This window comes from Lygodium microphyllum, chromosome 4 (assembly GCF_053477565.2).
Source record: "Lygodium microphyllum isolate KBCC chromosome 4, Lygodium_microphyllum_v1.1.10, whole genome shotgun sequence".
Lineage (NCBI taxonomy): Eukaryota > Viridiplantae > Streptophyta > Polypodiopsida > Schizaeales > Lygodiaceae > Lygodium > Lygodium microphyllum.
In genome coordinates this window covers 38,521,157-38,593,245 of record NC_141138.1, presented here as the reverse complement: position 1 = coordinate 38,593,245, position 72,089 = coordinate 38,521,157, and positions in this window count along the sequence as shown.

Sequence of the window (72,089 nt, the reverse complement as noted above, 5' to 3'; positions counted from 1 at the left end):
CTAAGTGAGGAATCCATTAGGCAGGAGGAGACAGGAGTGCCAAGGGCTCTGGCTATAAATCTCTTGATCGCTCCTAGGAACTACTTGACCCTCACACAAATGGAATCATGGAGTCCCCCATACTAGTGAAGGGATGACAATCTTGGAGGGTTTCTTTTCTTTTGCAAAGACAGAAGGGATTTTCCGGTGAATGGAGGGTTATCTTCTGTGTAAGAAGAAGGGAAAAATATTTGTAAATAACTTTGCAAAATAGGTTTTGCCAAAAGACTTTTTTCTCTATCTTTGTGTTGTGCCCTAAAAATTACGCGAAGGAGCCTGTGATAACGAGTTAATTAATGAAGTTTCTTTCATATATCATAACTTAATGTGATAGATAATTAGAAAACTAAAGAAAACCATTTGTGGAAAGAGGGTGGACAAGATTCGTGTGACGAATTCGTCCTATGGATGGGTGGTCCTCCTGGTAAGCTGGGAGCTTCTCTCAAGAGATTGAACGAAACATTAATTAGGAAAAATTAGGTAGAGCTGAGCGTTGACTTACCTAGGGTCATGTCTTAAAACCTCGATCAATAATCATCTCACGGGAAAGGTGTGGCAGCTATGCCTAAACTTTGTTAAGGTTCCTTGAATCCTAACCAGTTATTACTGAAAAAAAGCATTGCACTCCATGAACCAAGGGTAACTACGATCATTCCAATTGGACAAGAAGCCCTTGTGGGACACCTTTGATAGATCTAGCTGATGTATGGAGAGCTGAGTTGTCAAATTAGGACCGCGAGCTTGCAAGTTGATCCTCGTGGGGATGATCGGTACCTTCCATTATAGGGTGGTCTCTAGAAAACCTAGACAATAGACCTCGTGCATTCTCGCGAGTGTTGGGCAAAGCCATCTAGGTTAGTTCCCTGATGGACCACTAAAACGTGCTGCCATGGAATTTTTAGGCAGGCTCGTGATATTGACAAACTCTTGTTGAGGCTGGCCTTATGATCTTCAATCTTGATCCATTGATGATGAATTATATTGAATATTGATTGGTTGGGGTTCATCTACTACTCTTCATCAACATTAAGGGGTAATTCTATTAGTTTCAGCTGAATCTCTCTTTTCATCCAATTGTTGAACCACTCCAACTATTGTTAAGAGATATTGAGTGTAATAGTTCCTCTTAAACCCCCATTGAAGGGCATGTAGAATTCAACCTAGGACTGATTGTGATTGTTTTATGAAATTTCTTTCCTACCCATTCATATATTGATGCCCAATTGATTACATAAATGCTACTCATTGCCTACTTAACTTGGAATTTTGTTGCATGATTGAACATTTATAAGACTGAAATAATGATGAAAATGGTAAGTGGAAAATTTAAAAGTAGTGAGTCATTACAAAAAGGCAATGCCCTATCCATAGCCCCTTCAATTCAATCATTTCCTAATACCCAGTTGCATTTCATTGAAGAATTCAAAGGCTTGTTGAGTCAATGCATAGCATCCTTGTTTGATTAGCCATAAGATTGTATTTGCCATGTTGATTCTAGTGAGGAAAAAGAGGATGTCGGGTGAGTCCAAAAGACAATAGTGAGGTGACCCTCCTTTCTTGATTATGACCTTGAAGGGGTACACAACTTGGCTTAAGGAGGAACTTTGCACACCCCTCAAGTCTCGGAGCCCATGTAAATTTCAAGTTTAGGTGCAGGTACATGCCCATTGTCACAGTTTGACAGTAGCACAATAGTGATCAACCCTATTCAGAGAGCTACATGTGGTTGTGGTTCCATGGGAACAATATTGGAAGGGGTGCAAGGCATCTCTTATTCTCTGGATACATATAGGTGGTCACAATTTCATAGGTTATACAACAAGTACCTACCAATTTATAGATTATTCGTAAGCCCTACAAGTGTCCCATAACCCTCTTCAGGTTTCGATAGGGATTTATAAGGGTTACTTTAATTCAAGGTACTCCCACAACAGGGTCAAACATGGCACTTATAGGTTGTGGATAGGGTGCAGGAAACTTCTATTTAGCATTGAAGATCCTATTACACAAAATTCTATCCGAATCCATATTAAGAATTGGATAGCTCTATTCTAAGAGGGGATCCTAAGCTTCCATTTAAATCAAAAAATTTGTTGATCCGATATCAAGAGCTCAAGTTATTGCTAATTTACTGACAGTAGGTGGAGTGAGACAGCACCCATATAGCATATAGGTGCACACTATTTATCATTGTTTCACCTAAAATATCCAACCCAAGCTAATATCTTTTGAAATTTTTTATCCTCATATAATAAGCTTTCAATTGAGCTATTAAGCATTGGGATTGGTGCTATATTGTGAGAGAAATAGGGGATTTATTGACAAAAACTTCTATTGCTACAACATTGTCTTCTAATGGCCAAAAATAAGAAGAAAGACCCTATTACTATTGAAGCATTGAATGAGGGTGTTAGGAAATTCCAAGAGGATCAAAATTACACAAATGAATCCAATAATGTTGAGCAAATAGATGAAGATCAAGAAAGGGATGACACACATGAAGTACATGCAATGATTGATTACCTATTACTGTCAAAAGAGTTGGAACATGTGAATGAAGGCCTTTCTAAAGAATTGAAGACTTTCAATGAAGGCTTAATACATATAAATCAAGGTTTATTGCAAGGGATGGCACAACTAAATAAGGTTATCATTGATCTTCAGCAAAGCAACAAATCTTTATTTCAAGAACTCATTTTAGCCATAAAAGAAATTGGTAGCAAGCCACAAAGGGAACCTCAAACTATTGAAGACATACATGCAACCCCTCTTGTTGGAAATATTTTCCATCCAAAAAAAGAAAGTTCTCAGCCAACTGTGCATACTTTTGAGAGAGGAGAACCATCAAGAGTGAGGGGTAACCATCACCCTTCACAAATCTATGGTATTCATACCACAAGGCCTCAGTTTAGTAGCCCAAAAGATAGTCTTAAACATGAAGGGGTACGAGAAAACAATCGATGGGATGATGATTATCATGGATGCGACCCCTTCTACAAGTCTTTTGACCATCAGCCCTCTAATGTGCAAAAAGGAAATGCAGTTGACAATCAAGTTCATGAAGATGGAAGAAATCATGGGAGAAGATCAGTGGGAGAAGATCAGCCCATGATCTTTCAAATAAAGACCATGTTTCAAACGGTCAACCCTCATCTCATGGTTTTGGGCCACCTACTTTTAGGCAACACTCTTGGAACAAAGATTCATGGAAGCAACATTCTTATGGATAGCCACCTTACGATGAAAAGGAGTATAAGGAAAAGATCAATATCACTAATTTCAAAGGGGATAATGCTTCACCTTCTGAGTGGGAGGAATGGATTAAGAAGCTTGAATTATACTTCATCCTTTATCCTTGAAGTAAAGAAGCCAAGTTTTATTTTTTGCCTCTTCATCTTGAAGGTTACACCCACACTTGGTGGTGTTACATGCACAAGATTGGGTAAAACTTTCTCACTTTGGGAGGAGTTCAAACAAGCAATGATTGATGTTTTCATTTCTCCCTTGGAAAAAGAAAGGCTTCAACGAAGATGATATGCATATGCTGAAAGAGGGATTTCTGTTAGAGACTACTCCAACACCTACTTAAATCATTCCATATATGTTGAAGGCATTAAAAATTTTGTTGTAAGCTAAATAAATGCATTTTTGTTCTTGACCCAATGCTATCATCAGAGGTGGGAGCTCAACAACTAAAAAATTTACATGAGACCATACAATTGGCTGAAGATATTCCTTGAAGTATAAGAGAGATGCTAGAAATTTCTAGTGAAGGAGTTTGGGCAATAATATTTCCAATCAACCTACAAAATATGGGCAAGATTTTAGCCAATCAAGAGACACTTTTAAGCTAGAAACATGGGTGATAACAGTCATAACAATTATAATAGCAACATGTTAACTTTTCTTACTATTTATGCCTCTAAACAGGGTGCAAATTACGCACAAAAATAGAGGCAAAATTTTAGAAATCTGGCTAAGACAATGAAAATTTTCAAGAGCTGAAAGTGTTCCCAAACAGTTCCAAAACAGTTCTAATAGCAACTTCCTTCCTCACGACAAGCTTAAAGAAATGCATGCCAAAGGATTATGTTTCAGATATGGGGAGAAGTGGTCACAAGACCATAAGCTGAAGTGCAAAGCCAAGAGTTAAAAAATCAATATGGTAATCACTCAAGATCTAGAAGTTGAAGAAGAAGAGGATAAAGAGGGCATTTTACTGCATGTTGATGCTTATCCAGTGGTAAAAAAATTTCATGAAGAAGAGGATGCCACTAATGAAGGATTCTATGATCCCATGGATGGGTTTCCATTTGATACGGGTGGCACTCATGATTTTCAGTCTTCCTTGTGTACTATTTCACATGATACATAGACCAAATACAAAGGGAAAGTACACTTAGACTCAAATGTATCATTAATGGCAAGGTTGCACATATTTTAGTAGATACTGTCAAGATTGTGGGAGAGAAGGAAGGAGTCTCACTTATAGCTTTCTTGCTTGCACAATGGGGGAATACACACAAAGGTGGAGGTTGAAAATAGTTTTCCTCTTCTTAGTTGTATAAGCCAAAAAGAACTCTAGTATATAGAAATAGAAGAATCCTATATATGGGTCTCAAACCAAACTCAACTAACTAAGGTGGCATACTAACTGAGCCACGAACTAGAGTAGATAAGGATAGCTGTCACCTAGCTATTATTCAACGGCGGTGTACCAACCGCATCCGCAAACTGACAAGTCGGTGACATAAATGCCTGCATACCACTATCTGCATTGCTTTGAGAAGATTCTCCTGATCTCAATCTGCCTGTCCATGGCAAAGAATATGAACCACTGCTAGAGGACGCTCCAGGTCCACTGATATCTTGTGACTGCTGCTGTGAATTCTGTGCAGCATTACCATTTTGTGCATCTACATTATCAATCACATTTACTGGTTTATACCAGCTACTCATCTCATAAAAAATAACATCTCTGCTCACTATAAACTTACGAGTAGAAGGGTTATAGCATCTATACCCTTTCTGCTGTAGAGAGTAACCAATAAAGATGCACTTCTCAGCTTTTGGATCCAACTTGGATCTCAACTCATCTGGCACATGAACATAGGCAATGCAACAAAAAATTTTCAAATGAGAAATATCTGGTTTCCTACCAATATACCTCTCCTCTGGAGTCATCCCATGTATTGCTGCAGTGGGAGTTTTGTTCATTATGTAGACTGCTGTAGCAACTGCCTCAGCCCAATAAAAATCTGGCAGGTCTTTTTTATTGAGCATGGCACGAGATACCTCTCCAATATGCCTGTTTTTTCTTTCTGCAATTCCATTTTGCTGTGGGGTATGACTGCATGAATATTGCTGCTTTATCCCATGCTCCTGCAAGAACCTTGCAAACTCATTTGAGAGGTACTCTCCCCCTCCATCTGACCTTAGGCATTTTATTTGTAGGCGTGTTTCTTTTTCAACCACAACTTTAAGAGTTTTGAAATGCCCAAAAACTTCACTTTTCATTTTCATAAAATACACCCAAACTTTTCTACTATAGTCATCAATAAAAGTGACAAAATAATGACAGCTTCCAAGAGATGTAGCTTTAGTAGTCCACACATCAGAGTGGATTAATTCCAATGGCTTCTTACTCTCTTGAACATGTCTAGGAAATGGTTTCCTTGCCTGTTTTCCAAATTGGCAGGCTTCACATACCTTATATATTTCTGCAACCTTGAATTTAGGCAATCCTGCAACAATATTTTGGGCCTGCATTGATTTAAGTCACTGTACATTAACATGACCAATGCGTTTATGCCAGATATCAATATCTGCAACTACACTGGTCCCATGTGCAAACATTGCTGCACTCAATTTAGACATGTATGCATCCAATGTAAACATTCTGCCCTTCTTCTTTCCTTTTGCTATCAAGCAACCTTTATTTTTCATATCCTCAACAAAGCATCCATGAGGATTAAATCTGACCTGCAAGCCCTATTCAACCATTTGACCAATAGAAACTAGATTCTTGGTGATATTCGGGACATGAAATACATCAGACAGGTATTTCTTTTTCCCATCTTGTATAGACAAAGGAATTTTTCCAATCTGCACAATAGGATGTGCAGTATCATCACCAGTCTCCATAAATCCTGGTTTTTCCATTTTCCTTGCATCTTCCATCCATTCTGCATGACATGTCATGTGGTTTGATGCACCTGAGTCAACATACCACACATCATTGCTTTCTTTTACACTTGTCATAGAATTGTTCATGTGTTGCACTATAAACAAATGCTCATTTCTGTCATCACCCTGTCTACTAGAAGATGCATAATTCCCTTGTTGCAATTTTCCATTCATGATGTCATTCTGCTTTTTATAGCAATCCTTAGCCATATGACCCATTTTACCATAGTAGTAGCATTCAACATTGTTGTTTGCATTTTGGCCTCTTTGCCATCCACCACGACCTCTTTGGCTCCCCCTACCTCTAGAGTTACCACGTCCTCCTCCATAGGATTGGTTTTCTTGAGTTTGCTGCATATTCTGATTTCTACCACGGCCTCCAGATCGGCCTCCTCTACCTCTGCCTCTACCTCTTCTAGCATTTGAGTAGAAGACAACTTCCTTTGAAGTTCCTCCTGAAGAAGATGCACCACCATTTCTCTGCTCCTCAGAAATTAGAAGAGCAATCAACTCCTCAAAATCAGGAAATCTTTCACGAACTGAAATGGATGTCCGAAACTGTGCATAATCCTTTCCTAGACCATTAAAGGTCATAGAAACTAAATCATCATCTTCCACTGGCGACCCAATGGAAGCAAGTGCATCTGCAATCTTCTTCACCTTCATGTGGTAGTCATTGATGCTCATATTTTCTCTTTGCACATTATGCAACTCTTGCTTGAGCTGCATTTTCCTGGCTTGCGTATTTGTGCTATACATTTTTGACAAAGTATCCCATGTCTCCTTTGGCGTACTTGCATCCTGAATATGCACAATCATAGAGTCTAAAATGCTGATAGACAGCCAATACATAACTTTCCTGGCTTTCTCATGCCATGCTTTAAATGCCCGCATTTGCTGTTGATTGGGAACATCAGGAAGAACTGGTTCTTCTTCATTTTCTGTAACAAATTCCCAATATCCTTTTCCCATAAGGAAATTCGTCATTCTAAACTTCCATGCTTGGAAGTTGTTCTTGTCAAGCTTTTCAGTTACAATTTGTGAAAGAGAATCAGAGGCCATTACAGAACACTGCAAAAAATTCTGTCACTGCAAAAAACACAGCTTCACCCTCACAAGGGCAAATCTGCAAAACTGGCAAAAGTGGTATTTGACCACACAGTCACTTCCTAGTGACGATTTTGCATATACAGGAACCAAGGATGATTCTGTAACTCCCAATGTCTCTGCACACAAGCATACGATGCAATTTCTGTGGTAAGTTTTCATTGACCTGTAGAACAATGGTCGCACAGCATAAAACAAGGCTTTTTCCTGAGTGCGTGTAGAAAACTTCCGCCTCTAAAACAGGCCCCAAAATGGCCTCAAACCAAAAAAGCAGGGTCACCAAGGGCTAAAGCCCTTACCCACAGCATATACTGCCCTCTTGCTTCACTGCGAAGGGCGTCTCAACCTGAGACAATGCACTCTTGCAATTTGCAGCTATGCTACCTGCAGAGATCTGCTCCCAAAACAGAAAATGAAAGCAACACTACTCCTCTTACCAGAACACCACGAGCTTGGCTTGCTTTCTTGAGCTCCTTACCATGAACAAGGCTCTAATACCATGTCAAGATTGTGGGAGAGAAGGAAGGAGTCTCACTTGTAGATTTCTTGCTTGCACAATGGGGGAATACACACAGAGGTGGAGGCTGAAAATAGTTTTCCTCTTCTTAGTTGTGTAAGCCAAAAAGAACTCTAGTACATAGAAATAGAAGAACCCTATATACGGGTCTCAAACCAAACTCAACTAACTAAGGTGGCATACTAACTGAGCCACGAACTAGAGTAGATAAGGATAGCTGTCACCTAGCTATTATTCAAGGGCGCTGTACCAACCGCATTTGCAATTGACAAGTCGGTGACATAAATGCACAACGGTCACCCTGGCATATCACGAGTGGAGCTCGATATCTCAACAGATACAAGTAGCACTCATAGCTTTGTCAACACCAAATCTTTGAATGGGCTGAAGTTGCTATCCATTGATATGGAATCATACTTGTGCATACAAGTTGCCAATGGTGCATATGAGTCTAGTAAAGAAGTGTGTCCATGTACTTCAATTGACCTATCATTCTCTTACACAATACAAGTGGATTTGATCACTTTTAATATTGGGCCTATTAACATTGTTATCGGTTGCAATTGATTGAAAATCCTTGGAAATTTTACCTAGATTTGGAGCAAATGCAAATGGAATTTAATTGGCAAGGATAGCACATAGAATTGAAAGACATACACCACAAACCTATAGAACTCATCTCCATGAAGAACTTGCAAAAGAAAATCAATGCCAAGTCATGTATCTTCACTCTTTTTCTTACCAAAGTAGATGAAGAGTATTCATCAAATCAACCATCTTCTTCTATAAAGAAATGGATCCAAGATTGGAAGAGCTATTGGAGGAATACAAGGATTTATTTCAGCCACCATAATCTTTACCTCCAAAGTGAGAGGTTGACTATCCTATCAACTTGTTGCCCAATACAAATCCTATTTAACAAACCTCCTTATTACTTGTCCAAGTTTGAGAGGAAAGAGATGAGCAACAAGTCAAAGAATTCATGCAAATGGGTTTAATTCAGCTAAGTCAATCACTGTTTGCCTCTCCCATACTCTTAGTCAAGAAGAAAGATGGATTATTTTGTATGTGTATTGATTATTGGGATTCAAACAAGTCAATGCTCAAGAATAGGTATCCTATTCCCCGAATTGATGATATTTTGGATGAGCTTAAAGATGCAAAGGTCTTTATCAAAATTCACCTTCATTCCAATCATCATCAAATCCCTCATGAATGAAATATTCCATCCCTTCTTGTTCAAAACAATCCTTGTTTTCTTTGATGATATCCTTATCTATAGTAAATTCAAATATGAGCATTTGAAGCATATACGAGAGGTCTTTGTTGACACATTACGGAGACACACACTGTTTGACAAGATGACAAAGTGTTCATTCTTGGAAGATAAAGTGGAACATGTAGGTCACATTGTGGAAGAGTAAGGCATTAGAGTAGATCCCAACAAGGTGAAATCTGTTAAAGAATGGCCTACTCCTACGAATACAATCTCTTTAAGAGGATTCCTTGGGTTATCGTCCTTCTATAGGAGGTTCATCTAGAATTATTACTCATGTGGTGGCTCCATTGATAGATAGGCTTAGAAAAGAGGCTTTCTCTTGGGATTCCATAGCCAATAAAAATTTCAATGATCTAAAATCTCTTTTAATTTAAGCACCTATCCTTGTATGCCCGAATTTCTCTATGGAGTTTATCGTATGTAAGGATGCTAGTGGAAGAGGAATCATGGATGTTTTATGTCAAGATCATGAAGTCATAGCTTATGAAAGCTGAAAGCTTGATGATGAAATAGCAAGGAGCATCAATTACATGTTTATGAGCAAGAGATCTTGACAATATTTCATGCTATTAAAAAGTGAAATCATTACATCTATAGCAGCAATTTCAAGGTCAAAAGTGATCATCGTGTGTTGAAATACTTCCTTTCACAACAAAATTTATCTCCCAAGTGTAGGGGGAGCTCACGGTCAACCGCCAAGACCCACGGACCACTTATTTTTTCAAGTGTTTTAAGCAAGCTCTAATGGCTATCTCTCACCTAGCTAACACACCTTCGAACCTATGAGTGTAGTGAGCTTACCTTGATGCCAAAATGAGTTGCCCCAAAATGAGTTGCCTCCTCTCTCGTACACACCGGTAGCTCCATGATCCTAGATGCTAGCTCAAGCATCCTCAAGCCTCCTCCATTGAGCTCCATCCACCATAGCCTCACGTGCGTGAGAAAAGAGAAGAGAAGAAGAGAAGAGGAGATGGTAAAGAGCTTCACCCTCTTGATCCCTCACTCCCACACACTCACTCCCTCACACTCTCACACTCCCTCTCTCAAGAGCACTCACACAAGCAAGGTAAAGAGAGGAAGAGAAGAAGAGAGGACTCTTGTTAGCCACACACCAAAGAATGAGCTTGCATTTACTTTTTAGAATTTATATACAAGCCCTAAAATCCCATGGGCACCCATCCCTTTTTACATGATCGGCCGTTGTGGCAAGGTCCTTTTTCTTATTTCTCTCTTCTTGCCTCATTCCTTAAGCCCACACATGTCTATTCTCTTACAAATGGCACATGAGGGAGCATGGTGCTCTTTTACAAGAGTTTTTAGAGTTTTTAGAGGTGCCTTCCATTTAAAATTGCACTTTTTAACTCAGCTTAGCTTTAGGGGCCGCCTCTGCAACTTTGCTCTTTTTTTGTATTTTTTCCACTCTTTGCTTCATATTACTACCATCTCGAATTTAGGTTAACATTACCCCCCTCCGAGACAGGTGCTAATCCCATGACGCTTTGAACTTATTGTTGTGTAAGGGTGGGTTTTAAGCAAGTGGCTAGTGGGGTGATGATAGGGACACATGTGGAATCTATTGATTGGGAAGCTTTGGTAATGATTTGGATGGAGAACCCACAAGTGGATAATGGGGACCTCTGAGGTTGGTGGTTTGCAGCATCTTGTTGTACTTGAAAGGAGAAAGTGCTCTACCTAAGGGGAGTGTCTACATCATCGTGCAGTGCTATGTGCTTGTGCTGGTGGAACGGGAAGATGGGTCCTAACCACATGCAAGCCTAGGTGATGCCCCATAGCTGAGGACCTCGTTTGTGTGAAGGGAGGTGCAGTGTGTGTAGCTTAGGGTGACAGGTCTAACCATAGGTGAGTGTTACCTCCCTAGGTATGTCCTACCCTTGAGGTGCCCTAAGCATGAAGTGGGGAGTTGAGAAGGGCTAGGGGATTAGGAACGGAGCCGACCGATCGAGGCCACCGGACATTCCTAACTTGAGAACCCCTAGGTGCAATGACTGTGAGCTATGTGCCACGATTTGTGTTTGGACATGTCATGTACTCCTTCCATTGTTATTTGTTTACTATCTTTGTGTTTGGCCTTCTCTTTTCTTTTCTTTGCTTTTCCTTGTTTTTAATTTTAGTTTGCTGAGTTACATGATTCGGGCAATAGCTAATAACTAGTTATCATCATCAAAATGTGGCCGAGAAGGGGATTTAATGGAGTGACTAAATTTTTTTACTTTGCATGTAACCCTTAAGGTTCAAGCAAACATGGAGAGAGGTGGTGGAGAGGAATTTTTTCTTTCCGCGGATGTGTCTATTGACTGCTACTTTTCTTCAGAGTGGGGTGAAGGGGTTGTGGGATCACTTGTTCTTCAAATCAACCCATGTCAAATTGCAATTCAACTTCACCCCTTTGGGCTGTACCTCCTCTACAAACCCTAGTGCATCAATCTCCGGGGGGGTTAGGCCGGTCAACAACATGTACTTGTGTTGTTCATCAAGGCCCAACCCAACTGCAGCGGGTCGTGGTGGCATGTGTAGCCATGCTTGTAGAGCTCTATGTGCTATGCTAAACTTTTTCTTTACCACCTCAAGGGACTCTTCTTCCTCCATGTGAGTGGCATCCATCAGAGTATTCAGGAAAGATCATTGTTGAGTATTGAAGCCCACTTGGGCTGCCTCTGCTCTACTTTCTACTAGGACTTTCTCTTTTTCCATGAGAGCTAAGGGACGAGCCAAGGTCTTCACTCTTTGTTCATTTTGGCATGTCCACTCTTTGGCTCTCTTTTTCATCTCTTTCATACATTCTCCTTGTCTTTGTACTAGGGCCATGAGCCTCTACACCTGGTCTTCCAATTCCCTGCTCATTCTCTCCTGCTCTTTTCTTCCAAGGCTCAACTTTTCAGTCATGGTTTCCATCTCTCTGTGGTGTTGCTCCTCTTCTTGCTTCCTTTCTTCTTCCCTTACAGTGAACTCTTCCATTCTTCGTTCGATCTAATCTATTTTTGTTGCCGAATCCTCATGTTGCATGATTAAAAGTTTATGTTCTCTTTGCATTTTCACTAGCTCTTGATTTTCATCTTCGAGCCGTTGCCGCTAGCTTTCCTCCTTGTCATATATGGCCTTTAGTTCTTGTTTTAGATCAAAGATATCCTTTTGTTGCATAGCTATTTGCCTCATCTTTTCAAGCTGGAAGGTTGCCACCAACTCCTTTTTTTCTTCCAACTTAGCCACCACTATCTTTCTTTCCTCATTTGCCTTCTCTAGCTGAGAGAGCATTTCATCAACATACTCATCATAGTTTGCTGGTGGCATCATAGTAGTAGGGATTGGAGTGGTCGAAGCTTCCACCTTATGGAATTTGGGATCCTGCCTAGACTCAGCATCTGTGGTTGGTCTTTTTTGCCCAGTGGCCATAGTCTCCACACTCTTTCCTTGGGCCAGTTCCTTATTAATGAAGTACTGTATCCAGGCCACAAAATTATTTACATCGACGCTGGCCGAGATGCCTAAAGTGAGAGTGGTTTCTTCGCTAGTGGGCACCAAGAGGGGCGGGATGGGATGGATGGGAGCCTTGCCCTTGCCTTCAATAACCACAGGTGGTATGACTTTGGGTACATGAGTGCTTTAGCCAGGTCCCTCATCCCTGGGCAGCGGACTTAGAGCCCCTAGGTCATCGAGTCAGCTTTGTTGTTCTATGGACCCAACGAGTTGCTTTGACCATGTCTTCCTCCTCCCTTCTCCTCAACTCCACCTCCTTTTCTCTAGATCTTCTCTCTATCTCTTCCTCTATTTTCCTTGATTCTTTTGCCAGATTTTTGGCTTCTTCCTTCTCTTTCTTCTTTCTCTCTTCAACCTCTCTTAGGGATTCCCTTTTGACTCTCTCTAGATCGTCTTTTTTCTTCTTCATGTCCTCATCCTTTTTCTTATGAGTTGTCTTTTTATGGGCTTCTTTGCTTTTTTCCTTTGGGATTGAGCCTCCTAATCCTCCTTCTCTGTCTCAGTGAAAGGAGAGTTGACAAGCACAATCAACTAAAATTCCATCGTATCTACAACCTCGAGGAGGTGAAATAGTGTCCTCTCCTCCTCCATAAAAGGGAGTTGGTGAGCACGATCTTGCTGTGACATCTTTCATTCTTGTCATGAAACATGATTCCCATTTGTTCTTTCAAAAACAATTATTTGTTGAAAAGAAAGGCTTCATGTTTGTTGAATGTAAACATTTAAGCTCCAAAATAAACTTTCCTTTCAGGCTTTTCACCCTTAATTTCAAAATTTTTGTGACATTTTTTCTCAATAACAAGTTGACATGTTTATTTTCTTTTTGCGTTTAAGTGTAGACTGAGGTTTTCATAGCGGTGTGTTTTTTCTTATTTGTTTATGTGTTTGCTTGATTTTGATTGGTTCTGATTTGACTCGCCCTTTATTTCAAAATTTTTGTGACATTTTTCCTCAATCACAAGTTAACATGTTTCTTTCCTTTCTGTGTTTAAGTGTGGATTGAGGTTTTCACGATGGTGTGTTTTTTCTTATGTGTTCATTCATTTTCTTGATTTTGATTGGTTTTGATTGGACTCACCTTACCCTCTCCCCTCCAGATTTGAGAAGAATTCTTCCTAGGATTGAAGGTTAGTGAGCCAAGGGCATTTAGCATACGGGTTGAGTATTTACCTTTGCATGAGCCAAGCATAGAAATCTAGTCCAATCGAGCTTCGCGGTCTAGATTGAAGGGTCGACTACCTACGTGTGTGATTTCAGTAAGGACATCCATTAGGAAGTCATCGGAATAGACACGGCTAGCAATATGTAACTCTTCCTTAGTCAAGAGGTGATCAAGGTAAGGGTTTTCTTTGATGTGCTCTTCCATGGGTCGGCCACAAATAGTTGTGAGGTTGGGTCATACTCTGATGTCTTGATTGCGCATTGTTGCTCAACATTGGTCATTATTTGGCATCCTTCAAGTTCCCATTGCAATCAAAGAGCGTAGCAGTTCTATAAGAATAGGGATTTGATTTTAGCAAGCTGTTTTAACTCCTTAATTTCTTAGTTAGTGATAATAGAAGTAGCTCACTTATCCTATGACATAATGAGACGATGTTTGATGGCTTTCTCTCTAGATATCTTAGTGTTGAGCAACTCTGCAGTGAGTGGGGTGCTTTGATGAATGCAAATTTGAAGGTGTCCCATGAACAAGGCATTGTATGAACTTCGATTGCTAAGGGCTCTTGCAACAAGTCCAAGTCCAAACGATCATAGCTTAGAGCCAATGACATGAATGTGGCATCGAAGCATCTAAGGCAAGCAATCACATCGTCCCCGGTGTCTTCGGCTAGATCTACGGCCAGTGTCAAGAATTATTTCCACTCATAGGAGGGTTTAAGGCGGCCCATAGGTGGTTGGGGTTTGACAAAACTAGAGAGTTTGGTAGCAGATGGTTGCGGTTTTGGTTGTTCTTGAGATTGTGGTTGGGTCCCTTGCACAACGGGCTGGGAGGACTGGACTGCAAATGGGGGACCTGTTACTTGCAGATGTAGCTTCTTGAGTCTTGGTAGAGTTACATGGTATTGGTTTGGGACTAGCAAGTTGAGTCTATGAGATTGCTATTTCTAGGCTTATGTGGCTTTAGGCCTTGACACATTGTCTCGTTGGGTATGGTTAATCGTGACGGTGGCATTTGATCAGTGCCTTTGGCTATTTTAGCCTTAGGGATCCATATCCAAGCATTACCCTCATAATAGCCTTGCACTTGCAATAGGGTCTTAGGAACCCATCGCGAGTTGACCGTATGTCACTGTCTGTAGCTTTGTCTTGGCCTCCTAGGTTTTGAGGTTGTGTTCTTAGCCTTGCAAAGGTGTGGCTGATTGCTCCTCGATGGCAGTCTCTGATGTTTAGGTACCCATATGAAATGGGGTTCCTGGGCATTGGCTTTGGCCTTAGCAGGTTGCTGGCATAGAGGCTTGGCGGGTTGTAACAAGTCACAACCCCCCTCCTCAGACTTGGATGTAGGTGTTTCTAGTGGTGGCTTTGCGAATCTCATAGGAGTTGCGTAGCCCTTGCTGAAATCTGCTACTATGTGGACATTGCCAATAGCTAGGTGGATATGCTGTGACTCATAATTGACATTGCAATGAGCTTTCTTTTTAAAGGTTCGGCCTAGAAGTGACTCCGTGCCTGCATCTTTAGTGTTTGGCAACACATAAAAGATCATTGGTATGCTCTCACACTCGATAGAAACTACGGCCTTGCACTTCCCTAGGAGTGCATATGGTCAATCCCTCATATGGGCTTAGTTGGAAATAGTGGGTTGTAATTGTGGTTTGCCAATGTGGGTCCAATGATTGTGGGTTAATACATTGAAGTCTACTCCCTCATCAATCAAGGCATTGAAAGTGCATGTCTGCTTGTTGGCAGTGACCGTGATATAGAGGTAAGCAAGTTCTATGGAATCCTCATTTTCATCATCAATCTCTGTGATTGTGGCCACTCGTACCTTAATAGGGGGTTCTAACATTGGTGGTTCATGGAGAGGATGCATGGGAGGGTAGTACTTTATTCGACTACCATTGAAGAAGCATGTGACCTCGCCTTCCAAAGTCTTAAGTTTGACATTACTAGTTCAGCTGATGGCATGAACCTTGAAAGGCCCTAGACCTTTAAACTTCATTTTTTGTTTATGCCCCTTAACGGAGTACAAGAGCACTAAGTCTCTGTGTTCAACGTTGTGTTGCTTGACATGCTTGTCAAACTAGATTTTGCATCGTTCTTTCTTGCATATGAGTGTATGGGTAGCTAGAAGTCGAGTTTTTGAGGGGTGTTTGAGTTCTCAACTAGATGTTCTGTCCTTGCCTCCTTCCCTTCCCATCGTTCATGAAGTGAAATCCTTAGGCTAGGAATGAAGAACTCTACATGTAGAATTGCTTCAATTCCATAGGTCAACCTAAAAGGCATCTCTCCTACAACTATTTTATAGGTTGTGCAGTAAGTCCATAAGGCTTCCATCAACTTGTTATCCCAGTCACTGCACGAAGAAAAGACCACCTTGGTCAAGACATTTACTAGAATTTTATTTGTGGATTCTGCTTGGTCGTTTGTCCAAGGGTAGTATGGTGAGGATTTCTAATGGATAATTAGAAAGGTGGATAGAAGACATGAAATCACTTCATTAATGACATGTGTGCCCTAGTCACTAACCAATTGTTTGATGGGGCAGCCGAATCGTGAGATTACCTACTCCCATAGGAACTTGGCAGTTGTTCTAGCGTCATTATTTCTCGTAGCCCTTTCTTCTACCCATTTTGTTAGGTAATCAATGGCTACAATGATATACTTGGCCTGTGATTATTGTGCCGTAGGACTAATGGGTCTTATGAAGTCAATTCCCCATTTTTTCAAAGGGTTGTTGTGCAATTATTGGGGTTACCTCCATTTGATCCTTGAAAATCAAGACCTTTGCCTGCTGACACTTGTCGTTTAAGAGCCAAGAGGCCAAGGGAGAGCTCATTTGCAACCCTTGCAGTGTGAGAGAGAGAGAGAGAGAGAGAGAGAGAGAGAGAGAGAGAGAGAGAGAGAGAGAGAGAGAGAGAGAGAGAGAGAGAGAGAGAGAGAGAGAGAGAGAGAGAGAGAGAGAGAGAGAGAGAGAGAGAGAGAGAGAGAGAGAGAGAGAGACCACGGAGACTTGATTCGATCTTGTTGCCGGAGAGCCTACCGATTGCTTCAGGTATATCAATCACTTCCCCTTGCATCCTAGTTGTGATCTAGAAGGTTGTGTGTGAAATGATTAGCTAATCAGTTTCGATCAAAATTGCCTCGGCGCTACCTTGTCATGCACAACTCGGCCCGTCCGAGTGGCCGAGTTCCAGAATCGGCCCTCGGTCATTTGTCTTTCGTCCGACTCGGCCCAAAACCCTACTTGGTCCCACTTACAAACTCAGCCCTCCGCCAACCATCCCGCTCGACCCTCGGCCCATCCAAGCGATTCAATTCGGCCCTCAGCCTGCGCAAAACTCGGCCCTTGGACAAACCTGATTCGGTCCTCCGCCAGTGTGCCTCAACCTTTTTAGCCCTCGGCCCATGCACCTCAGCACATTCGAGTCACCCACTTGGCCCTTGCAATTCGGACAAGTTGGGCCGAGTGTGAACTTTTTCAAATTTTCCAGAAATTTGACCAGACCCAGCTAGATCTCAGCCACACAACTTGTTTGCGAGTCCTCCTGACACTCAGAACTCGATTTTGGCACAAGGAATAGGCAAAATCATAAGAAGCAGCCACTTAACAGCTTGCGTAGGCTGTCGTAAGACCTAGAGTCCTAGAGACAACCTACTTAGCCATAAACCCTAACCGGACCAAGAACGAGCAAGGCAACATAGCAAGAAAACCTGAAACCCTATCAAGACGGCTAGAGAATTGATCGAAAAGCCTATCATGCCCAAAATGAAGCAAGAGTGCATAAGACACTTAGATAATGTTTGTCGCACTCACCTTGAATTTCCGCACTTGAAGTACACTTAAGGAAAACTGAAAGCCTGATTGAGCGCAAGTGCACGAGAAGGAACACACACACATTTAGAGGAGATAAATTGTGGATTGTATTTAACAAGTCAAGGAACTCACTCAGATAAACAACTCAAGGAACCCACCAATAGGAAAAGACCCAAAGACATAGACAGACTATCGACACATGGAGTAGGACCAAGCAAGCGGCACCAAAGAGGTGGATTTGACAAACTTAGTCAACCTGATCGATAGCTTGGTGGAGCACGAGAACAGGATGATGGCATAAGAAAAGCTAGACCACAGACCGAATGAGGAACTCGACTTAGGAGTCTTCCCAGAGACGATTTAGCAGCTGGTTAGTAGCTACAATGTGCACGCCTGGTATGAGAACTGCGACAGGACAGCAGATGCCATCATCGCAGACTTAGAAGAGAAGAGGAAGCTAGCCCACAAGGCATTGCATAGCATAGTAGAGTACAATAGAGACCAGCATGCTAGAAGCCAAAGGCAAAGCACAGAATTGTGTGAGGTACAACGGGTGCTGAACCTAGCCGGTAGAAACCAAACTGATCATGAGAGAGCCCTAGAAGGAGACTTAATGCTGAGCGAGCTTCTCATGAAGCAACTGCTAGACAACACAGCAGCAGAGAAAAGTGCCGCAGCACTAGCAACATCAGTGCTAGCAGGATTAGGAGCAAACCAAGGCTCCAAGAGCTAGTCCCAAATCCCAATCTTTGCAAAGAAGCTCAACAACTACTAACCCCACAACAATCCATACAGTCTCGTAGAGCAATTCGAGCAAGTCTATGAAGCCAACACCCTCACTGACCTGACTTAGCACTCTCAAGTGTTCGGGCTCTGCTTAGGTGATAAGGGTAGGACTTGGTATACGAGTTTAGATGCTGCTAAGCGAACCAACTTCAACGGCCTCAAGAATCTCTTCATCAAGAGATTTGCCAAGCTTGGATACTCCGACAATCTACTAGTGCAACTAGTGAATGTTAAGCAGAAGGAGAAGGAGGACATTCGCGATTATGTGACCCACATGAGAAGTCTCTTCAAGAGAATCCCTATAGGCAAATGACCAATTGAAAGAGTAGTGTCAACTGTATTCATCAGTGGAATTCAAAATGAGGAACTGTATAAGGCTTTGGCAGGCAACTCAAGCTTCCAACAAGATGCGCTAGCTAGGGTTTTTGAGAAAGCCATCAGAGTTGATGACCATCTGAAAGAGAGAAGCTCCAGGAGCTTAAACTCAGAAGAAACCAACTCGTGGAGCTCAGAGAGAGCTTCAACCTCCAACGAATGATCAAGCCCAACCACCCAAGATAAGGGAAAAGCCACCGAGATAAACCAAGACTTGGCTGATGTAAAGATGGAGATAGCCAAGCTATAAGACATGTTGCGATGACCAACACGCCCACATGTCCAATACGTGGCGAAAACCACTTGCCAGCCGAGTGTCAAGACCCTAGGTCAAGACCTTGTGCTAACTATGGTAGGTTTGGTCAGGACGTCGTGCATTGTAGATTACCAAGAAGACTTCCATACTCACAACCATATGGATAGCCCTACCTAGCGAATGGCCGCAGCCATTCTTCAGAAGGAGAGCCCCATTGGCCCTTCCTACGCCTTACGACATTAAGCCGGCTATTCCTAGGATGGACATAATTCCTACAGGCATACCTAGACTTCATGTTCCCTACGTGGCCGATCCACTGAGTGACGCTCTAGTTCACTATGTGGAAGAGCCAAATGAGGAAGAGACTTACGTATACCCTTACATCTCACATGATGACGAGGGCAATGCATTCCTTATGGACTATTGACCAATACTGGTGATGGCATTAGGAAGAGGATGAGGTAGAGGCCTAGGAGGGCAGACATAGGATCCAATCATCTGTTGGACTTGTGGTCACCCAGGGCATGCCTCATCACGCTGCCTTGAGAGGGAGCAATAGAACAACAGAAACAAAGCTGACCTAAGGTGCGTTGAGTGTGGGATCACTCATCTCTTCGTACTGCCCAAAGCGAAAACCATCTTCAAGTTCAGCCAACATGCCATCTATCCCATTGGGCCTGTTTGGTGTCGAGAACCTTGATGGGGAGGCCACACCTATCCCATTGCAAGTCATGACGCATGCCCAGACGAAGCAGGCCATCATATCACTACCCGGTCCTAGAAAACTCGATGCAGCATTGATAGGAAAGAAGAGCCGTAGGTAGAGAAAGAAGAGGCGTGAAGCTAAGGTTGCACTGCAAACTGAGAGTGCTACTACTCTGCCTACTGGAAAGAAGGTCACTGATGTAGAGGTAGAAACTTCAACCCCTAAGACAACCGAAAAGGGAAGTGCCAAGGTAGGGGAATACCCGCATCCAAAGCGCCAACTAGAGGCCATAGAGAAAGTGAAGGAACGGGTGAAAGAGGCCCAAGAGTGCCTAAAGGACACTGGGCCCATCCTAGAGGACGAGATCAATGGTCTCTCCAGCATAAGCACACCAGTCTCACCCCCTCGACCAAAGTTGAAGGATGTGACCGCACCACAAACAATACCGCTTAGGCCAAGTCTTGATGCTGCAGGCCCACAAATCAGTCATAGCCATTTTTTCCAAGACACTCTGGATTAGGAGAGAGACAAGTAGCCAACAACCTCCTTACCATGTTGGTGACCACTCCTGTGATGCTAAGGCTAGGAAACCTGCTTAAGCAACCCCACCCTATGGCAAGACTTTAAATGATGGGTTGAAGGACCATGAGAGAAAGATGTTGATATGCTCGACCATGATGCAAACACACAAGTACTAACTCTGACACTGCACTTTGTTCCAAAGTCCTTGCATGTTAATTCCTTCTGATGGGAGGGCCTCGAGATGCATGCAGTCTTATCGGTCCTAGCCCTAGGCGACACAACAAGAAAGGGGATCGTAGACACGAGAGCTGGCATTAGTGTGCTTAGCCATGTAGTGCTTCACACTTGGGGAAACCCACCTATTGAGATTGCTAAGTTCAATGGCACACTAGCAAATGGTATGAGAGTGAAACCATTCGGGGTGCTAAAAAACAGGCCAGTGAAAATTGCAGGTGTCTAGTTCTCGGTTGACTTTATAGTCATGAAGGGTGTAGACTACGATATCCTATTAGGCCAACCTTGGATGCACAATACCAGAGTCATCAAAGATTGGGGTAGTAGCTTAATCTTCCTTGGCAATAGAACGGATGCCGTGAGGGTAGAGATTGACACCTAGAAGACCTCACCAGTCGACTTGGATGCCATCTCCGCAATGCTTAAAGAGAACACTCAAGTCAAGAAGTCCTATTGACCCTTGACCAAGTATATTCCATGCCCAGAGGATGAGCGAGAGTGGATGCATATCCTTGCTACAATCAACCTGCCATTCTCGGATCATGAGGAGTACAAACAAGCCATCAAGAAAATCACTAAGTCTAAAGACGCACCCTCTGTACCAGTTTGCATGATGGCAGGAACCCTTTAGGGGAGACCTAAACCTGTCACCTTCCAAGTGCCAAATAACAAGAGGGAATCCCAAGAGATTCTGGAATATTTAAGTAGCGGATGCCTTATCAAGAATGTGGGCATGCTCTATCTCTACCATTTTAACCGTGCATAAGGATTGGATTCATGACATTCAAGAAGAGTATTTTCTTGATGAGCAAGCATCCAAAATGATTAAGGAATTGCAACAAGGAAAAGGAGAAGAGTATCCAAATTATAAATGGCACAATGGTATTTTATGGTATCAAGGATGGGTTTTCTTAACTCCTCAATCATTTTTTAAAGACCCTATTTTGCAAGAGATGCACTCTTCACCTTTAGTGGGACATCATGGGTTGTCCAAAACATTTGATAATATCCATAAGAACTTTTATTGAAGAGTATTTGGAGAGATGTTAAAGACTATGTCATGAGTTGTCTTTTGTGTCAACAAAATAAGAATTCCATGCTTCTACTCGGTGGTTTGCTTCATCCACTACCTATTCCTCATGGAAAGTGGACTGATATTAGCATGGATTTCATGACACAATTGCCTACAACAAAACATGGGTGGAATAGAATTTATGTGGTGTAGACTAGTTGACTAAATTAGGTCCATTTCATTCCAAAAAATGCTCAATTTACACCAAAGCAAGTGGTTGATTAGTTTATGGAATGTGTGTTTAAGCTTCATGGAATACCAATGAAGATTTTTTCTGATCATGATATCAAATTTATGGGTAGCTTTTGGAGAAGTTTGTTCTCTTCTATAGGGACTATTTTGACTCCTTGTATAGCTTATCATCCACAAATGGATAGGAAAACTCAAAGGGTCAACAAATGGCTAGATGTTTACTTGCATCATTGTTTCCATGATACACAAAATGCATGGGACCATTGGCTTCATCTTGTGGAATTTTGTTATAATAATAATAATCACATGAGCATTGGAATGTCTCCTTTTGAAGCATTATATGACTATAAGGTTCAAGTGCCTTCTACATTGTATCATGATTATGTAAATCCTAATGCTTGTGAAGAGTTAGAGAAGATGGAGGCTCTTATAAAGCAATGCAAGGATAACATTGGAAAAGCTCAAGACACAATGAAGGCCTATGCAAATGAGAAAAGAAGACATGTGGAGTTTAACAAAGGTGAATGGGTTTTCTTGAAGGTTCCAAAATCCCATTATGCTTCTCCTAAGGAAGGACATAATAAATTTACTCATAGGTATTATGGTCCATACCAAATAATTAAGCAAGTCGGGGATCTTGCCTATCGACTTGATTTACCTTCAACTACATGCATCCACAATGTTTTTCATGTATCTCATCTCAAGGAGTATGTTGGCCTTGAAATCCAAGTTCTTGAAGAACTATTTCCCCTTGATGAAGATGGCTTGATCATTTATGAACCTAAAAATATTATTGGTAAGTGGAAGAAGGCTCTAAGGAACCAAGTCCTTGTGGAGTATCTTATAAAGTGGAAGGTTTTGCGTATGGAAGAATCTTCTTGGTAGTATGCTTCAAATTTGGAATAATTTCCATGGCTTCTTCAAGAGTATAGTTCATTCACAAAACAGTAACCAAATTATTGCAATAAATTTTTGTATTAAAGTTAATTTCTTTATCTTCATCAAAATTTTATTTTCATGGCATGGATGGATACTACATATTGCCCTCTACATTTCTATAGCTTGCACTTGGAAATTGTACACTTCTACTTCAAGATATGGCTAGATTTGTACTGCAGCTTGTTTTGGATAGCCTATAGAAATTTGTTCCACTTACATTATCTTTTTTCATTGACTTATTTGGTCTTCTTTAGCATGGACTTATATTTCATCATGACTTCATCTATTTAAGCTATCCTTGTACTCATCCTTATATCTTGTCCCAAATTCAGCTTGCTCTTCTAGGCCGGGATGGCTTGTAATAGAGTAAAAATGCCTTAATACATTAGCTAATATTTAGCCTACTAGGGTTAAGTATAAAAGGCTAAGTTGTAACTAGCCAAGGATCTTTTTGCAATTTTTCCAACATTTCATGCTTGAGGTCTCAACCTCCCACCATCTAAGAGGGTGCATACTCTTGGCCACCATAGCTTGGGGTGCATCCTAGCCATCTTGGCTATGGTTTCTTAGCAATTTAGTCTATTTCATTGTATTTCCTACTTAATTGTTTCATGTGGGAATTAGCTTCTTTACATTAAACTAGCTTGAATAGAGTCAAACATGTTGAAACCTTATATGCTATACGAAAAGACCACAGTACCAAATCCAACTTAGTGTCCCAATCCTTATGGTTATCAACAACTATCTTCTTAAGGATCCAAAGCACAATCTTATTAGAACTCTTGGCCTGCCCATTTTCTTGAAGGTGATAAGGTGTGGATTTCTTATGCAAAATCATATGTTTAGAAGTCAGCTCCTTAATCACTTCATTTAGAAAATGATTACCGTAGTCACTTACAAACTCTATGGGGAAACCAAACCGAGTCATTATATTAGAATAGAAAATTTGTACCACACTTGCTACCTTATTGTCCTGCAAAGCTTTAGCTTCAACTCACTTAGTACAATTATATGTATATACCAAAATATACCGTTTTTTTCTCTAATAGGTAGGTGGCCTGATCGGGCCCACAAAATCAATACCCCACTTTTGGAAAGGCTCTAAAGGCAAAACTGGATGATCCTCATCCTGTCCCTAGATTGAGGTTGACCTTCCTTCATACAAACAATGCACTCTTTTTCATACTGATGAGCATCTTTAAGTATAGTTGGCCACCACAAAATTGCTTGAAGAATCTTCTTGTCTCGATAATCTCACTGAAAAAATGACCTCTTGTCAGTCTTGCATGTGCCTCATGTAGAACAACGGGTTGTTCTACATCTTCAAACATTACACATCTCCTTAACACATTGTCAATGCCCCTCCCATAGAGAACTTCCATAATAACTTGAAAGTGATTGCTCTACAATGCCGACCTTCTACAGTGATCTCTTGACAATTTTGTAGGCATCACTCCATGAAGCAAAAAAGTCAACATTTGATCATAGAAGGAATTGAAATGATTCACCTAAACACTGAATAGCTCTCTATGGGAGCTTACGCTTAACCGCCAAGACCCACGGACCGCTTATTATTTCAAGTGTTCCAAGCCCAGCACTAATGGCTACCTCTCACATAGTCGACGCGCCATTCATATCTATGGGTGTAGTGAGCTTACCTCCATGCCCATCGAGTTACCTCCTCTCCTGCGCACTCCGGTAGCTCCACGATCCAAGTGCAAGCTTTAAGCGAGCTCCATCCTCAAGCTCCACGCTCCATCACCGTGAGAAAGAGAAGAGAAGAAGAGAGGAGAAGATGGAGAGCTTCTCCTCCCCAGTCCCTCACCCTCACACACTCATTCCCTCACACTCTCACACTCCCTCTCTCAAGCACAAGCTCAAGCAAGCAAGAAGAAGAAGAAGAAGAAGAAGAAGAAGAGAGCCATGTTTGGCCCCACACAAGAATGAGCTTCCCATTCACTTTTCAACTTTATATACAAAACCCTAAATCTCTTTTGGGTGGTCATCCCCTTATCCCCTTTTTTACATGGCCGGCCGTGGCCTAGGCCCTTTTTCCCATTGTCCTTCTATCTTCCTAGCTTCCTTTCCATTGCCCATCTACCTTTACAAATTGCACAGGTGAGAACCCCCGGCACTCTTAAAATAAATCATGGCTCCCTTGCACTTTTTTACAAAAGTATTGACTTGTGCTTTTTCTTGTGCGTCTTTTTCCTTTATTTAGGACTTTTCTACACTTCTTATGTTTCCATATTTTTCCTGGCACGCCTTTGTCTTCCGTTTCACTTTTGCTTTGGCCTTGTCTTCTGCTTCATCTTTTCTAGATTTTCCACCTTTGTTTGTTTGAGGGTTAACATTACCCCCCTTCTAGATGAGTGCTAGTCCCATGGCACTCACCTGCGTAGGTAGCAGGCTTTGGCATGCACTGAAGACGTGCGTGGAAGGGACATCGGTGGTTGTCGGGGAGGAGTGTTGGTGGTGGTGTGGAGGAAGGTTGTTGGGGGCACGTTGGTGGCCTAGGTGGCTGGTGGTAGGGTTGTTGGAGTTGGTGGTAGGGTTGTTCTTTGTTGGGGATTGCATTGATGGCCAGCACAAGTGTTAGTTTGTTGGGGATTCTGCACAGACAATTCTTGGCGGGCTTGTAGGATGAAAAAGGATAAGAATTCAAAGTTGGGTGTCGATGAAGACCGAACGACACTTTTGTTGAAGTCTTCAATACTTGCAATTGAAAATCTCTCATAGGTGGTCTCTCCCTAGGGGTAGTGCTAGTCTTCTCTATCATGCACAAAACATAGTTCAATTAGTTTGGGAGACAAGGCAAAGTCTAAGCAAGATGAGAGTATTGTCCTGCACTTGAGGACCCAAACTGTGTATATATTTTGGTGTAGATATTATGTGAGTGCTCATGCATACTTAGATATTACGTAGTTAGAAGACCGCGGGTTGGTTTCTCGTAACAATGTGTGGATGAAGCAAAGTTGTCCATGTTGAGAAGAAGTACACGTGAAGCAGCGTGAGACATCATTTGCATTGTGACTGCACGATGTAGCATAATTGAACACAGGGACACTGCACTGTCGGTAGCTTGGAGTTATTGGACTTGCTTGATGAGGACAGTGTACTTTTCATGGCCATTTGTGCAGTGCTTACCACAATTGATTGCAATGGTATTAAGGTAGAGTGCAAGAGGGAATTGTGCGAATGCGTCAGGGTGACAGGTCTAACCATAGGCGAGACAAGCTCCCTAGGTATGTCCTGCCCTTGATGTGCCCTGAACAATTGTGGGTGATGCCAAGGGGCTAGGGGACTAGGGACGGAGCTAGCCGACCAAGGTCACTGGACGTACCTAATTTGAGGACCCCTAGGTGATGTGTTGTGATCGTGGGTGCTTCGTATCTCTTCGTTGTTTTCTTTTCTTTTCTTTTCTTTTTTCCTTTCCCATTTTCTTTTTTGTTTCTTTTTTTTTGTTGGACTTGCCTGAGTACAACTATTGCAATATGTTGAGGCTATCAGCCTTTCAATGGGTTGGGAAATTGTCAAGATTGTGGGAGAGAAGGAAGGAGTCTCACTTGTAGCTTTCTTGCTTGCACAATGGGGGAATACACACATAGGTGGAGGCTGAAAATAGTTTTCCTCTTCTTAGTTGTGTAAGCCAAAAGAACTCTAGTACATAGCAATAGAAGAACCCTATATATGGGTCTCAAACCAAACTCAACTAACTAAAGTGGCATACTAACTGAGCCACGAACTAGAGTAGATAAGGATAGCTGTCATCTAGATATTATTCAAGGGCGGTATACCAACCGCATCTCCAGCTAACAAGTCGGTGACATAAATGCACAACGGTCACCCTGGCATATCACGAGTGGAGCTCGATATCTCAACACTCCCCCTCGAGCTCAACCCCAATTCCTGCACACCAAGCATGTCTTTGAACTTGCACAGCTTCTCTGTGCCCAATGCCTTCGTGAATATGTCAGCTACCTGATCCTCTGTGCTGACATAAACTAGATCAATAAGACCTAGTAAAACCCTCTCCCCCACATAGTGATAATGCACCTCAATGTGCTTTGTTCTAGCATGATAGACTGGGTTATTTTCCAAGTGTATACTGCTTATGTTGTCACAATAAATGACAAGTGGTCCATCTGTAGGCTGATGCATATCATAAAGTAGCTTATGCAACCAAGCTACCTCACATGCAGCCATTGCTGCGCCCCTGTACTCAGCCTCTGTGCTCGACAAGGCAACTGTAGGCTGTTTCTTGCTACTCCAAGTGACTGCAGCACTCCCAAAAGAGAACACATATCCACTGGTATATCGTCTATCAGAAATACTACCAGCCCAATTAGCATCGGTGTATCCATGTAAGTGTATCTGAACCCCAGTCTCATAAAATAGTCCATACTGCAATGTGGACTTCACATACCTGAGTATGCATCTAGCTGCATCCAAATGCGATTTTCTTGGAGCTTGCGTAAACTGACTTACCAATCCAACAACATAGCTCAAATCAGGCCAGGTAATAGTCATATAAATCAAACTTCCTACTATGTGTCTGTACATAGCAGGGTCTTCCAGAAGCTCACTTGCATCTAAGCTCAGCTTCACATTCTGCTCCAAAGGAACTGAAATAGGGTTACAGCCTGTCATCCCATATTTGGACAACATGTCCAATCCATACTGCATTTGCAAGAGCGGTATCCCACTTGGTGATCTAATCACCTCAATTTCCAAGAAATAACGCAGCTCTCCCAAATCCTTCATCTCAAACTTCTACTTCAATAGCATTTTCACATGAAGGATATCTTCATCACTATCACCTATCATAATCAAATCATCAACATAAATGACAAGTAGAATAATACCTTTCTCTGTTTTTCTCACATAAAGTGAGAAATCTGCCTTGGAAATCTGAAAGCCAATAGTGACAAGATATTGTCCTATCTTGTCAGACCATGCTCTAGGTGCTTGCTTCAAACCATACAAGGATTTCTTTAACCTGCAAACAAACTCAGGATGAACAACATGCACATAACCTGGTGGCTGCTCCGTATATACCTCTTCTTGCAAATCACCATGCAAGAAGGCATTCTTTACATCCATCTGATGTAAAGACCATTCCTTTGATGCAGCCATAGCAATGACTGCTCTTACGGTTGCCATCCTTGCAACCGGACTGAATGTTTCTTCATAATCAATGCCATATGTTTGTGCATATCCCTTGACTACTAATCTTGCCTTGTATCTATTCACAGAACCATCTGCATTGTGCTTCACCTTATAAACCCACTAAAAACCAATTGCATTCTTATCTTTAGGCAAAGGTACTAATTTCCATGTAGCATTTGCTTCCAAGGCATCCATTTCTTCATCCATGGCTTTCTCCCATTTTTCTTTTCCCATGGCTTGCTCAAAAGAAGTGGGTTCTAGTTTCTGGATCACTTTGACCATATATGCATAGTGAATGGCTGTAAATCCATCATATTTCAGCCTATCCACAGGATACCTAGCTCTGGTAGACCTGCGCAAAGTAGGTTCACTCCCAGGTTCTCTCAAAACATCCCTGGTCTTCCTTACTCTAGGTGTAACAATAGAAGAAATACCCAACTCATCATCAATGCTCTATTGTGAGCCACTGGATTCACCATCCACATAAGAGTGACCTGCATTCACATCAAACATGGGCTGATCTACCTTCTTTTTTCCTTTTCGTGAAACCTGCATACCACTATCTGCATTGTTTTAAGGAGATTCTCCTGATCTCAATCTGCCTGTCCATGGCGAAGAATGTGAACCACTGCTAGAGGACACTCCAAGTCCACTAATATTTTGACTGTTGCTGTGAATTCTGTACAACATTACCATTTTGTGCATCTACATCATCAATCACATTTATTGGTTTATACCAGCTACTCATCTCATCAAAAACAACATCTCTGCTCACTGTAAACTTACGAGTAGAAGGGTTATAGCATCTATACCCTTTCTGCTCTACAGTAACCAATAAAGATGCACTTCTCAGCTTTTGGATCCAACTTGGATCTTAACTCATCTAGCACATGAACATAGGCAAAGCAACCCAAAATCTTCAAATGAGAAATATCTAGTTTCCTACTAGTATACCTCTCCTTTGGAGTCATCCCATGTATTGTTGCAGTGGGAGTCTTGTTCATTATGTAGACTGCTATAGCAAGTGCTTCAGCCCAGTAAAAATCTGGCAAGTCTTTTTCGTTGAGCATGGCAGGAGATACCTCTCCAATATGCCTGTTTTTCCTTTGTGCAATTCCATTTTGTTATGGGGTATGACTACATGAATATTGCTGCTTTATGCCATGCTCCCTCAGGAACCTTGCAAACTCATTTGAGAGATACTCTCCCCCTCCATCTGACCTTAGGCATTTTAATTGCAGGCCTGTTTCTTTTTCAACCATAGCTTTAAGAGTTTTGAAATGCCCAAAAACTTCACTTTTCTTTTTCATAAAATACATAAACTTTTCTGCTAGAGTCATCAATAAAAGTGACAAAATAATGAAAGCATCCAAGAGATGCAGCTTTAATAGTCCACACATCAGAGTGGATTAATTCCAATGGCTTCTTACTCTCTTAAACATGTCTAGGAAATGGTTTTCTTGCCTGTATTCCAAACTGACAGGCTTCACATACCTTATGCATTTCTGCAACCTTGAATTTAGGCAATTCTGCAACAATATTTTGGGCTTGCATTGATTTAAGTTGATGCACATTAACATGACCAATGCGTTTATGCCAGATATCAATATTTGCAACTACAGCGGTGCCATTTGCAAACATTGTTGCACTCAATTCAGGCATGTCTACATCCAATGTAAACATTCTGCCCTTCTTCTTTCCTTTTGCTATCAAGCGACCATTATTTTTCATATCCTCAACAAAGCATCCATGAGGATTAAATCTGACCTGCAAGCCCTGCTCAACCATTTGACCAATAGAAACTAGGTTCTTGGTGATATTCGGGACATGAAATACATCCGATAGGTATTTCTTTTTCCCATCCTGCATAGACAAATGAATTTTTCCAATCTGCATAATAGGATGTGTAGTATCATCACCAGTCTCCACAAATCCTGTTATTTCCATTTTCCTTGCATCCTGCATCCATTCTGCATGACCTATCATGTGGTTTGATGCACCTGGATAACATACCACACTTTGTTGCTTTCTTCTACACTTGTCACAGAATTGTTCATGTGTTGCACCATAAACAAATGCTCATTTCTATCATCACCCTGTCTACTAGAAGATGCATAATTCCCTTGTTGCAATTTTCCATTCATGATGTTATTCTGCTTTTTATAGTACTCTTTAGCCATGTGACCCATTTTACCATAGTAGTAGCATTCAACATTGTTGTTTGCATTTTGGCCTCTTTGCCATCCACCACGACCTCTTTGGCTCCCCCTACCTCTAGAGTTACCACGTCCTCCTCCATAGGACTGGTTTTCTTGAGTTTGCTGCATATTCTGATTTCTACCACGGCCTCCTCTACCTTTGCCTCTACCTCTTCTAGCATTTGAGTAGAAGACTGTTTCTTTTGAAGTTCCTCCTGAAGAAGATGCACCACCATTTCTTTGCTCCTCAGAAATTAGAAGAGCAATCAACTCCTCAAAATCATGAGATCTTTCACGGACGGAAATCGATGTTCAGAACTGTGCATAATCCTTTCCTACACCATTCAAGGTGACAGAAACCAAATCATCATCCACTGGCGACCCAATGGAAGCAAGTGCATCTGCAATCTTCTTCACCTTCATATGGTAGTCATTGATGCTCATACTTTCTCTTTGCACATTGTGCAACTCTTGCTTGAACTGCATTTTCCTGGCTTGAGTATTTGTACTATACATTTTTGATAGAGTATCCCATGCCTCCTTTGGTGTACTTGCATCCTGAATATGCACAATCATAGAGTCTAAAATACTGATAGACAGCCAGTACATAACTTTTTTGGCTCTCTCATGCCATCGTTTAAATGTCTGCATTTGCTGTTGATTGGGAACATCAGGAAGAACTGATTCTTTTTCATTTCCTGCAACGAATTTCTAATATCCTTTTCCCATAAGGAAATTCTTCATTCTAAACTTCCATGCTTGGAAGTTATTCTTGTCAAGCTTTTCAGTGACAATCTGTGAAAGAGAATCAGATGCCATTATAGAACACTGAAAAAAATTGTGTCACTGCAAAAACACAGCTTCAGCCTCACAAGGGCAAATTTGCAAAACTGAGGAAAGTGGTATTTAACCACATAGTCACTTCTTAGTGACGATTTTGCATCAACAGGCAACAAGGATGATTCTGTAACTCCCAATGTCTCTGCACATAGGCATACGATACAATTTCTACAGTAACTTTTCATCGACCTGTAGAACAGTGGTCGCACAGCAAAAACAGGGCCTTTTCCTGAGTGCGTGCGGAAAACTTTCGCCTCCAAAACAGGCACCGAAATGGTCTCAAATTAAAAAACCAGGGCAACCGAGGGCTAAAGCCCAATCCCATAGCATATACTGCCCTCTTGCTACACCGCGAAGGATGTCTCAATCTGAGACAATGCACTCTTGCACTTTCCAACTGTGCTACCTGTAGAGACTTGCTCCCAAAATAGAAAAATGAAAGCAACACTAGTCCTCTTACCAGAACACCGCAAACTTGGTTTGCTTTCTTGAGCTCCTTACCACGAACAAGGCTCTCATACCATGTCAAGATTGTGGGAGAGAAGGAAGGAGTCTCACTTGTAGCTTTCTTGCTTGCACAATGGGGGAATACAAACATAGGTGGAGGCTGAAAACAGTTTTCTTCTTCTTAGTTGTGTAAGCAAAAAGAACTCTAGTACATAGAAATAGAAGAACCCTATATATGGGTCTTAAACCAAACTCAACTAACTAAAGTGGCATACTAACGGAGCCATGAACTAGAGTAGATAAGGATAGCTGTCATCTAGCTACTATTCAAGGGCGGTGTACCAACCGCATCTGCAGCTAACAAGTCGGTGACATAAATGCACAACGGTCACTCTGGTATATCACAAGTGGAGCTCGATATCTCAACAGAAATGTCAAGCTTCGAAGGCTCAAGAAATGGATATTACAGTGATGATTGTGCTCTAGCCTCGTTATTAGAGAAGCAGTTGTTGAGATCGGGAGATGCACTTGAGATATTGCAACCCTCTTTGGAATGTGCGATGTTGGTACAATTGAGGTAACAACTATTGTGAGTGCTCGGCATAGAGTGTAACCCAAAAAGAGGAAGTGGTTAAGATCATGCTTTGGGCCATGCAATGTGGGCACTCACACGGGTGATTTTCACTTTTGACAGCGTGGCTTTGTCACGGCTCTTTGTGAGGTTGGTAGTCTTGCGATGACTTGGGTATTGAACACGTTTGCATGAAGACCTCTGTCGTCCTACATCCACTTGTCACTTCGTGAGAGTATATGCAAGTCTCATGCATCAAGTACAACGAACATATGCAATCATATCAAGATATTACTTTATTGAAATCCTATGATGTTGATTGCGATGCATATTCAAGTGCTTGTTAAAGACATGGCATATATTAGCAATAGGTAAGGAAAGTATATGCAGGTGGGGAGCTTGCCCCTTTAACCATTTAAAGACAAAAAGTTAAGGGGGGATGGCCTTTGTTAAGCTACTTATACATCATAGGGGCTACTCTATTTGCACGAGGCGGGGCGAGTCTAGGTGGTCGGGCAACTGAGGTTGTGCCGATGAGGGGCTCCTATGAGGCTGGGTGGCGAAGATGTCGGTCGGGACCTGGATGGTGTAGTCCTTGGCCACAACTATTTCCAGAATGCTTTTAAACAATGCATCAAATTCTTGCTTGTCTCGGGCTTCCCTCTCCTCTTTCAAGCACTTGGTGCTCGAGCATCTGGTGGGAGCCTACACGGCTGGTGTTGCCACACCCCGTGTGCTCCCTTGAGCCCTCGTCCTCTTGGCTTGGGGGTTTTTCGGCCTGCATCCTAGGCGGTGTCGTTTGGGGCCTCTTTTCGGTGCATACCTCTTTAGAGTAGGCACGTAGCGTTCTGGTGGGGGACACTAGTGCCTTATGCTCTTTTCGATTACGGAGAGCTTCCTTGCATGCCAGCTGCATTACGTGGTCCATGACTGCTACCTAGGGGGACTTGCAAAATGGAACCAAGGATTAGGCCAAGACAGGATAAAACTATTCGCATGGAAGGGATTATACAGTGGGTTATCAAGCGCATATGGCGAGGGGGGAGAGATGAGGCATGCAGTGCTTGTTGTAGAGGGATGGCCCCCATGATGATGTTTGTTTTTCCTCCATCCATTAGCATATCTTGGCTTATGCTAAGTTGCATGGACTAGTTGTCATGGAGTGGGGCAGGGCTCATCCTCGGAAGAATAGACCGAAAAGGAAAAAGGTGTATAGAAAGGGACGGTGCCCCATCTACACCATCAAAGATGTTGGTCAAGGCTTCCTATGGCGGTAATGAGGGTTGCATTCCCTCCACTTGGAGGTAGGAATGGTCACACAACTTCAAAATGTGTGGTGGGAGGAGGACATGAGGAGCTTAGCCTATCAAACCCAACTCTTCTCCCTGCGCTTGACTATCATTGCTTGTGTGTGTTGATATTATCTATATAGAGTCACGAAATTCATTGTTTATTTATGTACATATTTACAAATCCATGTCACTTCATGAGGATAAAAACCAATTGTAGAACTGTGGATTGTACTGGAGTGTGGCACACACATCGAGTACTCATGGCAGCTTACTCAATAATGATAGATATTTTGCAACATCGAGTAGCATGTGATGGGACCTAAAATGGGCCAGCATTGGCTATGGCACTAGCCGGACCTCATGTATACGATAGACAACCTCACCACACGGCCTTGCGAGCCAAGAGCGTCTAAGACTCACTTTTCACTAAATGCTTATGATGATTTTTTGTTTGTATCCAATATGTAGTCCAACGTTCACCTTCCCTTCTCCTCAGAGGGAGATCCCATAACATATAGGCATAATGTCTTGTGATACACACATGGGGAAGCACCTCTTGGCTAATTTCCGCGGCTCCACTATGACTCTTCTACACCTCGAGGATTGGCCCCAAGATGTGTCGCTAACACATATAACATTTGCACAAACTCCACTCTTTCATAATTCAATGTTCCAGGAGATTTTGATTTGCCTCACAAAACTTTCCCCAATGGAAACACCCGTCTAACCCATAGCTTGGGTTTCTTGTCCTCTCAGCATTGCTCAAAGTTTATAGCTCAATTACAATGCATTCCAGGAGATACCACGCGGCATGCTTGATGCAAGGTGTATGACGATTGTGCACAACCATTTTATGATTAAAAAAACCAACCATGTGAGGTGCAGAAAACAACCCTTTCATGAATATTAACTAAGCGTTACGTGCTACGCTGCTTTAGGGACTAGCACACTGGAACTTCCGTGCTACTAGTTGCTTATATTTAATTATGGAACTATCCCTAAATGCTATGCACAAAGAGGAAAATCAAAATTTTTATCTTTTCAACAATTAGATCATCGCACAAACTTTATCCCCCCCCCACCATTTAGGTGTTGCTGCGGTGCATAAGTGTAAATGGTTGTTTTGTATCATTTTTGTATGTAAAAACCAATAAACATGTACTATGACACAAAGGACGAGGTCAAACTGAGGCTTAACCTCACCAAACATTCACGCACATAAATCTTATTTTTCCATATTTTTTGAGAACGAAAACCCCAATTTTCTCTATTTTTCACTATTTTTTCATATTTATTATTCATGAGAAATAGGTATTTTCTCTTTTTTTTGTATTGTCTTATTATTTTGACTAAAACTTAACATTTTCTCTGATTTTATCCCATTTCCACTCCTTTCTCCCAACTCAAAATCGAAAAAACCCACTAATTTCCATAGAAAATGACATTTTATGGGTTTTAAAGAATTAATAACAGCTCTAAATCATTACCGGTTCTGTATTTCTGTAGTTACAGCCCTCAAACATGATGTAAATAAGTTTCAAATTAAATTCATCGCATATGAACAACATTTGGACCATGAAACAACAAAAAAATCAAATTTCTTTGTAAAATTGGAGCACACCGTGTGTCTTGCATGTTGCGGGTTTTTCAATGATTATTCTGGGTAGCCCACAGACCGACTAGCAACCATTCTTCAGTGCTAAACCTCTTTCCTCAGCCTCCTCTTCATCTTGAAGAAATCCTGGACAAGCATTCTTCAGCCCCTCTTCTTCTTGAAGCAATCCGGACAAGCATTCTTCAGCCCCTCTTCTTCTTGATTTCTTGCACAGGAATTGCCTCTATGCAGGAGAGGGAGGGAGGAGAGAGAAAGACTAGATTTTTATCTCTTTGCTCAGTACATCATTCCTTGATCCGTTTGTGGCGATGGAGGGCGAAGGATAGAAGCATCTCAGGGCCAAGAGGATTCCTCCTACCTCCACTGATCAGAAAATGGTGATGAATGGGGGAAAAAATGGGGCGCAAAAAACTGACACTCCCCCCCCCCCCCCCAACATTTCATTTCTTGAGCATTAAGCTCTTTGTTAAGAGCTTTTAAGCTCTTAATCAAATTATCTCATTCATGCCTTTTGCATTCACACTTCTAGTAAGTGGTTTTTTCACTTTTGGAGGGGCAAACGACATCGGATTCGAGATCCATCTAGATAGGTGGTTCCGTGGCATCGAAATCTATAAAGTTGGGCCCTGTAACACTCTTCTTGGCTTCTAGATCTAGTAGTTGCTTCACAATCCCGAACCTTGCGGGGACTAAATGGGGGATCAAACAACCTCGGAATGGAGATCCGAGACTTGCATTGGATTCTTGACATCATTTAGCATCTAGGAAAACTCCAGCTTGGCCATCCACCACCATTTGATTTCCATGAAAATAAGCACTAACACTTTAGGGACTTGCCGCTTAAAATCGTACTGATTGCCACTGCCACCTTTGACGAAGTCTATTTTTCCCTTGATATTCATAATTTTTGGCTATTTGTAAGCACTTCTCGGCATCAAAAATCATATGTCAACATGGCACCTTGTCCGAGTCTACTGGCAATATGTAACTCCTCCTCATTGAGAACCTTATCAGTCAGAGAGTTCTCTTGGCTAGTTCCAGCTAAGTCCGTACCCCAAATGGCAGATAGCACTCAAAAGGAAGTTGGTGCCACATAGGTTGGGTCTCTTTGAGACCGCCATTTGGCTAATCGCTCCTCTGAGACCGTCATAATTTGGGCTCCTAGTTTAGTGCTTGTAACACGGTTTTCAAACCAATGTTTTTCAAATCGACTTTGACCCTCTGATTATCGCTTTAGTTGCTTTTTCTCTAAGAGATTTGGTTGGCAGAGCACGTCATTGAATGTCATAGTTAAGCATAGTTTATCGACTTCCTCGTCAGAGATGAGTCTCATGCGTTCATGTAGGAGCCTGTCATAGTGCTCATCAAGATGTTCTTGCTCTTCCCAGGATAGGGGAAATGGCAAGTATTCTTCAAGCTGCTCCTTAGGGAATGTGTCCATGTCTACCCAAACATAGATATGTGTATACTCTTTGAGCTTAGCATCCAACTCAGTTAAGCATTCTATGACACTTCTATGTTCAACGAGGGCTTGCTCGGTTGCTATCTCATGCAAGGTTCTAGGAGTTTTCCTAGGCTTTAGCATAGCTGGGGGACTCATGTCTAGATGAGCAAGATTGGTCAACGCTAGGATTTCTTATGCTCTCGGGGTTTCCATGTTTCTCTTGAGGCTTTGTTATTGCATCATGGTTCTCCTTGGATGTGACTGGTATAAATTTGTCACCCTGTTGTGACAGCGTTACATCCACTCTTGATTGGTCAATGTGAGTTCTGTTGTCGGTGGATCGAGTGTTGCAAGAAACTGTTGATGGTAACAGCTGCTTTGATTTTTCAAAACACACGGATATGTCTGAGGTTTCACCGCTATTAGGAGACACACCAATGGGTTCATTGGTGGATGGACTCATTATTCCTCAGCTCTCCAGCACTCTTGGTCTCAATATTCTTGGGGTCCACAACCACTTGTAAGTGCTGTTGTTTTTGTTGTTTTCTCCTCTTTTTCTTGGTCATTGAAGGTGCATAACTTAACAACTCAGGACCCTGAACTAGGTCAGCCATTGATGTGCTTGGTTGGGCCTCAGTTTTCCCCTTCTCTCGTGTGTCCTCATGGGACATAGCTGCACCCTGCTCGACATCCTTGCTAGGTTGATTGGTCAGTTGTGCCATCTCCTTGGCCACATCTTTGAGAGGTTTCTCCTGAAGCCTAGGCTTTAGGTGATTTGGAAGTGCTGGAGTTGTCAAGGATGCTGGTTGTGGCACCTCCTCCCTAGGTGAACTAATGAGGAAACATTCCGCAAGGGGCGTTGTCATGGCCAAGGGCTGTGACTACTGTGATCCTTGATTTGAAGTAGTAGTGGCTAGTCCAGTGGGCTGGCTACTCTTGGTGGATTGCGGTGTCAAGTCCCTAGGGTGATCAGAAGTGGTCATGTCTTTTGTTGCCCTTTGAGCATTCACCTGTGTAGATCGAGCATGAGTTGATCTAGTCACATTAGGTTGCATAGGCATATCCTTGGGTCAAGAGTTACGGATGATGTCATGTCTCACCTCTTGGACATTTGGAAGCTTAGATTGAGATAGAGATTGGGATTGAGCAGCTACACTTGATGACTGTTGTTGTGCTTCCTGTGTCCATTTAGGGAAAGAGGGTGTAGGAGACTTGGAACTCCTAAGTGGCTCCGACAATGTGACTGGAAGATTTGCTCGTGGTGGCTGTTAGATGATTTTACCATTTGCTTTATTAAGAATTTAACCTTGCCATGAGCAATGTTGTGCCTATGATTCATGTTATCATCTTGGGGGATCGAAGTATCCTTAGGCACTAGTGGCTTTTGCATATCCTCAAATATTACATCTGATATCTGCTTGTCAAGCATGCTAGGTTGAGGATCTACCCTCCGATTAGTCCCATTTGGTTTCTTGATATCGATCATGAGGGGCTCGGTCACTCCAATGTTCTTGACTTGAGACTTGGTTTTTTGTTTAGACTTCCTTCTACGCTTCTTTGCTCTTGAAACGTCCTGAACTTCGGCCGACAGAGGAGGTTTCACATGGGGGTTTTTATACCCAAATCCATCAGTTACCTGCATAATACCCTTGAACACGTAGCAACACTTTGGATATCCATCTTGCCGTTGTATTGACTCTCCATTGATGCCTTCATCTATAAGGCTTAGGCTTCTTTTGGGGTCTTCTACGATTTTTGTAAGTCTAAAGCCCATCCTTGGCATTGTCTCTTGACCCTCTTGTTTCAGGCATGGCCTCACTCACTGGTTCTCGTTGCTTGACATGTGCTTGTATCAACTCTTCCAACAAGTGCTTGCTCTCGTTAGTAGGCTTGATTGTTATGTCAGCACCTTCCTTGTGTTTCCCTCGAGGTTCGATGAGGTCATCCTTGCTAAAGGTTTTGACTATCCTCACACCTAGTAGTGTCAAGTGTATCCTCTGTGCTACATAGTCGGCCTCACACTTGGTTGCCCTTTTGAAGGGTCTTTCTAGGAGGGTTTTCTTTCCATAATTAGCACTATTTGGAGGAACATGAAATAGGATAGGCAAGCTTTCAGTTTCAATTGTCGCAAGGATTTTGCACTTCCTTATGAGTGCTTGTGGATGTCCCCGGTAAGGGCTAAGAGTTGCATTAGTCGGTGTGAGCTCTGGTTGGCCTAGTACGGTCCATGATTCATAGGTCAAGATATTAAAATATGCTCCTTCATCAATCAGAGCATCAATAGTATTCTCTCTTTTTGCGGTGAGTTTGACCCTAGGATAAGTAGGTGGTACTATGTCTTCATCTTTTGGGTCTTGACTTTTAAATTTAATCCTTCTGACAAATGCCCTTGAGTCCCCAACTGCAAGACTAGATATGGATTCTCCACTGATGTCTTGGATCGTCTGTGCAGTACTATTCAAGAAGCATCTATCGTCAGGGCTCTCATATCTAGTCATTCTTGCCATTGTAACTTGATGTTGTTGCTTTCCGCTTTGACTAGATGCAGTCTGAATGCAACACGTACATGTTTTTTCCGTGTGGCCTTTTTTTTCCTTGTTGGCTAGATTGACCCATTGAGGTTCTAGGGTCTCTGTTTGTCTCTGTTCAGGTATGGGCTTTTGGTTTCCCTTTTGCAAGTGAGAATCCATGCTCATATGGAGCTGGTTGAGATATCAAGCTCCAGTTGTGATATGACAGGGTGACCGTTGTGCATTTATGTCACCGACTTGTTAGCTGTAGATGCGGTTGGTACACCGCCCATGAATAATAGCTAGATGATAGCTATCCTTATCTACTCTAGTTCGTGGCTCAGTTAGTATGCCACCTTAGTTAGTTAAGTTTGGTTTGAGACCCATATATAGGGTTCTTCTATTTCTCTGTACTTGAGTTCTTTTTGTCTTACACAACTAAGAAGAGGAAAATTATTTTCAGCCTCCACCTTTGTGTGTATTCCCCCATTGTGCAAGCAAGAAAGCTACAAGTGAAACTCCTTCCTTCTCTCCCACAATCTTAACATGGTATCAGAGCCTGGTTCGTGGTAAGGAGCTCAAGAAAGCAAACCAAGTTCACGGCGTTCTGGTAAGAGGACCAATGTTGCTTTCATTTTTCAAGTTTGGGATCAAGTCTCTGCAGCAGGTAGCACAGCCGAAAAGTGCAAGAGTGCAGTGTCTCAGATTGAGATGCCCTTCGCAGTGTAGCAAAAGGACAATATATGCTGCGGGTGGAGGCTTTAGCCCTCAGTTGCCCTGTTTTCTGATTCGAGGCCATTTGGGGGATTGTTTTTGAGGTGGAAGTTTTCCGCACGCACTCACGAAAAGGCCCTGTTTTTGCTGTGCGACCACTATTCTACAGGTCAGTGAAAAGTTACCGTAGAAATTGCATCGTATGTAGGTGCGCAGAGACTTTGGGAGTTATAGAATCATCCTTGTTGCCTGTTGATGCAAAATCATCACTAGGAAGTGACTTTGTGGTCAAATACCACTTTCGTCAATTTTGCATATTTTCCCTTGTGAGGCTGAAGCTGTGTTTTTTGCAGTGATAGAATTTTTTGCAGTGTTCTATAATGGTATCTGATTCTCTTTCACAGATTGTCACTGAAAAGCTTGACAAGAACAACTTCCAAGCATGGAAGTTTAGAATGATAAAGTTCCTTATGGGAAAAGGATATTGGGAATTCGTTGTAGGAAATGAAGAAGAACTAGTTCTTCCTAATGTTCCCAATCAACAGCAAATGCAGGCATTTAAAGGATGGCATGAGAGAGCCAGAAAAGTTATGTACTGGGTGTCTATCAGTATTTCAGACTCTATGATTTCCATATTCAGGATGCAAGTACGCCAAAGGAGGCATGGGATACTCTGTCAAAAATGTATAGCACAAATATGCAAGCCAGGAAAATGCAGCGTAAGCAAGAGTTGCACAATGTGCAAAGAGAAAGTATGAGCATCAATGACTACCACATGAAGGTAAAGAAGATTGCAGATGCACTTGCTTCCATTGGGTCGCTAGTGGAAGATGATGATTTAGTTTCTGTGACCTTAAATGGTCTAGGAAAGGATTATGCACAGTTCCGAACATCCATTTCCGTCCGTGAAAGATTTCCTGATTTTGAGGAGTTGATTGCTCTTCTAAATTCTGAGGAGCAGAGAAATGGTGGTGCATCTTCTTCAGGAGAAACTTCAAAAGAAGCTGTCTTCTACTCAAATGCTGGAAGAGGTAGAGGCAAAGGTAGAGGACGCCGATCTGGAGGCCCTGGTAGAAATCAGAATATGCAGCAAACTCAAGAAAACCAGTCCTATGGAGGAGGACGTGGTAACTCTAGAGGCAGGGGGAGCCAAAGAGGTTGTTGTGGATGGCAAAGAGGCCAAAATGCAAACAGCAATGTTGAATGCTACTACTATGGTAAAATGGGTCATATGGCTAAAGACTACTATAAAAAGTAGAATAATATCATGAATGGAAAATTGCAACAAGGGAATTATGCATCTTCTAGTAGATAGGGTGATGACAGAAATGAGCATTTGTTTATGGTGCAGCACATTACCAATTTTGTGAGACAGGTGCAGAAGAAAACAACAATGTGTGTATGTTGACTCAGGTGCATCAAGCCATATGACACGTCATGCAGAATGGATGCACGATGCAAGGAAAATGGAAAAACTAGGATTTGTGGAGACTGGTGATGATACTGCACATCCTATTGTGTAGATTGGAAATATTCCTTTGTCTATACAAGATGGGAAAAAGAAATACCTGTTGGATGTATTTCATGTCCCGAATATCACCAAGAACCTGGTTTCTGTTGGTCAAATGGTTGAACAGGACTTGCAGGTCAGATTTAATTCTCATGGATGCTTTGTTGAGGATATGAAAAATAAAGGTCGCTTGATAGCAAAAGAAAAGAAGAAGGGCAGAATGTTTACATTGGATGCAGATATGCCTGAATTGAGTGCAACAATGTTTTCACATGGGACCAGTGTAGTTGCAGATATTGATATCTGGCATAAACGTATTGGTCATGTTATTGTATAGCGACTTAAATCAATGCAAGCCCAAAATATTATTGTAGGATTTCCTAAATTCAAGGTTGCAGAAATGCATAAGGTATGTGAAGCCTGTCAATTTAGAAAACAGGAAAGGAAACCATTTCCTATAAATCTTCAAGAGAGTAAGAAGCCATTGGAATTAATCCACTCTGATGTGTGGACTACTAAAGCTGCATCTATTGGAGGCTGTCATTATTTTGTCACTTTTATTGATGACTATAGTAGAAAAGTTTGGGTTATTTTATGAAAATGAAAAGTGAAGTGTTTGGGCATTTCAAAACTCTTAAAGCTATGGTTGAAAAAGAAATAGGCCTGCAAATAAAATGCCTAAGGTAAGATGGAGGGGGAGAGTACCTCTCAAATGAGTTTGCAAGGTTCCTGCAAGAGCATGGCATAAAGCAACAATATTCATGTAGTCATACCCCACAGCAAAATGGAATTGCAGAAAGAGAAAATAGGCATATTGGAGAGGTATCTCGTGCCATGCTCAATGAAAAAGACCTGCCAGATTTTTACTGGGCTGAGGCAATTGCTACAGCAGTCTAGATAATGAACAGGACTCCCACTACAGCAATACATGGCATGACTCCAGAGGAGAGGTATACTGGTAGGAAACCAGATATTTCTCATTTGAAAATTTTTTGTTGCATTGCCTATGTTCATGTGCCATATGAGTTGAGATCCAAGTTGGATCCAAAAGCTGAGAAGTGCATCTTTATTGGTTACTCTCTGCAGCAGAGCAGAAAGAGTATAGATGCTATAACCCTTCTACTCGTAAGTTTACAGTGAGCAGAGATGTTGTTTTTTATGAGATGAGTAGCTGGTATAAACCAGTAAATGTGATTGATAATGTAGATGCACAAAATTGTAATGCTGCACAGAATTCACAGCAGCTGTCACAAGATATTAGTGGACCTAGAGTATCCTCTAGCAGTGGTTCACATTCTTCGCCATGGACAGGCAGATTGAGATCAGGAGAATCTTTGCAAAGCAATGCAGATAGTGGTATGAATGTATCATGAAAAGGAAAAGAGAAGGTAGATCAGCCCATGTTTGATGTGAATGCAGGTCACTCTTATGTGGATGGTCAATCCAGTGGCTCACAACAAAGCATTGATGATGAGTTGGGTATTCCTTCTATTGTTACACCTGGAGTAAGGAAGACTAGGGATGTTTTGAGAGCACTTGGGAGTGAACCTACTTTGCGCAGGTCTACCAGAGTTAGGTATCCTATGGATAGGCTGAAATATGATGGATTTACAGCCATTCACTATGCCTATATGGTCAAAGTGATACATGAACCAAAACCCACTTCTTTTGAGTAAACCATGGGAAAAGAAAAATGGGAGAAAGCCATGGATGAAGAAATGGATGCCTTGGAAGCAAATGCTACATGGAAATTGGCACCTTTGCCTAAAGATAAGAATGCAATTGGTTGTAAGTGGATTTATAAGGTGAAACACAGTGCAGATGGTTCTATGAATAGATACAAGGCAAGATTAGTACAAGGGGTATGCACAAACATATGGCATTGATTATGAAGAAACATTCAGTCCAGTTTCAAGGATAGCAACCGTAAGAGCAGTCATTGCTATGGCTGCATCAAAGGGATGGTCTTTACATAAGATGGATGTAAAGAATGCCTTCTTGCATGGTGATTTGCAAGAAGAGGTCTATATGGAGCAGCCACCAGGTTATGTGCATGCTATTCATCCCGAGTTTGTTTGCAGGTTGAAGAAAGCCTTGTATGGCTTGAAGCAAGCACCTAGAGCATGGTTTGACAAGATAGGACAATATCTTGTCACTATTGAATTTCAGATTTCCAAGGCAGATTTCTCACTTTATGTGAGAAAAATAGAGAAAGATATTATGTTGCTTGTCATTTATGTTGATGATTTGATTATCACAGGTGATAGTGATGAAGATATCCTTCATGTGAAAATGCTATTGAAGCAGAATTTTGAGATGAAGGATTTGGGAGAGCTACGTTATTTCTTGGGCATTGAGGTGATAAGATCACCAAGTGGGATACAGCTCTTGCAGAGGCAATATGGATTGGATATGTTGCCCAAATATGGGATGATAGGCTGTAAGCCTATTTCAGTTCCTTTGGAGCAGAATGTGAAGCTGAGTGCAGATGTAGGTGAGCTTCTGGAAGACCCTACTATGTACAGACGCATAGTAGAAAGTTTGATTTATATGACTATTACCAGGCCTGATTTGAGCTATGCTGTTGGATTGGTAAGTCAATTTATGCAGGCTCCAAGGAAACCACATTTGGATGCGGCTAAATGCATACTCAGGTATGTGAAGTCTGAATTGCAGTATGGACTATTTTATGAGAGTAGGATTCAGATACAGTTGCATGGATACACTGATGCTGATTGGGCTGGTAGTATTTCTGATAGATGATCTACTAGTGGATATGTATTCTCTTTTGGGAGTGCTGCAGTCACTTGGAGTAGCAAGAAACAGCCTACAGTTGCCTTGTCGAGCACAGAGGCTGAGTACAGGGGTGCAGCAATGGCTGCATGTGAGGTAGCTTGGTTGCATAAGCTACTTTATGATATGCATCAGCCTACAGATGGGCCAGTTGTCATTTTTTGTGACAACATGAGCAGTATACATTTGGCAAATAACCTAGTCTATCATGCTAGAAAAAAGCACATTGAGGTGCATTATCACTATGTGCGGGATAGGGTTTTACTAGGTCTTATTGATCTAGTTTATGTCAGCACAGAGGATCAGATAGCTGACATATTCACGAAGGCATTGGGCACAGAGAAGCTGTGCAAGTTTAGAGACCTGCTTGGTGTGCAAGAATTGGGGTTGAGCTCGAGGGGGAGTGTTGAGATATCGAGCTCCACTTGTGGTATGCCAGGGTGACCGTTGTGCATTTATGTCACTGACTTGTTAGCTATAGATGCAGTTGGTACACCACCCATGAATAATAGCTAGATGACAGCTATCATTATCTACTCTAGTTCGTGGCTCAGTTAGTATGCCACCTTAGTTAGTTGAGTTTGGTTTGAGACCCATATATAGGGTTCTTCTATTTCTCTGTACTTGAGTTCTTTTTGGCTTACACAACTAAGAAGAGAAAAATTGTTTTCAGCCTCCACCTTTGTGTGTATTCCCCCATTGTGCAAGCAAGAAAGCTACAAGTGAGACTCCTTCCTTCTCTCCCACAATCTTGACAGAGCCATTACTACACTAGGGTCTAAATTGGAGGACCTGTCACAGCGCGCAGTTTCTCTCCAACCTACTTGGGGGAGGTGCGGAGGGGGCAGAGCCCCCTCTGGGGGTCCGAGGGGGAAGTCCCCCCCAGCCCGCAAGGCCATTACAGTAAATGCCATGTGCAATTTGAAGGACCGCTTATAGCCAAGTTTTGAACTACTTGCTCTAGATTTCAGCCCAGTGATAGATTTATGATGTGGTTTCTGTTGTATATGGTCTCTCGATCAGTTTCAGGGTCTACATGTTGAAATTTTCCCAACAGGTCCGAATTGTAGGGGCCGAACGCCCGATTCGGCCCATTTGAGGGTCGAGGGCCGAATGAAAAAGGGTCGAATGTAACTAGTCCGAATGTCAAATTCGGCTAGTCCAAGTGTGGTTGTCCGAGTGGCCGAGTGGCTGAGTGGCCGAGTGGGCCGAGGGCCAATTCAAGTTGGCCGAGAGCCGAGTAGTGAGTTCGGTCGGGCCGAATGCCACTTGTTTGAGTGGGGTCGGGTGGAGTCGACAGGGCCGATGGCCATATTTCAAAGTTGGTCCGAATGGTCGATTCAGACGGGCCGAGAGGTGGGTGTTCGAGTTGAGTGGGTCGAGGGCTGATTTTGGGACTCGGCCTAGAATTGTCATCACTCGGATGGGGCCGAGCGCGACGCGATTTTTGTCGAACTTCATAGAATTTGTTACCACTACAACAAAAAGGCCTCATAGACGCACATTTAGACACGATTTTTGAATATAGAGAAAAACTTATGAGCACGTCTATTCGCCCATCTATTTGCGCGTCTATCATTTTGTGTCTATAATCGCATGTATCAACTAATTTACACGTACAAATAGACGCGCAATAGACACACATATATACGTGCATATAGACACGCTGGTAGACGCACTTTTACAAGCACTGTTAGACGCGAACGAAAAACAAAGTGTCATTTTTAAAAAAAGATATTTAATTTATTTTTTTAATTTAAATTATGAAGTGCGTGTATAAGCGCTTGTAGTCTGCATTATAGATGCGCGAATAAGCGCGAATTATCTGCAATTTAGACGCGCTGATAGACGCAAAACAGAACTGAAAAAAAAAACCAGAGAGCATGTGGTTGCAAACCACATGCTCTCTGGTTTTTTTTTTCCCCCTCCTATACATCAGATTGTGTATTTGGGAAAAAGACAATGTATCTTACGGGCACGAGAATTGAAAATAAAAGTCCATGTATTCATTATATATCAAAGCATTTACAAGGGAAGTTTAAGTGCTTGCGACCTAAAGCGTGGCCGCAAGCAGTAGGCTCAAAGAGATATCATACATATACAAGAAAAGAAGGCCTCATGAGGATGTATGGTGCTCCTCTACGAATCTGAAGAGGAAACATCCTCGCTAGTACCACCATGGTTACTAGCGTCGCTATCCCCCTCCTCGCTATGCTCCACATCCGAGTTCGCCTACACACACAAAAGATCAGGGTTGCTTACATAGACAAGGTGGAGAAAAAGTTATAATTAGTTATACTTTTAATAAGAAAGTAAGAAAAACATACCTCCTCTGGCTATCAAATCCTCATGGCCCAGTTGTATTGGTCCTCAATGATGAGACCCTCCTCATAAAAGTGAAGCCATGTCGTTGCGCGGTTATGGCCTCGATGGTAACCTACCTCTCTAGGAGTAGGTGTCCTACCAACGATGGTAGTCTGCAAAACATTTAGAGATATACAAACAATTATGAGTCACAATATATTAGACTAAAATATATAAAGAATTAAAAGAAATATAAATTTAAAAAAACTAGAAATCAAAATATACTTACAAACTCTGCCTCCCATGACTCTCTGCCGCTCGATCCATAATGCGACGATCCCATTGTTTCCATTTGGATCCGTCGCGCCTCTGCCTGATGGCGACTCTTCACTTTCTTAGTTGTTTTCTTCTTGTCTTTCTTCCACTCTACGTGGTGGCACATAGGTGGTTGGCTGTAGGCTCCATGCCCCTCCTCCAGCCTCCGCAGTGAGTCCCTGACCCGTGTCATGAGGTGGGATCTTTTGTTGTGAAGCATATCCCTCACTTTTGTACGTCCCTAATCATTCGAGAATCGCTGACCCTTAGGATTTGGGTACCTCCTATGGACTGCCCTCAACACCTCCTGCCACAAGCCGCTTTTCTGATTTTTGAAGGCAATAAAACAATCTTTATACGTTGCATGCACGACACTCCTCATGTACGCTATTATATCCCTTCCCTCGTCATCATGAAAGATGCCACCAGCATATGTAACTCTATAGTACTGGCATACAACCTCCTCTACGTGAACTATTGGTGAGGGTGATCGCTCGCCACCTCCTAGGCAACCCCCACACAACCCTCGTCCTCCCCCTTGACTCTCCCTCCTCCCTCTCTGTCAACTGCCCTTTGCCTCGCTGGACTCACGAGCTTCTACAGATGCACGTGCTTCTGCAGATGCTTGTGCTTCAGCCGATGCACGTGGAGTACCTGCAAATGGAGTACCTGCATATGGAGTACCTGTATATGGAGTACTTGTATGTGAAGTACCTGCATGTGGAGTCTGGGAAGTAGTGCCAGGCAAAGACGCCAGAGGCATCCCAAACATGACACTAAACACCTCGTCTGCTGTGGGAGAGCGGCCAAGGTGTCTGGACATCTCTCCCATGAAGTCTTCCCTACTGGGAAAACCTCCAAAAAATGCATTGACCCCCCTGCCGAAGGAGGCCAATGTATCATTCATGCGATCCATATCTGGGTCATTGCTAGATGAACTAGGATACAACATCTGCAAAAAAAACACAGGAAAAAGACAAATTTATTTGCATACAAAAAATCATATATTACCTACATTTTCAAAGAGCTTTCTTTAGACATTGAGCATAACACTTAAGTGCTAATGCTTCTCTTAAACAAGAAAACTGATAAACACAAACATGGGATTGGTCACATTCATCATTGCAAAAATATATTGTTTAATATCAGAACTGGGAGACCTGGCATGTATATCCCCGCGTCTATATTACAGGTTAGACGCGCTCTCAGATGCGCTCCAAAGTGAACCCTCTGTCCAGTGTGTCTATCTGCGCATCTAACATGCAGCACAGACGCGCTGCCAGACGCGAATCCCAGGTCAATGCGCGTGTATAATCGCGTGTAGACTGCAGGTCAACCTTCTGTGCAGTGCGTGTATCATCGCGTGTACACTGCAAAGCACACGCGCCAGCACACGCGCCCTCAGACGCGCCCTCAGACGCTCTGAGAGGAAATATTTTTTCACATCTATGTCTGCGTCTACGCTGAGATGTAGACGCGCTATCAGATGCGCCCGGTCAGCTGATTTTAGGCCGACGACCACCATTGACGATTTACAAAATGCAATACATAATGGAATCACGAATTCTAAATACACAGATAGAGCAGAGAGAGGAAGAGAGAAACAAAGAGAGAGAGAGAGAGAGAGAGAGAGAGAGAGAGAGAGAGAGAGAGAGAGACTCACCTTGGGTGTTTGGTGTGGCGGGTGGTGGCGCTTCTTCCTTCTCCTTCTTCCTCTCCTTGGTAAGTTACCCTCCCTTGATGCTTGCTTGCTGGCTGCTTCTTCTTGTTCTCCTCTTTCTTGTTCTCTCTTTCTTCCTCTCCTTGGCTTTCCTTTTTTCCTTCTTGTGTGTTTGAAGTGAAAGAAGAGGTGAGTCATGAGGAGGTGAGGCATGAACAGACTAGGTGAGGCATGAAGAGAATGCATGTCGGCTAAACTCAAGCTTCAGAACCGCAAAAAACGCAGGAAAGGAAAGGCACAGTTTGAAAAGAAATGACTTAAGTATGGTTTGAATTTTGACGTGTGCGTCTATTTTCGCGTGTATATGTGCGTCTATTGTTCAGATAGAGGTGAATATAGACGCGAATATAGACGCGTAGTTAAACACGGATATAGACGCGCATTTGATTTATCATAATTTTTTGTTTTTAAGATAAGTTTTGATAGTGAATTCTTATCATAAGTTTTAATGTATTTATGATGATTTTTGTGTATTTAAAATTAAGATCTTATGTAAACATATGAATGACAAATATTTTGATGTTGTCATGAATTAGGTTTAATCATGTTGACGTCGTCATCACCTAGTGCGGTGCAAGCTGGTGAGTCAATGAGCACATCCTCAAGTGAAGATGAAACATTGCGTCTTCATAATCGAGATGCATGGCTACGATGAAAAATTAAATGCATGTGTGATCATTGTTGAGGGTGTATTTTTCGAGCACGTCGAATTGCAATGCCACACCTTAGCTTGTATGGAGAATGGGACCGAGAAAAATCACTGGTATTCATTGTTTTTTTTACATAATATATTTCATGTCTATGTTACGGGAATTATATATCAATGTACATGAAACTCCCTTTTGTGGTTGAGCAGGATGCGGTGCCCCATTCTCAGATGCTCCCTCCCGGGTGTCGAGAGGCTACAAAACGTCGACGCGAGGAGGCAGAGTCTTCAAGAGGAGTAGAGACTAACGACCATGATAGTAGCCCTCATGAAATGCCCCATCAAGTCATAGAGGATGAGATTTTGGACAACATGGTACACCACCTATTTTCGGAACCGGTTCAGGGAGAAGGTCACTCTACGAAGCCAGATGATCCACTATATGTAACATCATCTACTCCGTTGTATGAAGGTTGTACATACTCCGTTCTTCGTGCGTCCCTCGAGATACTTAACTTGCAAACAATTTATGGATGGAGTAATGTCAGTTTGGATGCGTTATTGAAGTAGGTATCAATTCAGTTTGGCTTATATATGAATCATCATATTAATCGTTAATTCTATTTTGAAATAAGACAGAAATATATGTTGGTGGTTTTTTAACTCACTTTTAAAAATATATGTAGGTTATTATCACAAATGCTTCCAAAAGGAAACAAATTGCCAACTAAGAGAGAGCAAGCAAGACATTACTTGACATCTCTGGGAGGCCTCGATTATGTCAAGATCCATGCATGTGTCAATGATTGTGTCTTATTTCGTGGGATTCATGAGTTCGCACGAGAGCGTCCTGTTTGTGGCGAATCAAGATATGAAGTGGAGATAAAGTCAATGGATGTGCCTCGTAACGTTTTGCGACATTTTCCGATTGTTCCACGTATAAAACTTATGTTCAAGTGTAAGTCTATCGGAAAGCTCATGTCATGGCATGCTAGTCATCGTTCAAGTGATGGAAAATGGAGGATCCCTGGAGACACACCCGCATGGTAACATATAGATAATTATAGATAATTTGTGGCCCATTTTCAAAGAAGAGCCAAGAAATTTGAGATTTGTTTTAGGTATGGATGGAATCAATCCATTTGGCATCAAAAGCACATCATATAGTGTATGGCCAGTGGTATTGGTGAACGATAATATTCCTCCATCCATGGCAATTAAAAAGGGACATGTGATGTTGTCCCTTCTGATTCCTGGAAAGCACAAGGTAAAAAACATGGACATTTACTTAGAGCCTTTGATGGAAGAGTTAGAAATGTTATGGGAAGGTATTGAGGTGCAAGATACAAGTGCATTTGCGTCCTCTAGAGATTTCACATTGAAGGCCATGTTGTTGTGGACCATGCACGACTTTCCAGGATACGGAGAGTGTTCAGGTACATGTATATAACTCTATATTTGAAATTCAAAACTTGAATCAATTTTATTTTATTAATTCACTTGTTTTTTCAGGTTTAACAACGTCAGGATATCATGCATGTCCTATTTGCGGTCCCTCTCTAGTTTCCTCTAGGCGGGCACGTTTAAAGAAGGTTATCTACGACAATCATCATCGATTTCTTCCTATTGACCATCCCAAATATGTTCTCCCTACTAATGGAATGACTCCACAATCTCTAACCATTCGAGATTGGAAGGAGAGATGGATTAATGCCGACAGCCACCCTCCACTCGGCATGAGTTGGTAAGAAGTGCATTTCTCTCGATTGACTTTAAAGTATTTAGCATGATGAATTGTTTACATAATATATTGTTTGTTTGTTAGGTTCTCTATATTTTTTCGTCTTCCGTACTGGACTGAACTCAAGATCAATCACCTGTTGGACCCCATGCACATATTAAAAAATGTTGTATCTACATTATGGGATCACTTGATAGGGGCTCATGATTCAGTTAATGTAAGGGAGGATTTACGTAACATTGGTCGCATGAGATGAGCCTGGCCACACATTGGACCCAGAGGAAAGTTTGAGCTACCCCATGCACCTTGGATGTTGTCAAAGAACGAGGAAAAAATAGTGGAGGAACAAATATATAGCTTTCGAACACCCACAAGATGTATGAGATGTCTCAAGGGAGCTTTCATAAAGAAAAAGAAAAGAGGTGTGGAGCAACTATTTGGTTTGAAGTCCCACGATTGGCACAAAATGATTCAAGTAAGGGTATCTCTAACCATGAATATAGTAATTAGTGGAGTAACTATGTGTAAACTTTGGGGTATGATGACTTTTTCCTCAACTAATCATTTGATCTATGAATATTGTTTACATTCAGTTCGTACTTCCTACTAGCATATCCCATTGTGCCTCTAAAGATTACATGATATCATTTACAAGATGGGAGAGCTTGTGAGGTGTGTATACATTGTATTTTTTCATTATATATCTTTGAATTTCTACACAAAAATAAACAATTCTCAAATACATTTTGACAGATACATGAGCTCGAAGGAAATTGATCCAAACACATTGCAAGATGCTCGAGTATTATCCGTTGAGGTGGTTTGTTTGGTGGAGGAAATTTTTCATCGATCCATTTTGACTACTCAATTAGATTTACTCATACATTTGATTGATGAGATCGCACTTTATGGGGCAGTTCATGTAAGGTGGATGTTTTTTCTTGAGCGCTTCATGAAAACCTTGAAAGATTTTGTGAGGCAAAAAGCACGGCCTGAGGGAAGCATGGCTGAGGGTTGTTTAGTGCAATCTTCCCTTGTTTATATCTTTGAATATCTTGCTGAAGTGGATCCCTCTCAACCATGACTATGGAAAGATGATGAAGACTTGAGGATGACCTCTATAGTACCTCAAGGAAAAGGAATGAGTAAAGTGCTAACAAAAGAAGAACTTCGTAAGTTAAATAGTTTTTGTGTGCTCAATAGTGATGTAATGAGCAAATGGGTGACACTATATAATGAAGCAAGGGCAAGAAGAAAAAGCGAAAGACAAGAATTTCGCACTAGATATGGACGTAATGTCTCATTTCTAGATCATCTAAATGCACTCCCATGTCATATTGATATAGATTGGTTACATGAGGAAATGGAGAGAATGGAAAAAGATGAGGAAATTAATATATCTCAAGAAGAGTGGGAATATGTACGAGGTTGCTTATCAAAGGTGAGACATACTATCAATTAATTTGTTTCTATAAGTTTTATTTTATATAAGTATTTGACATGTTTGATCTTTTATCTTTTACTACTAGTGCACATTATTCAATGCACTTTGGTGTGAGGGTAAACATCTTCGAACTCAACGTATAGATGAAAAGAGAAATATGTGTCCTTGCTCATTTCGAGGCTGGCAATGGTACCATGGAAGGTTATTGTGGCTTGATCCAAGATATTCTGAAGCTTGACTTCAGACGATTCTTTATATATGTACTAGATGTGAAGTGGTTTAAAGAAGTGGTAACAAATGGTGAGCATTGCACAATCAGACGTCATCCAAGTGGTTTTGTAATCATTGACTCTACAAAATTTCACCAAAAAAAGAACGACACATTAGTACTACCTCAACAATGCGAGCAGGTATATATGCAAAGGCTAATTTTTTTATATGTATACATGTGATACATATACACAATATAATAAGTACTTAAGTTTTTTGCTTTTGTTTTTCAAATATAGGTTGTGTATCATCCAATGGTAAACAATAACCGATGGTGGTATGTCATCCCTATATCTAATCGTTCAAAACCAATATATGGTAATATTACCGACATGGAGATAGAATATGACAATCCAACAATTAATGATGATGTGCATGATGACACCATAATGGATGATCTACGTGATATAGTACAAGATGAACCTCGCGAGGATGTTCAAGGAAATGCAAAAGAAGACAATAATGTGATTGTCGATGATATTGATGAAGTTATTGAGCAATATAGCAACACATCTGATAGTGGGATAGACTTATTTGTTTCATTACCTCTTGATAACATAGACCTAGAAGTAGATAGTTTAGCAAGGGCTGATCTCATTGAAGATGAGATGGATCATTCACTGTAACATACTTAATTTGCTTATTGATTCAATGTGTATTCCTAATTCTATGCTTTTTATCATGTGCATACGTGCATACTCAAGAATCAATAGTCAATTTTAAAGCTAAATTGAATTTTCCATAATAAAAAGGAAGTATCTTTTATCATCTTCAAGTACGTAGAGAAATTACGAGATACATATTGCAATGCTTGCTACTAATTGTAAGGTTTCTGTCGCTTGCCACTAATTACTTATATCAGGCTTGTCAACTGGAGGAACTGCCATTCATTAGAGAGCAATGAAAAATTAATTATTAACTCTATTTTTTTAATTCAATGATTCAATGTGTATTCTTAATTCTTTGGTTTTTATCATGCACACATGTGCATGCTTAAGAATCAATTTCAGGTGGTTAAATAATTATTAACTTTGGTTTTTTAATTATGTGAATTGCTAATTTTAGGTGGTTAAATAATTGTGTGTTTGCTGGCGCATCTATATTAGCGTCTATTTGCGCGGATATATAGACGCAAAATTTGCGTCTATTTACACGCACGTTTACACGCACTTATAGACGCTCTGATAGACGCGCTTTGCACATCTAACATGCGCGTCTATGCCTCGTTTCTATTGTAGTGCATGCTGAGTGATCGAGGGCTTCCTACCTGTTGAGCACCTCCATATCCAACCTACTCATGTAGGGAAAGGTGTGGAATTACCTGGGCTGGGCAAATAAATCCTGGATGGCCAGATCAAAGTGGATCCACGCGACGAAGATTTCTCCCTGTCTCCTGCTCTCTTGAAGCCCTGAAATGCACAATGTGGCCTTTCTTGCCACTCCTAGCCCCTTATCACCATGCCCAGGCCTATACTCACCTTAGTCTTGCTTCCCTTACTAACATTTAACCCAAAATTTCATTTTTAGCGCTCCTTTTCCCTGTTTCATCTTGTTATAGAGCAACAGAAAACCCTACTGTTTGCTCCAATGTTTTGCTCCTATCCTTTCTAAATGAAAGAAAAAATCATAAGAAAAATACCTAGACTACTCCATCATACTTTCCCAAGTCCAAAACAACAAAAATCTACTTGCTAAGGAGATCAAATACCTCTTCAAAATCCCTCGCTTTCTACCTATCTACCTCAAGCACCGGTTTGGGAAAAACCCTAGTTCAATGCTCGATTCGAAGCACACAAGCGCTTAAGGCTTGAATCCGTTGGTCTTGACAATGGAACCAAGTTGTGGGAGCTTACGCTCAACCGCCAAGACCCACAGACTGCTTATTGTTTCAAGCGTTCCAAGCCTAGCACTAATGGCTACCTCTCACATAGCTGACGCGCCATTCATATCTACAGGTGTAGTGAGCTTACCTCCATGCCGATCGCGTTACCTCCTCTCCCACGCACTCCGATAGCTCCATGATCCAAGTGCAAGATTCAATTGAGCTCCATCCTCAAGCTCAACGCTCCAAGATCCATTTCCGTGAGAAAGACAAGAGAAGAGAAGAGAAGAGAAGAAGAGAGGAGAAGATGGAGAGCTTCTCCTCCCCGGTCCCTCACCCTCACACACTCACTCCCTCACACTCTCACACTCCCTCTCTCAAGCACAAGCTCAAGCAAGCAAGAAGAAGAAGAAGAAGAAGAAGAAGAGGAGGAGGAGGAGGAGAGCCACTTTTGGCCACACACAAGAATGAGCTTCTCATTCACTTTTCAACTTTATATACAAAACCCTAAATCCCTTTTGGGCGGTCATCCCCTTATCCCCTTTTTTAAATGTCCTACGCCCTTTTTCCCATTCTATCTTCCTAGCTTCCTTTCCACTGCCCATCTACCTTTACAAATTGCATGGGTGAGAGCCCATCACTCTTAAAATAAACCATGGTGCCCTTGCACTTTTTTACAAAAGTATTGACTTACGCTTTTTCTTGTGTGCCTTTTTCCTTTATTTAGGACTTTCATGCACTTCTTGTGTTTCCATATTTTTCTTGGCGCGCCTTCATCTTTCGTTTCACTTTTGCCTTGGCATTGTCTTTTGCTTTAGCTTTTTTGGATTTTCCACCTTTGTTCGTTTGAGGGTTAACACTCTCCATCAGGTAACTAATTATTTACCCCTAGTGCAGGGTCCATTGACTCGAGTCTACTCAAGCAATCAGCTAGCGCATGCTCTTTATGTGGTGTATGCACTATTTTGTAATAAAACTCTTGCAAAAGAAGCATCCACCTTGCCAATCTTCCTGTAAGCTGCAATTTATTGATGAGATAGGATAAATCTTGATGATCCACACGAAAAATTACTTGATTTCCCAATAGGTAAAGTCTAAACTTATATAATCCAAATATCATTCCAAGAGCTTCTCTTTCAGTTAATGTATAATTCTTGTTAGTTGTTGTAAGCCTTCTACTTGTATAGTAGACAGGTCTAAACCAGCCTGCAACTCTTTCTTGCATCAAAATTGCACCCACTTCAATGTAAGATGAATCAACAAATACATGGAATTGATTATCCCACTGCGGAGGTTGTAAAGTTGATGCTACTACCAACATCTTCTTGAATATATCAAAACATTTATCATGATCATGCCTCTAGACAAACTGAACTCCCTTCTTAGTAAGCAATGTAACCAGAGCACGGATATGAGCTAAATACCTTAAATACCTACTGAGTACCTACTATGCCATTTCACTTGCCCCACAAAGAGCATCACTGCTTGAATTGTTGTAGGTATAGTAGCATTTTGAACCGCTTGAATTTTCCTCGAGTCAATAGCCATACCTTCCTCCGAGACAATATGACCTAAAATAACTCCTCTTTTAGCAGCAAAAATAGATTCAAATGGGTTAAGTGACATCCCAAATTGACGACATAGTTCAAAACACAGCCTAAGATGTTGCAAATGATCAAATTTCTTGCCAAATACACAAAAATCATATATGAAAACCCTCAGAAAAGATGTAAAATATGGATCAAATCTTTTATTAGCTGCACCTTGAGATTCTAGTGGTCCATCCTTTAAACAAAATATCATAACACTACTTACAAATTCCCCCCATTCCGTTATAAAGGCTATCTTATCCATATCATCTAGATGCATTCGGATCTAATTATATCTAGAGAAACCATCCAAAAAACTATAAATCTCATGGCCTACTATATCATCCAATAAAGAATTTGTAAATGGAAGAGGAAATGGATCAGTTATTGTTGTTGCATTCAATTTTCTATAATCCATACAAACCCATATCTTGCTATTCTTTTTGGGCACCACTACAATAGGTGACAACCAAGTCACTTCATTCACGAGGTTTGATAAAGCCAACTCTAAGAAGTTTGCCTATCTCGTATTTCACATGTTTAGCATAATTTGGATTCATATAATATCACTTCTACATAATAGTTTTAGCATCTTCCTTTTAGTTGATTCTATGTTGACATACTCTTGGATCAAATCCCTTCATGTCAATATACTCCCAAGAAAAGATATCCTAAAATTCTTTACATAGATTGATCAATTTCTACTTGAAGTCTTCCTCAACAGAAATACTCACCTTTATCGATTTAGAACTTGCTTCAACATTCAAATACACTTCATAAACATCATCTTCAAACACTCTAGCTAACTTACTCATAGTGTGTTTATATTTTAGCTATGCATCAAAAATAGCTTGCTGACTTGCTTGATCTAGATCCTCCTTTGTCTCTAATGAAGGATTTTTCTACTCTTTAAGAGTCTCCATATCAGTTCCCTCACTTTCCTTAGGGTTACCATTGCTTTCTACAACCAAGTTGATGTCTTTCTATATGAGGTCATTGCTTTTCTCTATGGGGTTAGTGCTTTGTTGCATAGGGTTACTGTGTTGCTGCATGGGGTTACTGTGTTGATGCATGGGTAAAACCACTTTTGATAGTGATATTCCTAGAAACACATTATATTGAGACATTTCAATCTCAATTGCAACATTAATTGTCTGAGAAACTAATGGATAGTACTCGGGTTTCAATACCACTTGATTAACGATGGATAAATTAACCTCCTTACCACCATGAGTGATTGACTTGTCTGAATTCCAATCTTGCTTCAAATTTTGGCTATTCTAAACCAAGGTCTTCCTAACAGCATGTTATATGAATCCCCTAAACCTTCCATATGGATAACGACAAAACTTACCTTAAACTTCACCCCTGCTACTCAAATAAGTTGATTCTTTAGTATCCCCAATGGTTGAAGTCTCTGTTGATATGCCATTTTAACTTGAAACGGTGCTGTTATAATTCCTTGTAATTTATGTGACAAATACAACTCTTGAGGCAGAATATTAACTCATGAACCTCCATCTAGTAGTACATCATCAAACTTACTACCCAAGTATTCAACTTGAATAGTTGGAACTTTGTAATCTACCACCTCCAACTGTGTGGGGATTACTGCTTGACATTCTGAGATTTGTCCACTATCCAGCATAATGTTTCCACACTTTATCTTGATTTAACATAATCTTTGCTATGAGCTTTTCCTTAAATCCTGGAATCAAATCAAGGATTTATTCCAAAGCTATTTGTAATGAAGACTTAGCTATAATGTAGCAAACAATTCATGAGAATCCTGAAACTAATAATATGAATCCAAACTTTGGTGTTGGTCACTAGACTGCATTCTTGTCACAGTGGCATATCTTGTTGTTTTTCCTCATACAACAATTGACTCTCCTAAACCTCATGGGGCAATTTTGTAGAATCTAAATTTTTAGCTACTTCTTCTACAACTTCAAAATTTCATGGGGGCCACTTCCCAAGCCTTTTCCTGGTCCTTCTAATTGATCTTCTGCCTAGCTTTATCCCTAGTGATGGCTAAAGCTACTATTCCTTCCAGACAATCTTCCACAACTATATAGTTTGAGCAATTAATTCCACACATAATAGTATAGAATGTGTCCCATGACTCATGCAATATAACCAGTAAGAACAAGGGAGAAATATTACCCTTAAATTCAATTATCTATGAGTTCAAGTGGCTAAAAATAGAATGAAACTCATTGAGGTGAACATGGAAGTCCCCTCCTTCATAGGAAGGTCCATAAGTCGCTTCAACCAATACATCTAAGAGATAGGGCTTTGCTTGTAGACATTGTGAATCTTATTCTATAAGTCCCGTGTTGTCTGCCTATCAGAGACAATATTATGGTAGATCTATTAAGGAAGTGACAAAATGATTATAGATTTACATAACTCATCTAGTTCAGCCCAATTATTTGCATCAAAGCATTCAGGCTTAAGGCCCTCATGTCTCAATGACGTAATCTACAATTTTTGCACTAAAACTTGCCAGATTTATGCCTTCAAATACTTGTAATTTGTGCCATCCAACTTCTCAACATTAAAGATAGCATTCTTATTCGATCCACTAGCCACAATGTAAGAGATGAAAGCACAATCCAAGACAAACAAGATTCTATAAATGATAGAAAAACAATCCCAAAATCATTGCCAAATCAATCTGAGCAAGAGAAATGGCTAGAAGGATGGGTTGTCCACTAATTGTGATTAGGTAACTATCAAATCCAAGTGACTGCCCTTAGATAGAATGCATAAAATTAAAATAACAAGTTGTTGTAATAAAGTACAACAATATTCCAACAACCAATTTTGTGCAAGCAAGGAACAACTAGTATTAAAGGCTATCACAAATGTAGTGTGTTAGTAAACCATACATGCAGTAAATATACACATCATGTACATAGGAGATCTCAAGGTAAATAGAGGAGAGCTACCAAATGCATAGCCCATTGAGCAAAGCTCAATACATAACCCAAAAGTATATAAATATCACTGACAAGACACTAACAGACATAAGTGCTAGGTCTAAAGTTAGTGATCAAATCAACCCACTGTAGGGTAATTAAATGTACATGAAGTAAGTGTCTCAGAGTCTTTGTGAAAGTAAGCTCAAGCTAAATTGCATAAATCCAAATCTCTATGTAATATCCAAAGTAGCATAGGTAACTCCCACTGAAATAAAATCAAGTGTCAAATAAGCAATGCAAGCTCAAAACATCAAGTACATGACATTCAAGTATCCAAGATACATGAAGTATAAGCTAGGAGCATAAAACCCAATAGATTCTTCAAGCCTATAACTGCATAAGCCACTGAAGTGACCAACCTATGTGACCATAACTAAGATCAATGTAATGGAACCTAAATCTCAGTTCAAAAGCATTCCATAACATATCAGGAAGTATACATAACAACTAAATTAGAGGTACATCCATGAGTATCTCATAAAGCATCAATAAGCATTGGGAATAATCTTTTCACTAATAAATTCTTGCTACCCTATTAGTGCAATACTAAAATGATAGTGAAATCTCTGAGCTACTTCAAGCTCAAATCAGTCCCAACAGCATAACCATACCATCCGGGCACCAAAATAGCATCCATGAAGCATCAAACATTCATTATGGAAATTATTATTAACTCTCCAAACCAAAACTATTTTGTTTTTCATAAAATAAAGAGCAAAAAACTACATAGAATAAACGATATGTGTACCTAGATTTGTAGCTCTCATTTTGCTCTTCATTTCTAGCTATAGAATGCCTAGACACAATACTGTATGCAAACATTATGGCCAAAATAACCACTTGCAGTGTACAAATGTGCATGTACTATTACTGTAATGAATACATGGATGATTAGGCACGGGCATCTTTATCCCTAATATAAGTTTACTCTAAAGTTATCCCCCCTCCACAATCTGCACCTAAACAAGTTCAAGTGTTTGTTTCCCAAGAGGTGGTGCTAAGTATGTGAGAACATCACCCAAAGTGTGCAAACTTTGGTGAGCATGAGTTGAATGAGTTACTTAAAGTTGTCATGCCCCTAAACAACAAAAAGATGGTAGAATGATGTATTCGAGAGGGTATAGGAATGAGTGGGGATAGTTGCAAAGGGCTTAAGGCAATCCTGGATTTGAAGAATAAGATTGGCTATCCTTCATACATAGTGTTCTCTTTCCTAGACAGTCAGGCAGCCTAGACATGCAACCACATGTCTTCAAGATATTGACATTGGGGTTAGCTAGTGGTATGGATCTTGTGAATTGAATGTGGCCAAGTGGTAATTTGCAAGATTTGTGGATCCAGTTTGGCCATGTGCATGATGTGGTAGGATGGTCAACCATGGGAGTTCATGTTCACACTCTATTTCTTCAAGATATGCTAACCTTTGTGACATGCGAGTTTAAACTTGAGAACAAGAATGCTCAAAAATAATTTTGGAGGATGTTGAATGATGTGCTATTGGAAAATGGTTATGAGAAACCAAAATTTAAAGGTTTCATGATAGATAAAGCTAGTGCAAATTGGAATGCACTACATTTAATTTATTTCAATGGCGCGCTTTGGCCTCATAGGGAGAGATCTTGCTCCTTCCACTAGGAACAAAGTATGGTGAAACAAATAAAGAATTGTGTCAGAGCACTTTTCCACGAGGAACACAAAATGCTTTGTTGAAGATGGAGCGATGTAGATTCAGAGGTTGTAGCAAGGAATTGCAAGCATGCTTTGCAGCAATGGTAGAGAAAAGGTCATGTAATTGAGGATGAGTTGCTAGCCCTTGAGACTTGGTTTGCTTGGTGTTCATCCCATTGGAGCTTATGGTTCTTAGCTCAAAAAGAGAATGGTTTGTGTCTCCTTATAACAAATCTAGTAGAGATGAAGGACTCCAATACAAGAGCAGTCGCTAGGTATACAAAGCACTTGAGACTGTATGAGGCAACCGTAGTTGATCTCACCATGGCTATGGTCTTCTTTCTTATTATTACTCTTCTGCACTTTATGTATTCATATGCCCTATCGGGAAAAGGCTTGGTATGCCTATTGGATTGGATGAAGTAAGGCATTTTTCAAGGTAAATGGATTTCTAAAATAATTTCTATTAGTATTTACACTTGCATTGGTGTAAGAATTCATCCATAACCATATCTTTCAATATTTCAATTCTTTCACTCTCTTTTTCTTTCAAGAAACATGGATGGAGATCCAATGAAAAAGAGTAGTCATATCCATATTAGTGTGAATGAATAATACTTCACATGGAGAAGAACAAACCATAAGGTTCTTTGTGATGAAGTTGAAGCCAGAAGGTTCAGAGATGAAAGCAAGAAGTACATTGATATGTGGTAAATGGAGGGAGAATGAAGGCTTGTATCCAATTATAGATCCATTAACAGATCAGCCACCTAGATTTTAGACTTCTCATGGCATAGTTAGGTTTATTGGAGATAGAAAGGATGGCTTGTTGGGGTATTGTAATTGTTCAAAGTCTCATCACGTAAGTAAGATTTGTAATTTGAGGCCATTACTTTATCATAACCATTCTTCTTTTGGGAGGCAAAGTATGGACAACAATCAAATAGATTGATTGTGGTAGATAGAGAATTTTTAAAAATGAAGGAGAAAATGGAGAAGCTCAAGGACAAAAATAAATCACAAATGTATCAAGTAGAAAAAGTAAAAGACTCATTGACATTGGCTAGTTTCATGTTCTAACAAAGGTATTTCAAAAGCCTTGACAATTTAGCACCAAAAGATAAGGGCTTCAAGCAAAGAATCAAAATGAATATAGCATGTGTTGACTCCAAGAATTTTCATTTTAAGAGGCAAATAGCATGGAAAAATAAAGAGGATATTATCAATGTGCTATGGGATTTGGCTTCAATATCTCTATGGAAAGATGTTGAAGGATCTCAGCAAGAATTTTCAAAATATAGTTGAACTACACAAAGTCTTGGAAGCACGTGATGAAAGTAAGTAGACAAGGATATAAAGAAATTAACAAGATGGTTATAACCTTTGTCAACATCGTCAAACTGGTTTAGTTTTTCCTAGACCATATATGCTAGTAGAAGAAAGGTAAAAGTAAAATCTGGCAATTATAATGCTCCTAGGTGTCTACAAGTACATTAAATATTCAACGCATTTTACAAAGGGAAAGAAAAAAGATAGGTTGGTTTTTTAGCAAAATGGATTCATGGGTAGATCTAGAGTGCATGCAAGTTGCAATGGTATGTGCTTATACTATGACTCTAGAGAATACAAAGGAGAGACTCATATTTGTATTAAAACTAAATGAGACACAAATATTAAAACACTAAAAGATGGAAAGTATAAGTATTGCACTTATAAATAGGTCTTGGCAACATGCAAGGAATTTGTCATCACAAGAAAACGTTAAAAGTATTCAATCTAAGGATGCTTTATGGTGGATAGCTATAGCTCAAGTACCAAATGAGAACCATAAGACCCTCAAATGGCCTTTCAATCACACAAACATCCCAAGCATCATAGATCCAAAAGACAAAGGAGAGCTACTTGAGGTAAACGACATTTGAAGTAGAATAGCACTAACTTGAAAGCCCTAAAATGCATGTCTAGGATTTTTGAAGGAGCAACAATACCACAACCATGCTTTTATTGTATGGATGGAATGACCTTCTTAGGTTGATTTGACACAAGAAGCATAGGAGTTGCCCCTGGTGCGCAGATCGGTCGTTGTATGCTCACGTAGTGAATCCCGGAAGGTCCCCAAGAACAATGAACTCTACCTTTTTGCACAAAAAACAATGTAAAAACATGAACGACAAGAAGCAAGAGACCAATTGGGTTCAATCTCCCCCCATGCCTTGTGTGAGCGCTTCACAAAGCATGTATTTTATGTATATTTCCATCTTCATGCTCAATAATAGTCCAATTTACAAAAATATGACAAGCTTTTAGCTTTTGAGTTTGCTTTCTACAAAAATAGGAAATAAAGCTAATGGACGGTGCCCATAGAGTCTGGCACGCCCAATCTCAATGTCCAAATAGAAATAACATATCCGTGCGCATAGGCGCATATAAAATAATAATAAATAATCGATGCCTCAATAGACATAACAAAATATAGGCGTGGCACCGATCAAAATATAATCCATAAGTCGAATACTTGCTAGACTCCAATGCTTTCCTCTGCCACTGCTGCTATCTCTACACATCAACTGAAGCATTCACAATCGTTAGTAAAATAATACAATTAAACCGACAAAAGTGAATACCTAGCAGTCTTCAGCTACATAAATAAATCAACTGGTTAGAAATAAATCCTAACCTTAATTTATTACGAGTGCGCACTCTAAACTCATAAACGTTTATTAATTTAATATGTATTTTGTGGAATCATCCGCTATGGAATCACCCATGTACACACTAAATTAATGAAACGCCCGAAAAGGACAGGTGTCCCCATCAACTTCTCACACAAAGAATCCACTTTGTGTATGAGCCCCAGTCATTAAAGTTTACGGATTCCACCGTAAAACCTCACGGAATCCACCGTGGAATATGCCTCCTGACATCATACCCCCGGGGTGGGATAGCAATTGACCTCAATTGCTATTAGCTCAATGTGGAGCTAACAGAGTGGGGAAAGCATTTAAGTCTCTAGCATGCATCCATTGTGCTTCCTCTATAGGATGGTTCTTAAATTTTACTAGATATCTAGAATACCTTCGGCCAGTTCTAGTGGTCATAAAGTCAGTGTCTATGATAGCTTCTAGTTCAAGTATTTCAATCTCTTCCTCTAATAAAGGTGGGTTTTCATAAACAAGGTGAATAGATAATTGACCTCTAAATGGTCTCAATAAACTAATGTGAAATATATTGTGAATTTTCCAATGAGATGGTAATTCTAACTTGAATGCATTATCATTAATCTTATGAATGATTCTAAATGGTCCATAGAATCTAGGAGCTAATTTAACAACTGGATGTCTATCTACACTTTGCAGTCTACGTTTTTCTATTCTCAGCCAAACATAATCATCGACTTTGAAATTCATGGCTTGTCTTTTCTTGTTGGCTTGTTTGGTATATGATTGTTGGGCTTTAGCAATCATATCTTTAACTTCATGAAATATACTATTATGCATACTAGCAATATCGTCAGCATTCTAATTTCCATTAGATAAAGATGCAACAGGTGTAGATAATCTATATCCATAAATGACTTCAAAAGGTGCTTTCTTTGTGGATGTGTGCGGTGTATTGTTATATGCAAACTGTAATAAATGCAAATGAGTGTCCCATGTCTGAGGTTTAGAGATAGTATATGCACGTAAAAGATCTAGAATGGTGCTGTTTGTGGCTTCTGTTTGTCCATTTGTTTCTGGATGAAATGCAGATGAGAAATCAATCTTTGTGCCTAGATTAGCAAACAGTGTAATCCAAAAATTGTTACAAAATCTAGAATCACGATCTGAAATAATCACTTTGGGCAATCCATGGTTAGTAAAAATAGTTTTCAAAAATAACTGTGCTGCTTGTGATGCTGTTAAAGTTTTCTTACATGGAATGAAATATGCTTGCTTACTAAATCTATCTACAACTATCCAAATCATATCATGGTTAGATTTAGTATTTGGTAAACTAGTAATGAAATCCATAGAAATTTGTTCCCAAGGTTTAGATAGAATAGACAAAGGCATTAGTAATCCATACTGTTTACCATGATGTCTCTTAACTCTTTGACAAATCAAACATTCAGAAAAGAAACTAGATACATCTGCATCCATATGCGGCCAATAAAAATCTTCAGTTAACATACGTAATGTAGATATGATACCTCTATGACCTTGATATGGGGGACAATGAATTTCATTCAAAACAAAAGATCGGAATGGAATAGTAACACACAGTCTCTTTTCATAAAACATAAATCCATCATTATATGACAATGAATCAATAGGAATGAAATTATTTTGAACTAATTTATTCCAATCAGAATGAAAAGTAATATCCTGGTGATATGTATCTTTCATAGCAATCAAAGAATCAAAAGATATGACAGAAATATTATGAATTGCAGGTCTTCTACTCAATGCATCAACAACTACATTTTCTTTTCCAGGTTGGTATTGAATGATAGGATGAAAACTTTGAATAAAGGAAGCCCATTTGATATGACGGTCAGAAATTTGGGGTTGGCTAAGTAAATGTCTAATGCTTTGCTGGTCGGTCTTTATCATGAATTCTGAACCCATTAAGTAGTGTTTCCACTGTCTTAATGCTTGTACAACTGCTAATAGTTCTTTGTCATATGTGGAATATTTTAGCTCAGAGGGTTTCAGCTTACAACTAGAATATGCTATTGGATGGTTGTCTTGCATTAGTACGGCTCCTATTCCTGATCCGCTAGCATCGGTTACAACTAGAAAGAATGGTCTATTAAAGTCAGGCAACTGTAAAACAGGGGCATTGGTTAATGCATGTTTCAGTAAGTCAAAGGATTTCTGTTGATTTTCGGTCCATTGATAAACAATTCCTTACTTGAGAAGTTTTGTTAATGGTAAAGCAAGTAATGAAAAATTACGTACAAACTTCCTATAGAAACTAGCAAGACCAAGGAATGAGCGTAACTCATGCACGTTTTTAGGAACATGGCAATTCAATATTGCATCAATTTTCTTAGGATCAACTTTAATTCCTTCAGATGATACAATATGACCTAAATACTCAATTTCTATCTTAAAGAATTCACTCTTTTCAAGATTTGCAAACAATTGATTTTCTTTCAATAATTGAAAAACTAATGACAAATGCTCATAATATTCTTTCTCATTTTGACTAAACACCAAAATATCATCAAAGAAAACAATCACACAGTACTGATATTTCAAAAAGATACGGTTCATCATTCTACTAAAGGTTGCAGGTGCATTAGTCAATCCGAATGGCATGACTAAGAATTCGTAATGGCCAAACTGTGTTCTGAAGGCAGTCTTAAATATGTCAGATTTATCTAGCCTCACCTGATGATATCCAGACATAAGGTCAATTTTACTAAATATAGAAGATCCTTGCAGTTTGTCCATAAGGTCATCAACTCTAGGTATAGGATACCTATTCTTTACAGTGATCTTATTTAAAGCTCGGTAGTCAATACACATATGATAGGTATTATTCTTTTTCTTGACTAAGAGTACAGGTGCACCGAATGGAAAACTGCTAGGTCGAATTAAACCTCTATTTAGTAATTCTTCAACTTGACTCTGGATTTCTTTTTGCTCTATTTGATTGTGCCTATATGGTGCTTTGCAAGGTGGTTGTGTGCCAGGGATTAAATCAATCTTATGGTCTTCTGGACGTGAAGGAGGTAAACCTGGTGGTAGGTCTTCTGCAAAACAGTCCTTAAAATATGCAAGAAATTCCTTATGCCTAGGGTGCATATGATTTTCCTTTGCTTGCAATTCATTCACCCAAATGAGATATGATTTATTGCTCTTGCGTAATGCACGTTTTGCTTGAGTATGCGAAAGCAGTGGAAAAACATTAGATGCATGCATACCATATAATGTAATAGATTTTCCTTGAAAATTAATATTCATTGTGTGTGTGGAATAATCTATATCTAGATTATGCTGGTGTCGCCAAGGCATTCCTAAAATAATGTCACTCGACTGTAATGGGACAACTAAGAAATTTCTTCTTTCAGTGTATGAACCAATTTGAATCTCTATATTGAACTTCTTGTGTACCATTATACCTAGTGCCTAAAAATGCAGCTTTTATGCGATAATGCGTAGGTACAGTCTGTAATTTCAATTCCTTTACCAATTTTGCTGAAATAAAGTCATGAGTACTACCGTCATCATGCAAGATAGTCTTTTCCTTTCCATGCACCAAACATTTCATAGTCAATAATGAATGTGGAGTAGGCATACCTGGTAAAGTGTCGGAAGTAGTAGTAGTGTCATCCTCATCTTCAGTGAAATCAGGCATATCCTCATGTTCGTCTTCGTCCATGGCTCCAAGATAGTTGATATGAGTTGGTGGCTTCTTTGAATAACAATTTGCTGCGAGATGTCCAGGCTGGTGACATTTATAGCATACTATTGGCTTGGCTTTGGTTACATTATTTGCAATGGCTGGAAGTCTGGGTACATTTGGATTTGCTTGTGGAATAGGCTTAGGATTTGGATTGACATTGGATGGTAATGCTGGTGGTTTAGCCCAATTCTTGCGGAAAGATGGTGAAGAGAAACGACCTGGATTAAATCTTCTAAAATTGGAATTGAATTGTTTAGATCCATAAGTACCATTGGCTTGGAATTGCTGTGGTCGTCGGTCTCTACCGCGTAACTTATCTTCAGTGTCGTGAGCTAGTGAGATGGCATCTTCAAGGGTAGCAGGCTTGAACATGTTCACTTCAGCGTAGTAATGTCCAAGAAGTCCAGACATATACTTCCGCTTATGTGTCGTCTCTGGTACGTCTTCAAGCATGCGTAGCTGTAGGAGTGCATTCCAAAAATGCTCTGTATACTGTGGTATAGGCTCATGATCCCATTGTTGAAGTAAATCCCATTGCTTGATAGCCTTCTCATGAAATTGTGGTGGAAGGAAATTCTGCATGAACTTCTTCTTGAAATCTTCCCAAGTAGCAGGACATTCTATGCTCTTGCGTACTACAGTCCACCAAAGTGATGCTCTGTCTACCAAATGATTAGTAACACACTTAATTTTATCTTTTTCTGGATAGGTTTCCTCATGGAAATAGTCATCAAACTGGCTAATGAATGATAAAACAGTCTTTCCTTCTCGTATGCCATTGAAAGTGCGAAATTTGAAACTTCGTTTACTTATCTTTGATTCCTTGCGAATGGTTTGAGCTTCAAGAGTGGCGTCGATGGTACGTTGAATCAAATCTTCAGCTTGAGGTTCTTCTTTGTCGGTAGACGCTCTTTGTAATTTTGCCAATTGCGCTTGCAATGCTTGCCTAGCCTTTCGTTCTTCTTCCAATTGCATCATGATTAAGTCCAACTTTTGTTCCATGGTAGGTTCAGGTAAGTCGTCTTCAGCCATAGGATCATCCATATGTGGTTCCGTCATCCTGTAAAACTCAAAAGACCTTTCTCACTCAAAATCAGGTTAGCGGAATGAGCGTAGCTCAAATTCGGGGTTACAAGGCTATGTGTTTTTGGGTATTTCTTTCTCAATTTTCAGAAAATCTGCAATATTTCCTTCTTCGTATGCTGAAAATACTTCAGCAAACTTGCGGATGGATAGAACACCTTGCCACGAACAACTTTGCAGTTCAGAGTTTCTACGCAGGAACAGCCCTTCTAGGAGTTTTGAGCACTAGTCAATTCTGACTCCAATTTACTAGTTTGACTTGCAGAGTTGCAGACTTAGCCAACTTAGTGAACTTGCAGGACTTGATTATAGTCGACAAGCTTTAATGGATTAAGCTATAAGCTTAATCGTCTGATTTTTCGTGGGGGGGGGGGGAGGGGGCGCCGTTTTTCACTGGCGGCGAAAAACGCGGACACATCTTCTTGTACCACGGTGAAAAATTGAAGCTTTGAAGCTTATTTAAAGTTTCTAAGCTTAGTCTTAAGCTTTTTGAAGTAATTAACTATGATATTAAGAAATCTTATCTCTCTGTTTTGATGACTTGATGATGGAGATGAATGCGTGGTCCTCCGCCTATACAGCCTGGTCCTTCGCGATCTGAGAGTAGAAACAGGGGTTCTTGATCGCCAGAAGTCTGCCTGTATCAACGGTTCGCGACGAGATTGACTATAGATCCCAATCGTTCCAGGAGCTCCGCCTTCGCATGAGATGGGTAGCGATTGGAAGCTCTTGATCTCAGCTCCACTCTGATACCACTGGTGCGCAGATCGGTCACTGTATGCTCACATAGTGAATCTCGGAAGGTCCCCAAGAACAATGAACTCTACCTTTTTGCACAAAAAACAATGTAAAAGCATGAACGACAAGAAGCAAGAGACCAATTGGGTTCAATCTCCCCCCATGCCTTGTGTGAGCGCTTCACAAAGCATGTATTTTATGTATATTTCCATCTTCATGCTCAATAATAGCCCAATTTACAAAAATATGACAAGCTTTTAGCTTTTGAGTTTGTTTTCTACAAAAATAGGAAATAAAGCTAATGGACAGTGCCCATAGAGTCTGGCACGCCCAATCTCAATGTCCAAATAGAAATAACATATCCGTGCGCATAGGCGCATACAAAATAATAATAAATAATCGATGCCTCAATAGACATAACAAAATGTAGGCGTGGCGCCTATCAAAATATAATCCATAAGTCGAATACTCGCTAGACTCCAATGCTTTCCTCCGCCACTGCTGCTATCTCTACACATCAACTGAAGCATTCACAATCGTTAGTAAAATAATACAATTAAACCGACAAAAGAGAATACCTAGCAATCTTCAGCTACATAAATAAATCAACTAGTTAGAAATAAATCCTAACCTTAATTTATTACGAGTGCGCACTCTAAACTCATAAACATTTATTAATTTAATATGTATTTTGCGGAATCACCCGCTATGGAATCACCCATGTACACACTAAATTAATGAAACGCTCGAAAAGGACAGGCGTCCCCATCAACTTCTCGCACAAAGAATCCACTTTGTGTATGAGCCCCGGTCATTAAAGTTTACGGAATCCACCATAAAACCTCACGGAATCCACCGTGGAATATGCCTCCTGGCATCAGCCCCATCAAGGGACAAGATGAATAGTCGAGCTAAGACTTTGTATAGTGCAAGGAGATGTTTACAAAGTAGTGCCCTCCAAATATTGCAAGATACAAATTGGGAGGCGCTCCTTCAAATTTCATTAGAAAGAGTATACATTTGTATATTGGTTGTAGAGATCCATATTCTTAATAAGCTTATAAGGTTGCATTCAGCTTATGCTTACTCTATCAAGCCTATATCAGTTTTAGACACCTACATCAAGAAATGTGAAGAACTCCTTTCAAGAATGGGATTTCATGGGATCCATATGCAATATTCAAAAGGATACATAACAATTTGAAAAATTAAGTGATGTATTAGCCCCTGTATTAATGGAAGGGGTAAAGGCTAGAAGATTTCTCTCAAACTTTGATAATGCCCAAAAAATGCAATATGGGGATCTTGGAAATAATTGAGCAAAAGTACAACCAATGTGGTGAGTGACCCCTCAATAGCAAATAGTCATATGAAGGTTTGGATGGAGCTTGATAACTTCATAAGACTTTTGTGGCAAAGCATGTTAGCATATTGATGCACATGCATATGAACAATGTTTATGAGAGTGGATGGATAATAATGGATGAGGTGGTAGCCAAAGAGGTCACATACAAATGTATGCAATACCTCCTATAAGCAAAGAGAAGTGAATGTCTCAAGCTAGAAAAGCTATAAGTTTATATACTTGCTTAACTATGAAATATCAACCATCTTTCTTGCATACATTATTATTATGAATAGCTCTCACTCATATCCTCCATAATTTATTCACATGGTATCAGAACCACATCCTTGAGGCTTGTGAGGATGCGATGCATCCATAGCTACTCAAGTTCAACATTCAAGCATTCAAGTATTCTCTCATGAAAAAGTCCAAGAAGCTCAAGTTCAACATTCAAGTATTCTCTTAATGTATATAATTTTAGTTTAATCATATCTCTATTCAATTTTTGCTCAAAGGGGTTATGGTTCTCAAAGCAAGGGGGGACTACTTGCAACAAGCAGAAGCCTTACTCAAGGGGATAGCTTAACGAGAAACAAAGGGGCTACTTAGTTTAGAAGCAGGGAGTCTACTTCTTGTCAGGACACAAAGAGAAGAGAGAGAGAAGGCTAACCATCGAGGAGTAAGATCCCTAACTCATTGCTTATTATCCAAAGATGTACTACAATGAACTGACTCCCTCTGACAATGTCATCCTAAAGTTTTGCATTGATTTTCCACCATGTAGAAATGGCTCAATTTTCTCACAATAAGCTTTATAATCCAAAAACTAAGCTTTTTAGGCAAAAATCTTTATACTAAGGTTAAAAGTTAACTCCCTAAAATCTCTATTTATAGTCACTTCTCTGAACTATTTTTTCTTACATCCCCATTCATACTAGTGAAAACAAACTGGTTTATCTCAATCCTCGATTCACATTGCATATCTTGGAACTAATTCAACTTAAAAGCTTGTTCACATCGAAGAAAATGGAACCAATTTTTCACAAGTTATTCATTTTTTTGCTTATCCAAAGTGATTCACACTCTTATATAAGGCCATTGCATGTGGGATTCCCTATTACTCAAAGATCTTTGTAAATCCTAAAAAATACCCCTTTTGTTGCATGGAGTTAGGCATTGCCATGGGAAATAACTGAGTAAGACCTCTCCATTAAGTAGAATGTCAACTCAAGATATAATTTCTAAATTCACAGGGTTCAACTTCCATAGCTAGTAATATAAAATGCTTTATCATTTTATGTGAAAGAGTTTTAGACCTCATCACTGGGAGAGATACAACAACAAGGTTGGGAGAAGAGTATGAAGAAAGCAATGAGAAAGCATTGGGATATATAGCAGTAGGCTTGGATGATGAATGCATACATCATATTGATGATATTCTAAGTGCAAAGACAACATGGGAGGAGATCAACAAAGTATTCAATACCTAATCCAAGCACTCTAAGGTGAAATTATTAATGCAACACTATAACTTTAAGTTCAACCCAAAAGAAGACCTTACATGTTACTTGAACAAATATAAGGGTATTAGAAAACAATTGGCAATTCTAAAATGCATACTTGATGAAGATGAAGCCAAAGCTATTTTATTAGCAAGCTGTGATGTAGATTATTATCACAATTTTGTTGAAATTTTATCTAATATGGGTTATTTGAAGATGCATGACATTTAGGCATCCTTAGTAGAGAGAGAGAGAGAGAGAGAGAGAGAGAGAGAGAGAGAGAGAGAGAGAGAGAGAGAGAGAGAGAGAGAGAGAGAGAGAGAGAGAGAGAGAGAGAGAGATTAGAACCATTGGGAACACTTCAACCACTACATGTGATAATGTCTTTATTATAACTATAATAAATTCAAGGTTCAAATGCAACCATTGTGGATTAACTAATCATGAAGAAAAGAATTGTAGAAACAAAGGCAAACATCAATGTACAATTTGTAGGCATTTTGGTCATTTTGAAAGAGAGTGTTATTCCAATCAAGCAAACTATGCAAACAAGCTACTCCAAAACCATGATGTGCCCAAATCATATGAATCTCATGATGTATCACCATCCAATGGACAACTATTCTAGATTATTCTACAAATTTAAGATCCACCATTTGCACCAATGATGTATCCAAGGGGATGAAACTCCTATTCAATCCAATGTCATTTGCTTACATCTTGTTTTAGTCACACT